At 48.0% G+C, this 72,089-nt stretch overlaps 1 protein-coding gene and 1 pseudogene across 1 annotated transcript; both read right to left on the minus strand.

Moving 5' to 3' along the window:
- Positions 1 to 4,317: 4,317 nt before the first annotated feature.
- Positions 4,318 to 30,625, minus strand: FAM174B (family with sequence similarity 174 member B). The gene is made up of 3 exons (XM_059418476.1): positions 30,264 to 30,625; positions 13,174 to 13,305; positions 4,318 to 4,875 (listed from the first exon to the last, which is right to left on the minus strand). Exons 1-3 carry the CDS (start codon positions 30,608 to 30,610, stop codon positions 4,872 to 4,874), a joined length of 483 nt encoding a protein of 160 aa, XP_059274459.1. The 5' UTR covers positions 30,611 to 30,625; the 3' UTR covers positions 4,318 to 4,871.
- Positions 26,784 to 26,903, minus strand: LOC132000382 (U4 spliceosomal RNA; annotated as a pseudogene).
- Positions 30,626 to 72,089: the final 41,464 nt, after the last annotated feature.

The raw sequence follows: 72,089 nt of genomic DNA on the forward strand, positions 1-72,089 counted from the left end.
ACACCCCCATCCCAGGCACCCCTGGCCACTCTTTGGCCATGGCGTGGGCATGCAAGTGGCCCTTGGCAGGATGTCCTGGAAGCCAGGGACACTGAGGCAGAGAATTCTAGCGTGAGATCTGGAGAGGGAAGAGCATGGATCCCTTGAGGAGGCCACAGTCAGAATGGGGCCCCCCGGGACACATGACCTTCACTGTCCTTGACCCAGAGCTCAGATGTCTTATGCCATCCCTCGAGTAAGCTGCTATGGTCTCCGAAGAGACGTCCCCTGCCTCCTTCCTTCAGGGGGAAGTGTTGGAGAGGGCAGGATTCTCGAGACCCAACACCAGCCCCTTTCAACCAGCTGACCCTGCACAGCAACAAAACCATCCCGGTCCCATGCCTCCGAGGAGAGCAAGAAGACCATCACCAGCCTCCCCACGTAGTTGGTGGGACTCGCAGCTGTGAAAGGGCGGGGCCCACAGTCTTCCTATGGGGAGTCAGGGAAGAGGTGCGGCTCTGGATGGCGACATCCAGTTGAGCCCTGGGCCCGTGGAAATGACAGCAGAACCCCGAGGTGGCTCCAGGACTGCCGCCCACAGAAAGGGCTCTCCCAAGGGGCCGAAACAGAGCCTGGATGCAAACACTCTCGGCCCCCAGGAGGGACTGAAGCCTCCCCAGTCATGGGGGTACAGCGGTGACAATTTCCCAAGTGCCTCTGTGCCAGGCCCATGCAGTGATTATCACAATAATCGAAGATGTCGGCTTGCTCCCATCCGGCCGTGGGAGGAGTGGGGCCAGCCTCACACAGCTTGTCGGCAGCCAGGCCAGGAATCCCACGTGGGTCTGGCTGCCCCCAGATTCTCCTTCCCGCGGGGCTTGGCACCCCGGCTGGTTTTCCCACAGATACGGAGGCAAAGTCCCCACACTTCTACCTGCCTGCAGCTCCCAGGACAGCACAGGTTCAAGGTCAGATGTTCCAGCCCAGGCTCTGGGCCCCCTGCTTTGCCAACACGCTGGAGCTCCCTGTGCTCCCATCATGCCAACGGAACTCCTGGAAAACCCCTCCCCAGGAGAACTGAGCTCGCTGATTAGCCAACCCCACACACAGTCTCTCTGGCCTCAGCACATTCTGAGGGCACGTTTCAAGGAGACGCACACCCAGGTGCTTGTTGGACCAAAGAGTCAAGCAGCGATCCAGGGTGTGGCTCATAACCACCTCGGGAACATTTCGTCTGGTTCCCAAAAACAATGCAAATAGGCGTGCCTGTGTGGCTCAGTCGGTTAAATGTCCGACTCTTGATTTCGGCTCAGGTCATGATCTCAGGGTCGTGAGATCAGGACCTGCATCAGGCTCCCCACTGGGCTTAAGATTCTCTTTCTCTCTCTCTGCCCCTCCACCCCCCTCAAAAAAATAAATAATGCAAAATAAAGCCTTTTCACAGGCTGTGTGCTGTGTGCACTCGAGTCCGCATGTTCTGGGTTCCATTCATAAATACAAACCACGAGAATGTTTCAAGACGCCGGCACTGCCAGGACCAAGGCCAGCCCTGGCGCCCACCTGTCTCCATGGGGGCCATCCGGGAGACTTGCTGGGGCAGACCCTTTCTCTACACTGGCAGGTTGCAGCAGACCCCTCCCCGACCCCAGAGCCCATTGGCCCCTCGTCCTCAAAGGATGAAACCACTTAATAGTCGAAGACAAGACCTAACCCCAATACCCTCAGAAGACCCAGGAGACCGTTAATGGTGAACAATGCAAGCAACACCAGGTCCTGCAAACTCTGCTCTGGGAATCAGGGGGCAGGGGGAGGGGACCCTGTAGGGAGGCAGCATGGAGTCCTCACATCGCCCCCCCCCCCCCCCCCCCCCCCCCCCCCTCCTACTTTCTAGCAACCCCTCCCCTCCCCTCCCCTCCCTTCTCTTCCCTCTCCAGGCAAGGGCGCCTCTCTAATCAGCTGGAGTGGTTGCCACTGTCCCAGCGTCTCAGCGGCAGGCCTGGGCCACTGCTATCCCATCTCTCGGACCTTGTTCCCCTGGGTCATCTCCCTCTGCTTCCACTTAAATGGCATCCAAACACCGCACTCCCACTGAAGGGGGCACAGAGGGAAGGCAATACTTTCAGGGACAGTGACCCATTCCTTATGAAAAGCCCTTTTGCATCAACACAGGAGCCTGTCCCCCACCCCCGCCCTGTGTGGGCCACAGCGGCGGGAAGGGCTTTGATGCCATGAATCGCCCTTCCCCTTCAAGCTCTCCTAGGTCCTACCTGGTCCTACACCAGGAAAGACAGGTTTTCTCTGTGCTGCGGGGGCATAGTGGGGGTTGATCCCCAAAGACCTCCCCGCCCAAATAAAAGGCAAGGTGCAGTATGGGCCAACCCCTGCGGACCCCCGCTGACTCCGGAACATGCTGCTTCTCCCCCACCAGGCAGGCCCCTCCCTGGGTGTCTGAAGGACCCTGCCCCACAGGAGACCCTAGCTGATGGGACCTTCCCTTGGGGGCTGGCTTCCTCCCTCCGCCACCCCAACCCTGACAATCCCAACTGCGGGAGAAGTGAGCCAGTGCTGCTGCTCTGGGAAGAGAAAGGCAGAGCATGCCTCCTCCGTAACTTCCAAGGACAGGACGTCAGGATGGAAGCAAACGAGCTTTCCTTCCTGGCATTCCCTCCCCAGCTGGCGAGCCGACCCAGCTCCCTATTCCGCCCGCTCCTGCTCCTCACAAGCTGAAGCCAAGCCAGGGAGGTAGGAGGCAACAAGAAGGCAGCTTTAGGACATCACTGGTTCTCTCTCCTCTGGAGACACCCCAAGATGTTCCAAGCATGATGAAGGCTCTGTACTTCCTGGCCCAAGCCGCAGCCTCCAGGAAACGGCCAGGTGCACCCACACAAGCCTAGGGAAACATCCATTCCTTGCCCCCCTCTCTGCCAGCCCCACCGCGTTCCTAAACTGTCCTCTGAACCACCAGGGCCAAGCCCTGCCCCCGGGCCCCCACGCCAGCACTCCTCCCAGCCGTGCACCCGCACCCCTGACCACGGAAAGGCGCCTTGCTGGTGCCTCCTCAGGACAACCCAACCCAGGCACACATGGGTCATGCCCAAAGGGTTTGATTTAAGAGCCCGTGGGCTGAATCCCCGGGATTTAGAAGGTCACTCTTGGTGGCAGCCACATCTGCCAGGCCCAGAGGAAAGCACACGGCAGGTGCGTCGGGTGCTGCTGTGTAAGGAGGAAGCACCTGGCTTTTCCACACAGAATTCCTGTTCCAAGGTTCGGGGGGCACCCAGCCCCTAGGCGGCCGGTCCCGCTGAGTCACTGCTCTGGCCCATGAGCACCCTGTGGAGGGGAGAGGTAAAGCAGGCCTGCCCCTCGGGCAAACAGGGCAGAGGAGGGCAGAAGGAAAAATGACCCAACCTGTGAGCCAGGAGGGAGCAGAGGGACAGGGGCTCATACAGGCCAGCTCAGCACTGCACCCCTCTCAGAGCCGTCTCCCAAGGGAACACCCCGCTTTCCGGCAGAGGCCAGCGTGTCTTCCCAACAGGCAGGGCCTTAGGCACCCGGGGACCCCGCGGGCCCTGCACCACTGATTGCCCTTCTAGGAAACTGACCAGTCTGAGAACAGATGAGTCAGAAAAGGCTGTGGAGTTTTCATCCAAAGCCCACGGTGCAGGTATCCGCAGGCAAACGCAGAAACCGTGCAGAAAGTCAGAAAAGAGGGGATTAACAAAGAAAGAAAAGAAAGGCAAAACCCGTCTCCAGAAAGAACAGAGCCCCAGGGCTTGAAGGTCACTGCCAACAGGTTTAGCAGAAGCTGCCTGATTGTAGCAGATCATCTCCACTACCAGCCCAAGAAGTCAGTCCCGCTTCTGGAAGCCAGCAGACATCTGGGCACGCAAACTCAGAAACAAGCCACCCAACCCACACCTTCGGCAGGTCCCCTGCTGAGGCAACCTGCTGGGTCCCGCAGGCTTCCCACTCCATCTGGGCGGGACCCCAAACCCATCCCGGATGCTATGCCTTTTCGAGCCAACCCGATCCCCGTTCATCTGAATCAGCACAGTGATTTTTTAAAATTCCATTTCCAAGAGCAACAGTGTAGAACAAGGCAGAGAAACACACAGAGGACATTCCTAACCGAAGGCTGCCTTGTACTGTGTCTTCCCCCACCACCGCCAGAAAAGGAGAAATGATTCTACGTGCACACACACACGCACGCACATCTGTATACACGCATATGGGCAGGTTTTTCCCGATACTCAAAATTCTTTGCGAATTAGGTATGCCTGATTCCACTGAACCCCTTTAAAAAACAAACAAACAAACAAACAAACAAACAAAAAAACGGAAGAAAAGGAGCCAGAAACACCAGTTGTACTTCTGCTAGGGCTGCCTAGCTCTCAACATTTCAACTCTGAATTTTCGCACAGCCATCACCAAAAGCAGGCCAGAATCTGACCAAGCCCAAAAGACCACCAAAAGGGCAGACATCTAGAATGTTGTAGATCCAGGAGAGCAGAATGTCAGAGATTATAAGCTGAATATCCTTCAGGCTTTTGTGTTTTGGGGTTCCTGTTAACTTCTGATCTTTACTCTTTACTTTTGTCAACAGTTAAAATTATTTTTTTAAAGTCAAAATGTTTCTACGCCTGCCCCTTAGCAAGGCAAAAGCCCTCTTGAGGAGGAAAGGGTGACATTTTAAAGGGGCGTCCAGAGGGTGGTAGAGGCAACTCTCCTGTGGTGACATTCTGAACTGACGCTGGACACACGCAGCGGTGCCAGAGTTTCATCAACAATGTTTGTTTCGGTCTCAACACCTCAGAAGAGACAGTTCCCAGATCCTTCACACCCCAGGCCGCAGCTGACTGTTCCACAGGATGCCAACATGCTGCAAACAGATTTTACCTGAAAGAAAAGGAAGAACCAGTCAGTGCCCTCAGCAGAACCCTGCATCGAATCTGATCCTAACAGCCTCCATCCTGCAGGCCACATTCACCAACCACAGGACCTTTGAACATACTGTCTGGAAAGTAACTCCTCCTTTCCTTTCAGGTCCCAGGATCTCAGGATCTCAGGATCTCAGGTCCCCAGGCAGACTCCTTAGTACACAGCTTCAAAATTTTGGCCTACTTGTATCCCTGCTTCCCACACCAGGGCAACCACTAAAAATGTGAAAATCATTCTTGGCCATACAAAAGCAGGCCGACAGCCAGATTTGACCCATGGACCAGAGTCTGCAGATCCCTGGTTTATGTCATTATCTGATTCACGTCTGGCTCTTGCTTAGTCTGGGAGCTCCTTGAAGGCAAAACCCTTGTCTGTGCTCACTCATCTTTAAATCCCCAGCATCAAGCACATGCTACCGGGCTACGTAGGGGGTACAAGGAACATTTGTGCAGTGAGTGCAAGAAATTTTGAAAACTAAATCCATTCAAGACATCATCCAAAGAGACTCAGGAAAGGAGAGAAAATCTGCGAGGTCAGAGCCACCACTGCCCTCTCTTCATCTTTGATCACGGGCATCACAAAATCACACATGCAAAAACAGTGGGGATTTAACAGAGTCATAAAATAATGAACTTCTTTTCAACATGTTACATGATCCCCAAATACAAATATTATCATTATTGGGCAACTACTTTCTAAAAGACACGAACATTCTATTTTTAGGAAATATACACCAAAGTATTTGCTGGAAAGGGACATGATATATGTAGCTTACCCTCAAAGAGTTCAGAAAACAAAAACAAAAACAAAAAAAAACAATCCGTAGGCACAAACACAGGGCCATCAGGCAAATGAGACAAAATGTTAAACCAGGAAAATCTGGGGGAAGAGTATACTATTTTTGTTTTTGCCACTTTTTTTAAAGTTTGAAATGACATCCAAATACAAATTCCTTTCAAGGAAAAAACCCAAATAGATAGGGGCGTCCTCCTACTGGCCGCTAGGGTGTCCTCCTCAAAAGACTAGAGGATGAGAAAGACAACCACCCCAGCTGTGTGTCCTGTGTGGGGTAGCTTTCCCATGTGTCCCTTCCCCCGGGCTGGGGAGTGGGGGGGCTCACCCCTGCCGACTGACATCCACGGAGCCCGGGCACTCCCCCCACTCTACAGATGCAGACTGCTAGACCTCAAGTGTTCAGACCTGGCCTGCCCTCCCCAACCCCCCACCGGTCCGGCTGCATCCACCGCAGGCTCCATGTTGAGGACGGCGACTAGGGGACCTGGGGACAGGAAGCTTTCAAAGCTCTCAAAGACCAAACCAAGAATGGGCATGTTGACGTTGCTGATCTGGTGGCAACACCACTTGGCGATGCTACAGGAACATGTCCCAGGGTCCTCCGCCGGGACCCCAATGGCGCCCATCCCCCTGGGCAGCTGTGCTTCTACAGAATAAACACAAAGGGTGGCGTGGAACAGGGCGGACTCAGCGGACCCCCATGAATCCCCATGCTCTGCACAATGCCTCGGTTCCTCCAGAGAAGAGCTAAACCTGCAGGGCAGCTGCCAGAAAAGGGAAAACAGAGCTTCCGCACAATCTGGGCTCGTGCAGTCGCCCCCAGGGGGCACCAGCTCCTTCCGCCTCTCTAGAGGAGGGGAGCCCCATGGCAAGTCTGAGCAGTGGGGCTGGCTTCAGACCCTGTGGTGACACTACGACTCAGGAAGTTTCAGGGGACCACGGACATGGACCCTAGGTCTCCTTGTTTCCTCTTGCTGCCTCACCAAGCTCATGCAGCTTTGGGGTTCTCCTCAGAAGGGCTCTGGGGGGTGGGCAGAGGCTCACAGCCACAGCCCACTTGGTTCTCCCTCTAATCACTCAAACTCCCACAAGCCATCAACTCCCCCTACAATGCCCTCCCCCTCCCTGCCCCTTTACCGGCTTTGGGGCGCTTCCTTTCAAACCAGTCATGGGCTTCACCTCCTTTGGGAAGAGCTTCCTGCCCAGGAGAGGCACCCCTCCTGGCTGTCCACAGCACCCCACTTTCCTCCCCTGCGGTTCTCAGGCTGCCGGGTAAGTGTCCGTGCTCCTGGCTGTCTCTCCGGGAGGCGGGTCAGGCTCAGCCTTCCGCCCTCAGTGAGAGCTGGCCACAGAGCGGAGCATGGGCAGCCATTTCTGAAAGGACTCTCGAGCCTCGTTCTCCCAACCCCACCCCCCCGCCCCCAGAATAGCCAAACTGCTAAGGACACTCCTGTTGTCATGAAGATAAACCTAAAACTGTCTCCATGTTGAGCCTTCCCCGTCTCCCCCGCTGGAAGTTCCCTGAGAGGAGACGACACATTTAGGTGCCACGCTCTGTGCTTATTCCTTTCAAATCTCCAAATGTCCTGTCCAGCGACACTGAGTCATAACCATCGCAGAGAAGAAGAGGGTCGTGTCCCACCCTGTCGCAGCCCCATGCTTTGTCTGTCAGCACAAAGCCAGAGAAGCACCTGTCTCTGCGCCTGTCCAGCGCCCTGGCAGCTGACCTCTCCGTGCAGAGGTGAAGGACGCCTGGGGAAAAGGGCGCGGGCCCCAGGAATAAAGAACACAGAAGCCGAGGGAGGGAGGGAGGAAGCGAGGCCCCGTCTGGGAGTGCGCGTGAGACCGACAGACGTGAGGATCGCCACCTGTCGGCACTCCTGTGGCCTTCATCCCAGGACGCGGAACACAGAGGACGCAGGGGATGACATGGCTAGCTTTTACAAAAGCGTTGCTATGATTATGTGTGCTGGGTTTTGTTTTTTGGGTTTTCTTTCCTTTTTGCCTGATTCTTCTGTAGCTCTATAAACTCTGTGTGTGTGTGTGTGTAGGTGGGAAACTGAGTAAGTCGCATTCACTCAGTGGTAAATTTTCATTCCCACACAAATTCCCGTCTGTGTAGGTTCTCCCCTCACGGACATGAAACTCAAGAGAGTTTTAAGGTGCACGATACCTTGCCAAGAATGGACCCTGCATGGCCCATACTTCTCAGCGAAATAAAAAGGTCTCACGACATGCCTTTTTCACATGCCATTTCACACACACAAGCTCAGCACCCTGTAAGGAGGAGGGTGAGCAGAGCTTCATCTCCAGGGCTCCGGGGAGGAACCTGCTGCTGTTTCAGGGGCACATGGGCTACTCGAGCATCTCCAGTGAGAGGGGCCCTGCAGGTCAAGAATTCCTTCCGGGCCTCAGAAGCTCATAATACCCATCACCTCCACAGCCGTCCATGGGTTGGTGCTCCTAACAGCTTCATTCCTCACTCTAGATCCTTCGTTCCAGAAGACAAGGAAGCAAGGGACAGGCAGAAGGGCCATCTGAGCCCAGCCTCTCAGAAGTCGCTGTGCCCAGTGCACTCAGCAGCCGCCACAGGGTGTCCCTGGGGACTCTGAGCCCCGGAGCCACATCTAGGACAAGCGTGTCAATCTGTTTCCTCACCTCCTGCTGCAAACAGCCACCCAACGCCCTTGTTCCAAAGACGAGAGGCCAGGCATCTCTCATGAGAGTCCCACAGGAAGCTCTACCCTGGAGAGGGTGGGAGGCAGGCATTTCTAGAATGCGTGACACAGGCCACACCCTGTCTGAACCTGAGAGTCAGAGGGACAGGGCCCGGACGCACGGTGGGGAGGAGCACCGTGGCTCCCGGGCTCCCAGCAGCCTACCTTCAGGATGCAGGTGTGACGGCCCCCGGTACTGCCCACGGACGGACACGGGCCTCATGTTGGGGGAAACGCCTAGAGGGGATCACGGAAGTCTCCCGTAATAAAGTGGGTGTGCAAAGAGACCCAAGCACCAGCCACAGCCACACACTGCGCCAGCCGAGCTCAAAGCACAAACACCCAGGACTCAAAAAGCTTTGTGAAATACGGAATTGTTCCGAGACCCCGGGGTTCCCTGTAATCTGCGAAGCCATCATTGCTTTTCTCTAATTAGCCTTTTTAAGGACAGAGCTAGAAATTCATTTCTATAGACTCTGTCGCCCTTCCCCCTCCCCAGCCCCCAGCACACCGGGCCCTAAAGCGCGGAGGTCTTCTCTCACAGATTAGAGCACCTCCGCTGCATCAGAGCCCTAAAAAGGGGACTCTGCACAGACGCCTCGCCCTGCCCACCTTCCCCCCCATCTCCTGCCTGGCTGATGCGTCCAGGCTCTAAGTCACAACGTGTTATCAAAGAAATGCCCCCGCGACAGTAGGAACCGAGCGAGTTACCGCCTCGCCTCACTGCCCTGGCGCCCAAAACACAGCTTTCCTCTCTGCGTTCACTCAAAACGCAACCCAAGGTCCCAATTCAGCCGCATCGTTCCCCAGAGGGAACCCCGATATTTAGCTGAGCGACGTCTAAAGAGGAAAGACAAGTGCCCAGGAGCAGATTGTCAGGTGCGGACAAGGAAGTTCCCCAAAACACTAAACCGAACATAAAACGGGTCTTAAGACTCTCGTTCTTTCAAACTTGTTGACCTACAAAGTTCGTACTGCGTCGTTCAGGTGGAAAACTATTCCAAAACAGCATGTGTTACACAGTCCTACTTCTATTGAGAAAAAAAAAGCAAGAAAGAAAAGGATATTCACAGATTTGTACTCATACACACTCTAGTGGTTGCCGTTAAGCAGTGAGATTACAGGCAATTTTATTTTTCCTTTCTCTTAGCTGTACTGTCCACAGCATATATTACACTTGTACTCAAGAGAGCTGTTGTTCCGTCTTCCTAAATAGTCCGTCGCCTTTGGGCCTGAGGACTGGAGCAATCTTGTATCTCGTGATCCGACTCCAAATTCATTCACATCCTGATAGCCTTTCAACCCACAACAGAAAAGTCCGCCAGGAGCTCCTTGAAGTTGGACAGGGAGGCCGGGGGTGCCCGGCGGTAAGGAAAGCCTGTGGCGGGCAGCCGAAAGGCTGATACCAGAAAAGTACGCTGAAAATAAGAGCTAAATACTCGATTTTCTAAAATACTCCATGGAAGACACTGGAAACACACCCAAAGGAAGCTTAAGGAAGGGAGGCAGAGCCCCCAGGCCCTGCTGCCTTCTCTGCACGAGGAGCAGCTCTGCTGCCTTCCCTCAGCCCTGGAAAGGGACACGTCGCCAAGTTCGTCTCCCACCGCCCTTCCTGGTTCGTGAACAGTTCTCAGCTGTTGAGCCCATCGCTGTTTGCACTGCTGCTAAAACCTCTGGAGACATCAGCGTGCCTGAGGGGCTTAAGGTAATGCCTGTATGAAAAACTACCATGTGGGGTCCCTGGGTGGCTCAGCCAGTTAAGCATCTGTCTTCCGCTCGGGTCGTGATCCTGGGGTCCTGAGATGGAGCCCCATGTTGGGCTCCCTGCTCGGTGGGGCATCTGCTTCTCCCTCTGCCTCTGCCCCTGCTCATGCTCCCTCTCTCAAATGGATAAATAAAATCTTTACAATAAATAAACAAATAAATAAAAATAAAAACTACCGTGCATTGAGGGGCTCCGTGCTACCGCTGTGCGAGACGGAGGAGGAGCGCCCACTCACCTGGGGAACTCTGACAGGTGGTTCAACGTAATCATTTGCTTCTAGAAACAAAATCACTAGGTTGAAGAGATCATCGCCTCCCTGCCTTCACCACGGCATTATGGCTCGACCGTGGACAAGACGTGGCAACCACCAAAGTGTCCGTCGGCAGATGAACAGAGCAAGAAAATGTGGTAATCACACACAATGGAATATTATTGGGCATAAAACAGAAGGAAATCCTGACATTTTCAACAATAGGGATGGACCCTGAGGCCATTACACTAAGTGAAATAAGCCGGACAGTAAGAGACTAAGTACCACATGACCTTACTCATGTGTGGAATCTCAAAAATAAAACAAAACAAAACTCACAGAAAAAGGTCAGATTGGTAGCCACCCAAGGCAGAGAGCTGGGGGTGGGAGACTTGGGTGAGGACGGCCCAAAGGTACAAACTTCCAGTTAAGAAATAAATTTGTACTGGAGACCAAATGATGGTGAGACAGCTTCCGCCGCCTTAAACAGTGTAGCTGAAAATGTCTACCAGAGTACCAGCGTCCATACAGCACAAACTGTCTGCCCAGGAAAGGCACCTGCTCCAGTGTCTGAAGAACTAAGACGAGCTGTGGAATTTTCTTCATCTGACGGTGGTTTCAATATGTACCTTCTTTCCAACAACACCAGACACTATGGTAACCCAGCAGTCTTCGGACCACAATACCACGTGTATCCGCGTACCCCGAAAGGGCCCCTTCTCCACCTCACGCCAAAGTACAAGTCTAAAGATAGGACATCTGGACAGGCTGACTGTAGTATTTCTCTGGTACAGTCTTTTCCTGTCTCGTGAGGTCTGTGGGTTCAGTCACTAAATACGGATGGGATTTTATTTAGTGTCTCGGAATCAAAACAGTACATTGACCCACGTAAGATTCTCGAGGGCTCCCCATGGTATAACCCTCCCCAGCCTGTAGGACGCAGCAGACACTTTTCATGGTGACTCAAAATGAGGACATAGTTTTCTTCACATTGTTTTATTTCTGTGCATTTGATGTGAGACATAAAATGGCTAAGCAATAAAACCAGCACAATCACTTTCTCGTGTGTGTGTTATGCCGTCATATGGATGAATATTACCGATTGTTCTGATTCTACTCCAAGGGGGCTACCTACCTAACATGCAAATTATAGCTAATGGTTTGCTCAGCTATCTACAATAAGCAATCTATGTTTTAACACTTACCTGTTCTTAATAAGATTGAGGTGTGATTCATTAACAAACTCTAATAGTAATAGGTGTATAAACATAATCACACAGCCATTTTTTCAGACATGATGCTAAAACAGTATTTTTAGGTTAAAAATATACACATATAAATTTACACTTGCAGACGCAAGTGTAAAGTGTATACATATTGGGGGATATATCTAATATATCTGGGAATATAACAAAAGTTTACAGAACATCTATGGAGGAAATTTTTGAAAGTACTGAAAGACATGTTTTTAAATAGCTAAATAAATGGAAAGTCGACCCACATTCATAGATTGGAAGGGTTCTCATAAAGGGGTTGATTCCCCTTAAGCTGATACACGGAGTCAAAACCCCAAACTTGGTTTTGTTGATTCTGACAACTGATTTATACAGACAGGCCAAGAATGGCCAGGGCTGTGCTGATAAAGAACTAGTCAGGAGAGGCGGGGGAGACTTGCCTTCTCAAGGCTGGAGAAGCTTACGTGTCACCTTGACCGAGTCACAGCGTGCCCAGATATTTGGTCAAACGCTGCCCTGGGTGTGTCTGGGAAGGCGTTTCTGGGGGAGGGTGACAATTTTAGCAGGAGGCCGAGTGAAGCAGATTGCCCTCTCTGATGGGGGTGGGGTAGGAGGGAATTCACTCTCCTCACTGACTTTTCAAGCTGGGACGCTGGTCTTCTCCTACACCTGGACCGGGACGTACACCATTGACTCTCCTGGTTCTTAGACCATCAGACTTAGACCTTGAAAATAAATCTTTCTGTTGATTCTGTTACTCTGGAGAACTCTGGCAGGGAGGGCTCAGGGTAGGGTCCAGCCCAGACCTGTGGTTCCCTTTTGCTGGTAATAACTGGAACTTTGGGCAAACAGCTTCCTCTTCTCTGGGGCTTTGAGTCCTCATCTCTAAACTACGCTCCCCACAGCCTTACAGTGATCCGAAGGACCCTGCAAAAGGATCCAAAAACCAGACTAAAGCCCTGAAGTCACAAAGGCCTTCTGAGTTTCCAACGGGGCCGCCTTCAGGTCACACCCCAGCCTCTCAAGCTCATCAGCAAATTCCACCCAAGGAGTGATCCCCACCCCACCCCATGCTCTCAGTCAGGAGTGTTGGTGAGGCTGAAAGAGAAATGTCCTTTTGTGTGCACCCTGTGCGGCGTCTGCGGCTGCTCGGACCCGGCCCCCCGGCCCCCCGCCCTGGCAGTGCGGGACAATCCCGCTGTCTGACGTTCAGCCCTTCACGCAGACCACACTTCTCCTGCGCCCGCATCGGGGGAATGTGGGAGTAACCGCTGCTCCAGAGTCCTCTCTGTGCTGGCTTTCTGGGGGCCGTGCATTCTCGGAAGGGATCCAAGCAGCTCCCTCCGTAAGCAGAACGTCCCGAAGTCAAGACACGCCACCAAAGAACAAGGACACGTGGACGCCACACCTGGCCTCGCGTTGTTTTCCAAGGTGAACCGCTCTGCCACCCCGACCCCCGAGAGCCCCGGAGGGAGCTGTGTCCCCACCCCATACCTGTATTTGATGTCGAATACTGTGGAATCCTCGTCCTCGTCATCCTCCTCGTTCAGCGGGGCCATCTCCACGCGCTCAGCGGGAGTAGTGATGATGTCATACTTGCGGGTCTTCTTCAACCTCTTTCCCGACCTGGAAGAAGACAGGCATGTTGCTGAGAACACTAGGACCCCCACAGGTAAGTCACGGCTGCCACCTCCCGCCCGGCTCCCAGAAGCCCCGGCGAACATCCCCGCCCCGTCCCTTTCAGCCATGGGGCCTCTACGGACTCCTGACAACGCTAGCCCTCCAGGTCCTCAGCCACAAAAGGGGGAGAATCGTGCCTGCCCTGAGCACTGCAAAGCCCCGTCATCGAGATAAATAAGACCCCAGTGCAGTATTTTTTTTTAAAGGGTAAAACTAATGCAAAGAACATTTGCGATAAGCAGAAGATCGAAACGCTCACGGAAGACAGGACCCAGCGCAGCATCTGCACGGGCGTGACACACCTGTCCCCTCGCCCCCTTGCTCCCTCACCCCCAACCTGCCCCCACTGTATCTGCGCATCACTGCTCCCAGCACAGGTGGCATCGAGAGCAGCACCCATGGGCCACCAACTTGGATTGGGGTGGGGCTCGGGCACCCTCAACCTGTGTGATCACAGGCAAGCCAGCGATCCCAAAGCCTCCACGTCCTCCTAAATGCAACAGTCTAAGGACCGTATTTGTCCCTCCCAGGCAAGAGAGGATTAAATGAGACAGTGTGTATAAGGAACCTACACACAGGAGGCTCTCAGCAGAAATTACTGTTAGTGATAATAATAAAGAGAAGTGCCACAGCCTCTCTCAGACGACAAGGACTTGTAAAAACAAGTCGATACTGTTTCCACCATGAGGATTTATGAGGACAGTGAGTTATAACGCTAAGCATCTACCCCCGGAATGGTAAAGGGTCACTGTGGGCCACAGGGAAAGTGCTAAGACAAGGCCTTCAGTCTCCAGCATTAGTCACACTGCACAAAGGATACAATATTCATCTGGGCCTGGCTGAAAGTTTATGACGCCGCTGGGAATAATACCATTATCGTGACTACCTACGCTCTTTGCATTTATTTCTCCACAATCTTGAACGTTTTCCCAGATGCCTCGTAGTCTATGCTGTCCCTCCTCCTTTTTGAGTAGAGCTGATACTATGAGAAACCAAGCCCCTCAACGCCCCCCGCAAAAAAATCATCAATGGGGCCCTGAAGGATCTTATGCTCCTGCAGACGGTAAGCTGCTCCCAGGTGGGGACCACGTCCAAGACACACACAGGATCTCTCGGTCCCCAGCGCACAGAAACTCTTCAGTCAGTTTGTACAATGATGAAAGGAGCGGCTCACTTTCAGGTTTCTCGTAATTTCTCTGCTACAGCAAATTGTTGTGGTCTTACCTAGTGTGCTCTACCAAAAGCATGAAAAGTGTCATTTACACGAGAAAATACATATATTTATCTGCATGTGTATCTGTATCTTTGGCACAAAGCACCTTCAGTAATCCATAACACCTGCTCCTCGGGGTTCTCTGGTAGAAAAGGACCGTCCCGTGACCTGAGGGCTTGAGGAAGCCCCATGTGGACGCCCAAAAAGACACCCCGAAATGGTTTCAGGCTAAGGAGTCGCTGGGCTGCTGGTAACTGTTTCTCAGGTATCGCGAAGCCTAGAAAATGCAAAATCTGATTTGAAAACCTTGTCGTGCCCTTGGAACTTAAAACCCAGGTTAGTCATTCATTGGCCCTGGAGTACAGCCCTGGAAGAAAGTTCTGGAGGCTCTGAATTTAGCTCTCCTTCATGGGAGTGGATCATTATTACCCATAAAATCACCTTCCTTCTTCCTCATTGTTTAGAGTATTGTCATGAGAAAATTAACCTGTTTAATTTAAAATAAGTCCCCTAAACAGTTACCCAAGGGAGAAGCTGGGAGACCCCGCCAGCCTCTAGAATGTCGTGCCTACTTGCTTTGATGCTAACCATTCCAACCACATGATCTCAGAAAAGAATTTTACATCAGAGGTATGACGGTCAATTGTATGTATGTAATAATATGTCAACTTGACTGGGCAACGGGGTGTCTAGACATTTTATCAACGTTATTTTTGGGTCTGTCTGTGAGGGTAATTCTGGATGAGACTAACATTCAAATTGGCGGACTAAGTAAAGCAGACTGCCCTCCTCGGTGTGGTGGGCCTCGTCCAATCAGCTGAAGTCCTGCCCAGAAAATAAAGACGGATCCTCCCACAAGTAAGAGACTTCCTCCTGCCCGACTGCCTTTGAGCTGGGACGTTGTTCTTTGTTTCTTCCCTACCTTCAGACTTAAACCGAAACATTAGCTGTTCTTGGGTCTCAGGCCTGCCAGCCTTGGGATGGGAACTTATGCCATCATAAGCTCTTGGGCCTCTACTTTGCACATTCACCCGGCAGATCCTGGAACCTGTCAGCCTTCATCATCTCATGAGCCAATTACTCAAAAAATATGCTTTAATCTATCGATTGTATTAAAGGGAAATGATTAATTTAATTAATGTAGTAATAACATAATTCATGGGTTATATATTGACATACATTCTCTGTGTGTGTGTGTGTCCATCTATCTTTCTATCTTCTTGGTCCTGTTTCACTAGAGAACCCTGACTAGTGGGAAAGGCCATTAGCAAGGTCTCCTACATGCTTTAAATGCCAGTTTTGACCTAATGAGCTGAAGAAATTACATTTCAAATGACCGACTCTCTGAGACACAAAAACTTCCAAACAGGAGCCATGTCCCTGTCCACTGTCGGACGTGTTAACAGGGAAACGGGGACCTGAGAGAAGGTAAAGAGACTCAGACTCCTCGGCAGGGCCTCCCCGGACGAGCGCCCTCCCAGGCGGGCAGGAGGGTGGGCGATCACTGCCTGACATGGGACAAGGCGCCGTCCTCAGCAGAGAAGAAGGCGACCCCTCCTTCTGCAGCCGCTTACAGCTCGGCAGTGGGGGAACCTCTGAACAGCCCACGAGCCTTTCCTGCAGACGCGAACGGTCCTGGGGCTGGGGAACAGGGCCGCCCTGCCCCAGAGAACAGAAAATGGACATCTCTCTAGTCTAAATCACTTCGCCCAGTCCTGCTCTCTCCTCTCTGCATGTGGACACTCTAACCTGTCTTTTTAAATTAATACTAGTTCGTAATAGTTGAGTGCCAACGAAGCTGGTGCCAACGAAGCTATTTACACAGAGGACACGCAGCTTCTCCATAGTTGAGAAGGTGAATCTACGGTTCTAGGAGCCCAGGTGTAGAGTCAGACCCGAGTTCATAACCCAGACATATGCAGGGCTGCAAGTGGGGTGAAGTGGGGCAGGGGACTGGGCAGGAGAGCAGCTCCCCGAAACTGTGGGGCACAGAGCTTCCGTCTAAAGAAGGAGATTCAGGAATGAAAGAAGCCTGGCCCCCAGCATGGCCCCTGACATGGTTTCTCCTTCCCAGAACAAGGTCCCTTTAAAGCAGGTGGCCTCAACGAAGGGACGGCAAATGGGGGTTTTAAGTAAAAGTTTGCATTGTGTTTCACGGGAACAGGCAAGACCAGAGAAGTTCTGAAAGACAAAGGATCCTTCCACGGGAGCCAAAACACACATTTCTAACAGGACAGAGGAGACGTTCAAGATTCTTGTACTCTGAAATGTAATCCTAAAGCCAGAGGATTTGTTTACTCAAAGGCCCTTTCAGCAGCTGGTCAGAAGCGGGTTTCCCAATGAGCTCCGCCCGCCCGTGCAAACACAAGGGACAGGAGCAGAGCTATGGAGCTAAGCAGGCCAGCTTTGCGGGGGGGGGGGGGGGGGGGGCGGGGGGGGGGGGCGGGAGCCTTCCGCCCTACGCCTCCCCCACCAAGAGGAACACAACCAAACAAACCCTTAAGGGTCAGGGGGTGCAGCGCTCAGATCCACAAACTGAGGTGGCGTCCAGACGTCCAGACATGGGGTTTGGACCTCAGCTCTGCAATTCCTTCATTACGTGCCTCTAGGCATATCCATTTCTACCACTTGCCTGGTGCAGTTGGGGTGCCAGTGATGGATCCCCAGGGTGCTTCCCTGCCCCAACCACCCCATGGGGCCACAGCTTTCCCATTTCCCCAATGAGCCTTCCTCGGATACCCAAGTCAGGTGTCCCCCTTTCTTCTCCTGCGGTCTCCGTTCATGGGCACTGCCCCCACCATGGGGCACCATCTACATGTGACTCTCAAAGCCGTGTGGCCCTCTTACATCATCGCTCCACTGGGGTGACAGTGATGGCAGCCACCACGATGGGAACGCTCAGTGCCAGGCATCACACCCATGGTCTTACTGGAGCCTCCAGCCAGCAAGGCGTCACGGAGTCAAAGAAACGAAAGCCAGAAGCACTGAGTGACCTGACCCGCAAATCTAGGTCCAGCACATTCCAGAACCTCCAACAAGAGAGCAGGAGACTCGGCTGGGACACCCGGTGTCCCCACACCCGCAGAGTGGGCACTCTCAGGCAGCTAGAAGTCCAACTGCGACGGCTCCTGGTGGCCAGCTGTCTCCTGCCACCACCAAAAGCAACCAACGGAAGACTGTGTCAACGAAAAGAAGGCACGCCGTGCTTCTGACAAGAAAGCTTCAACCTCCATACAGATGTCAAGGCTCCCAAATGAATCTACCAGTTTAATTAAATCCAATAAAATACTGGCAGATTTTGTGGGGGGGAAGCTAGACAAGCTGATCCCAAAGCTCAGAGAAGGAAAAATTTTTTAAAGGGTAAAAAGAAGAGCCAGGAAAATTCTGGAAAAGAGGAGTAGGAAGGGAAATGGATCCCAACTGAGTGTTTACCCAAGCCTGGGGGTCGGGAGGGAAATGGGGTTCTGCTGATGGGCTTCGAGTTTCTTTCTGAGGTGATGAAAACCTTCTAAAATTGACTGGGGAGGGGGTCCCCGAGTGGCTCAGTCAGTCAAGCAGCTACCTTCAGCTCAGGTCAGGATCCCGGGGTCCTGGGATCGAGTTCCGGGTTGGGTTCCTTGCTCAGTGAGGAACCTGCTTCTCCCTTTGCATGCTGCTCCCCCTGCTTGTGTGCTCTCTCCCTCTGTCAAATAAGTAAAAATCTTTTTTAAAAAAATTTCTAAATAATAAAATAAAATAAAATGGAATGAAATGAAATGATTGTGCACAACTCCACAAACACTAAAAACCATGAATCAGACACTTTAAATGGGTGAATTGTATGACATGGGAATTCTATCTTACAAAGTTGATATTAAAAAGCGGGAAAGCTGGGTGCCTGGATGACTCGGTGGGTTAGGGCCTCTGCCTTCGGCTCACGTCATGTCCCAGGGTCCTGGGATCGAGCCCCACATCGGGCTCTGCTTAGCGGGGAGCCTGCTTCCTCCTCCTCTCTCTGCCTGCCTCTCCACCTGCTTGTGATCTCTGTCAGATAGGTAAATAAAATCTTTAAAAAAATAAAATAAAATAAAATAAAAATAGGGAAAGCTATGTATATATTTAAATGTGTATGTGCATATGTTACGTTCATTTCTGCACTGTTAAAATCTCTGCACAGAGTCACAGGAAGCCGACAGCACCCAGAAAAGGAGGCGCGGTGGCCAGGGGGACAAGAAGCAATATTATTCTCAGCATACCCTTTGGTTCCTCAGGAATTCCGAACCATGTGAATATACAACCTATTTTTAAAACGAACAAACAAGGAAGTAAGATTCAAAGTCAGTAATTAAGATAACATTTTTAAATGCAGCAGGCGCGTGTCAGGCCGGCTCTTTCCTGGAGCTGGCCCAGGGGCCCCTCTGCCCGGCCCGGAGCCAGCCCTGTCGCCCCCGCAGGCATCCGGTGTCTTTGGGAAGCAGCCGGACTTTCTCCCCAGCTGAGCTGATTTCATTTTTAATCCCTTTAAAGTAGTTCCTTAGGGGGCGCCTGGGTGGCTCATCGGTGAAGCATCTGCCTTCGGCTCAGGTCATGATCCTGGGGTCCTGGAATCGAGCCGTGCATCCGGCTCCCTGCTCTGTGGGGAGTCTGCGTCTCCCACTCCCTCTGCTTATGCGCTCCTGCTCTCTGTCTCTGTCAAATAGTCTTTAAAAAATAAATAAAAATTAAAAATATGTGTCTATTTGTAAAAAAGTAAAATAATAAAAAAATAAAGTAGTTCCATAGCTCAAGGACCCGCATGCTGCCAAAACCACACTACTTGGCTTTTTTGGGGTTTTTGTTGTTGTTGTTGTTGTTTTCATTTTAATTATTTATCATCACCTTTGACATTTAGAAAAATTCATAAAGCAAATGACCAAATCGAGCAGCTGCCAGCAGGTGGCTGAGACACCTGGCAGCCTCAATGCCTGGTGGGGCTTCTGCTCTGGGGTCAGAGGCCCTTCCCACTCTGACCTTGAACCTGCTGCACCTGCGTTCTCAGAGCATAAAACCTAAGTGAGCCTTCCCTAGAAAACTAAGGAAACTTGGAGAAAGAAGGAAGTCAATCCCAAAACCCACCTCCCGGTGTTTCTGCAGGAACGGGAGAGGCAGGGAGGACGGGGCGGACTCTGGAGAGTGGGCAGCGACTTGGGCTTAAGCCCGAGCTCGAGCAGCGAGGCCACCACTGCCTCCCACCAGGACAGCCTTCCTTCCTGCCCTGCCTCGGGTCCTGCTGCACACTCACCCAACACCTTCCTTTCACAGCAGTTCAAACAAGCCCCCGAAAGAGGGAAACAACCGTATGAACCTGACCTCGCGCTGCTCCCAACGGGCTCCTGGAGAGCTTTTCCTCCCGTGCAGCATGAGCTTCAAGGTCTCCAGGGACCCCACTCCAACGCAGCTCCCGTCCAGCCCTCCTGAGCACAGCGAGAGCCTTCCAGAAGCACCGGAAGCCCCTCCACATCTCACCCCTGTCCTCGTGCCACACCCTCCCCACCATGGGGGGCTCCTCCGTCATCCCAGCACCCAGCTCCCGGTCAAGCACCGTGACTCAAGGCACCAGGTATTAAACTCCAATGCCCCCGAGCCCCCGGCCCAGGCAGTGGAAACCAGCGAAGCAGGTCTGGGATGACAGAAACATAAGAACAAACAGGATGGCAGATGGTGACCAATGCTCTGTCTCCCAGCCAGAGACACGAGGACCGGTGCTCGCCGCCCCGCCCAAGGCAGATGCCGGCCCGTGGGTCTCCAGATAGCCCCATCCGTCCAGAAAAGCAGACCTACATTTTCGATGCGGAGACTTCCGATTTTTAAGTGTTCTCGACCCTCTCCGTTGTTAAAACCACTGAGCACATCCGAGCAACACAAAACAAAACACACATCCAGGGACAACCAGTTTGCAAACCCCTAACCGTCTCCTGGCCATGGCCATGAATGTGATGCTTAGCCTGAGAGACAGCAAATGACCCAACCAAAACTCAGGAGCCCAGACGGACGGAGTGATGGACATGTTCAACCAGTACACTTCCTCACACCTGCTCGCCAGCAGCTCATCTGATGGAGGGTACTGGTCACTACTGGACAACCTGGCTGCGTCCCCCCCTTCTTGGGCACTCCCCCCGTGGGGTTAAGAGAGTGCCATCATCTCTGACCAAGCCCAGTGCCCGCATCCAGCACACAACGGGCACACCGTACCCTGGGGGCGCTCACTTCATCTGAACACGCATAACCTCCGGGAGCTCAGTTATAAGCCTTAGGGCTCCGGTGCATGCTGCAGCTTCTGGCCTGCACCTTCTCCCCACACTTGTTTCTCTCCCCCTCTGTCAATCCCTGAGGGTCAGATCTAACTTTCACTCTTCCGAGACAACATAAGCACACCCCGGCTTTAACCTGTCGGAGGAGTGGCGGGCAGTATGGCAATGGCAAATACACCAAGACCCGTTCCTCCAGCTCCAGAGCTGTGTTTGCCAAGGGCTGGGTCCTCCTCATTTTCCTATGATGCACCGGGTGAGGCAAGCGGGGCATAAGGCAAGGGAGGCGGCCTCCAGGGGCTGCTCCGTTGGTTCAAGGGCAGGGGCAAGATGACCAAGATGGACCCAGCAGACCCAACTACAGCTCGGAACCTCTGAGGTCACCGTGCCTTGGGACACATGTCATGAATAGCCTTTTCGGCATCCACCTGTCCCTGCCACATGGTAGAGGAGGCCTGGGAATGTCACTGCTCACTGCCAACATCCCCAACTCAGGGACAGTCACTTCCCACAGAGGCTCCCAACCTCTCCACCCCAATGTCCAGATGTGCGGCTGGAGTTTCTGTGAGCAAGTTTCACTGGACACCACCTTCTTCCTCCCATTCTCCCCTGGCTGACCGCTCCCATCTCTCTGCCGCCCTTCTCCAGGCCCTTCAGTGCCCCCAGCTCTCTCCTCCTCTTCATCCACTCAGGCCTCCAGGCCTCCCTACCAGTCCTTCCAGCACCTTCCACAGGTCTCCACAACCATCCTGAGTCCCCACGATAGCCCCATCATGACTCACCCACTCACTCAGCAAACACGTATTAAGCCCCAAGCAGGGCCGGCGGTCCTAAGCAGCACTGTGATTCCCTCCTCCACTCCTCTGACCCATCACAACCCCCCGTGTCCTCCAGCTAGACCCGTGTCTTCTGAAATCCGCCTGCGACAACGGAAGGAAGGGGAATGCTGGCTCCGAAGTCAGACTCCGGCCTTTCCCTGGCTGCATGTGCCTTGATTTACTCATCTGTAAAGTGGGGACTCCGGCAGCACACCGATCATAGGAATGAGGAAACACACAGAAAACGTTTAGTACAGCTCATGGCGCACAATAAGGGCTTAATTAGTATCAGTGGCTGCTGTTATCATCATCGCGATTTCCAAGCCATCCCTTGCTCCAACCCTCCCCACGGCAAACCCTGCTCGGCCATTTGGTCCTCCCCATTTTCCTTGCCAGACTGTTCTGTCCCCCACCAAAGCCCCCGGGCCATCCTTTTGCAATTTACGCTTTTGTGTGCAAGTGTTCCTTTTGATCCATCATTCCCCAGCTGAGTCTTTCTTCTCTACCCAGTAGAGTCATCCAAGGGCACTATCCCATCTCCCAGACTGAACAGGCTCTGGTGTGTTCTCCACAGCACAGTTTCCCCTAGGCTCACAGTGGGTCTCAGAATATACACTGGGAAGAAAGCTTGATCCTGTCAACCATGTTTTCTCATGGGTCCTTGACCTCTGCTGGGGAGACCCAGCCGGAACAGACCAAAACCCAGACCACTGCCACTTGGAGGCCCAGAAAGGACCGAGCTGAGCATCAGAACACCTGTGCTTGGGGCACCTGGGTGGCTCAGTCATGATTCCAGGGTCCTGGGATTGAGCCTCACGTGGGTCTCCCTGATGGCAGGGGGCCTGCTTCTCCCTCTCCCACTCTTCCTGCTTATGCTTCCTCTCTCGCTGTCTCTCTGTCAAATAATAAATAAATAAAAATCTTTTTTTTTTTTTTTAAAGACAACTGTGCTTAAGTTCTGCTTTTCCTACAAACTCACTGGATGACCTCAATAAACCCTCCCCTGTCCTGGGCCTCAGTTTCTTCATCTGTACAATGGGGTGGAGGGAGGGAGGTCCGGGGAGCTCTCCGTGCCATGGCCTCTCCTCTGCTCCAAACTTGCCAGAGAGCATGGATTTCCTCCCCTCCTGCACCCTCTGGGAAAATAAATACCAAATCTGGGTTCCTGGCAGATCACCCTTAGATTAAGCACACAATTTTTTTAAGTGAAACCATGACAACATGTGTCTAAATTCACAGTCCCAGAAATTCCCTCTGCAAAGAGAACCAAAGCATCAGCCATCAGACTAAAATACCAGCACAACCCCTGAAGCCTTCTCTGCTTAAGTCTGGGAGCATGCTGTGTAGACACTAACACTGGGGACCCCCACCCCTTGTGTGCCAAGAAGGATCTGCGTTTGTAAAGCCCCCAAAACCGAGGCATTCGCAGGCATGAGAGTTTACAGGTAAAGCCATCTAAGGCAGAGGGCTCAGGGTTCAATTAAAGAAGCATTTTTCTCCCTTCCCAATCTGATAGAAGAAATCAGTGGCAGGTGTGCTGGGTCCTCCCAGGCACGTTAATAAGTGCAGCCATGAGGCACCTCCTCCACTCGGTGTCCTGCATGTCCAGGGAGGCTCACATAGGTTAAAAAGTCACCAATTACCTTTGAGAGCAGCCCAGAAGCAGATGCACCTGCCTGATTATTTTGGCCATATGGCTATATGCTCATTTACAGGCAGAAGCAAGGCCAAAGCGTTGGGTATAAATTACATCTGTTTTCAGAACCATATTTTGAAATACAGTAAGATGCTTAGCTGTTTAAAGGGGAACCAGGGGCTCAGTTGACTCCATGTCATCCTAAACACCCCCACAGGTGGTGTATATGGCAATTAGTGCTGGACACTGAAGGCCCAGAAAGGCTCAGTAAACTGCTCACTTAGGACGACCAACAGCCTTGCAGCCCAGGCTCCCAGGAGGCACCAGCACTCCTGACGTCTCGGGCTCACTGTTCTGTGCTAAGGGGCTGTCCCTGTACTGTAGGGCGGGCCACAGCATCCTTGGGCTCTAAATTCTGGATGCCAACACCATCCCTCTCCGCAAGTCATGACAATCAAAAATATCTCTGGGGGTGTCTGGGTGGCATCTGCCTTCCGCTCAGGTCATGATCCCAGGGTCCTGGGATCGAACCCCACATGGGGCTCCCTGCTCAGCGGGGAGCCTGCTTCTCCCTCTCCCTCTGCCCTTCCCCATCCCCACTTGTTCTCGCTCTCCCTCTCTAATAAGAATAAAATCTTTTTTTTAAAAATTATATATCCAGACACTTGCCAAATGACCCCAAGGGAGCAAAACTCCTCCCTGGAGAACAACTTGAGGGAACTTATGTTTCCCATGTGCTGTGACTGTTTTTTTAACTTTATGGAAAACAGAATGAAACATAAACTCTACCCTCGTTAAAAAAAAAAAAAATCTGCGTTTTTACTGTCTTAGATTTATTTAACACTCTTTCTTCAATGTCATATATAAAATTAAAGGCTGGGGGTGGGTGACCGTATCAAAGTAGCCAAAAGGTACAAACTTGCCCTTGTAAGACAAAGACATATGGGGAGTGTGTCATAAACATGAGGACCACAGCGAACACTGCTGGACGGTGTACCCAGGAGCTGTTTAAACCAGTAGATCCCAAAAGTTCTCATCATAAAGAAAAAAAATTTTTTTTCCCTTTTTCTGTTGGGTATGTCTGTGAGGTGACAAGTTCGCTAAACTTATGGTGCTCATCATTTCACAACAAAGGTAAGTCGAATCATGAAGCTGTCTGCCCTCCACATGCACTGTGCTCTATGCCTGCTTTAACTCAATGAAACCGAAAAAGAAAAAAAAAGAAAAAAAAAAAAACAAAACAAAACAGAAAATCCACTAAAAAGTTAAAAATTAGGATAAATATGTTTCACTTCCATACCTTTTCCCCCAATTCAAAACCTTGGTCAGACCATGAAAAAATGACCTGACACTAACAAGCTCCCCAGTCTCTCTCAAACTCATAAAAAGGGACTTCCCGGGCGCCTGGTGGCTCAGTGGGTTGAGCCGCTGCCTTCGGCTCGGATCGTGATCTCGGGGTCCTGGGATCGAGTCCCGCATGGGGCTCTCTGCTCAGCAGGGGGCCTGCTTCCTCCTCTCTCTCTCTCTGCCTGCCTCTCTGCCTACTTGTGGTCTCTCTCTGTCAAATAAATAAATAAAATCTTTAGGAAAAAATAAATAAATAAAATAAAATAAAAAGGGACTTCCCTTGCTAACCTCGCTCTGCCTAAGGCTCTGGTTTATTACAATAATATTCTCCTACTAACGAGCAATAACTAAAAGCCACATCAGAACGGTAAGTCTCCCCAAATCCCGAAAGTATCAAGCTTCTATGTTTTCTCTTAAGTAACATTTGTTCTTATTATAAATGTAAACACACAGACGATGGGAAATTTGGGGAATCCAGGATAAGCAGGAAAGTATGTGTTCCTCTGCCAAGAGCTGGCTTAGGAAGGTGACTGAGCTGCTGGGGTCCCAACGTCCTCAAGTCACCGGGGTGTGCACCTCTGCCATGGATGCAAGTGTGACGGCTGCGCAGTGTCAGACCACCTAGAGCTCATCTTTCTCCCCATGCCTCAGGAAGCACCAACCCTCCTTCCACATAAGAGGACTGTACAAGCTTTTGAAATAAGAAGTGGCTGAGAAAGCAGCCAGCAGAGACCTGAGAAATGTGGCCTCCGCAGTGGAGAATCCAAGGCGGAAGGAGTGTCATGGTGGAGGGGATGGGTTCCCTGTCTGGTCTCCACCCTGTTCAGAGGACCCTGGAGAGTGAGGTCACTCTCCCAGATCCCGAAGAGCAAGGTGAAACCTCAGAGTCTCTGATGCCACACAACCCACCAGATAGTTCTGAACATCAAAAAATTGGAGGAGTCGCAGTTTTCTGCTTCCTAGACACAGCGTCCTTGTCGATTCCCTTCCAGCTTTCAGAAACATACATAAACAGCCCCACTGTTATCTGTGCGGGAACGCGCCCAGAATTGCATGCGCGCCCGCGCACATGCACACGCACAAACACGTGCACGCGCGCACAAAGCGCATGCGCACCTGGACGGTGCCGGCGCACAAGCCGCCTTTCCCTCCTCCCAAATTTGTCTCCGGTCCCAAAACAGTGTTCCTTAATGATTCAGATACATGAAAAAGGTATCATTGATTCTGCAGATGGAGGGATCTACTTGATTAGTAAGTATTGGGTGGGGGGGATGCTCCATCTCAGCAGAAACTGGGAAAATGCCAAAAAAAAAAAAAAAAAAAAAAAACAGAAAAAAACAATGAGTGACCAAGTTACACCAATCTGCCCGAAACAGTGAGAAAGTCAGGTGGTACTAAGGCACTACAAGCGGGAGGATGAACTGGTACAAACTCAAGAAAATCAAGTAGGAGTCGCTCTGGGATCCAAAATTCCCATTTGCAGATGTATGCCCCAGACTCTCAGGCAGGTCCTTAGGAAGACAGAGCCAAAGACACAGCCAGGGGCTGACTGTACAGACAGGGAGAGCAGTCATGTCCACTGTCAAGAAATTCAGATCATGTAAAAACATCATCTGAAAAATAACCACCCTCACCCACAAACATGCACACAGCACACAGGCATGGCTTTCTTTGCATATTCATTATTCGTGTAATTTGTTATTTAAATGAAATCATACCATGCATGCTGCTGTGTAACCCATTCCACTCAATAATATACAGTATTAGATCAATATCGTCATTGATCTAATTTTTTTTTTTTAAGCCGACTCCACGCTGAGCATGGAGCCCAGTGCAGGGCTTGAATTCCCAACCCTGAGATCAAGACCTGAGCTGGGATCAAGAGGCAGACATCCAACGGACTGAGCCACCCAGGCGCCCCCAGCGTCATCATTTTAACAGTTAAACAGTATTCCATACTTCCCATAAATTATTAACCAAGACCCAATTGTTAGATACTTAGGTTATTTAAATATTTTCACTACCAAACAGAACTGCTCTGAACTTTGCTGCCCACGCACCTTTGCTTCCTCTTCTAATTAATAAAACTGGAAGAAGGAAGATATATCCCAGTGAAAAATGTGTGTACCTTGGGGATGGAATTGCTTCATTGAAGGTACGCATATTTTTCACAACTGCATGTATTCATTGTTTTTAGTTTTCAATTAGCAATGATCACCCTTGGATAACCCTCATTGGCTACGATGCTGCCACTGCACAAAGTTTCCATGTTTTTAGTGTTTTGTGTGTGTGTGTGTTTTTAGTTTTAACAGTTTCCTTGGATCCATACTTTTTCTGTTGTCTGGCAAGGTGGCTCTAGGGAAAATAGACAATTGGGCTAGGGTTGCTGCTTTATAAGCAGTAACCTAAGTTCTTTCTCTCTGGTCTTTGTTGCTAAGGGTCACCACGGAGGGTCACCATCCAAATGAATTCCTACTTCGCAGGCTTCCGGCAACAGCCGTGTATCGAGTCACAGAGGGCTTTTTGAGGAATATCAGTAGCATAAAATACTTAGGCATTCCATACTCCTTTGTTAAAAAATATCTTCATTAGATGCCAGCATGGGCTTGGAGGCTAACCGGTGCTAGAGAGACACACATGACCAAGGTCCAGCTCTGCTCTTGGGAGCCCCCTGGGCTGAAAAGCAGAGGGACACGTTCAGTGACTGTCTCCTGTCTCGAGCCCATGCAGGAACTTGAAAGTCCCAGTGTGCTCTGGGAGCCCTGGAGGGCCCCGGCTGGGGAGGCTTCTCAGAGGGAGCAGAGGAGAGCAGAGAGCAAGGAGGCAGCCGTGGGGTCATGATGGCAGAGGAGACCCCAGGCAGAGGGTCAGACTGGGGCAGAGCATGCAGGTCCCAGGCCCCCAGGACCTGGAGAACCCCCGGAACTCCAGCAAGGAGGGAGCAATAGGCAGAAGCTGACACACGGGTTCAAGAGGGGGGCTGGGCCCCTTTAGGAAGAGCCAGCATCATCCGCACACTGATGAGCTTGTGCATGGGGACACAGGTGGGCAGAGGAAGGACAAGACCAGAGACAGAGGATGGACAGGCGCAGGGACGAGACTGGCAGCAGGAACAGCAGTGGACATGAAGGACATTGCTAAGACTTAGTAGGGAGTCAGCCGAACAGAAGCTCCGGCAGGTGAGGGGGCCTTCCATGGGGGAGGGACGTGGGCACAGGGTGGAATGGCCAGGACTCAGTGACTACACAGAAGCAGGACACCCAGCCAGAGCAGCAGGTGGTTGGGAGGCCTGATGGGCTGAGCCTGCTGAGGACTGTGGAGGGGGGAAAGGCCACGGTACAGACCACCAGCAAGATGGGCCACCCGCCAGCCTCAGCCACAGATTTACAGCATGTTCGAGAATCTGGTGGGTAACTCACTCTGCTCCCTGGAATGTAACTTTCTCCTCTGCAAAGGAGCCCATGGGGACTGCGTACCATCAAGCCCTTCCCAGCTGTCAAATGCTTTAAGTTCCCGTCTGCCTCAGAGACCAGGGTGGCCACGGCCCACCTGCAAACTCACCCCAGCGAGAACACCGGCCCTGGAAGAAGCAGCAGATCACACACATGACCAGCTTCTATGAAACCAGAACCTTCTTCCGACACTGCGCAAACCCTCCAACGAGGCCTGAGTATCCGCTCTCCTCCCGCCCCAACACGCAGCTCACATCTGGCCCCATGCTGCTTGCTTTTCTTCCCCACCCCTGGGTAATAAGGAGCAGACCAGCAAAATAGTTCAAATGCCTTCTTAAAAAGTACACTGCCTTGTAGGCTTGGAGGCCTATTTTGAGCAAAATGTTTCAAACCTCCATGCTCAGAGCTGCTCTAGGCATCAAGGCTCACTCCACCTGAACATCGGGAAGTCAGTAAAGGATGAAGGTGCCTCCACTGAATGCCAGGCCGGCGGGGGACATTGAGACCCTAGGAGGGACTGAACATCCCTGCTGCCAGGCCTGTGCACTGAGTATAGAAGCTTGGCACTAAACCCAGCCACCCAACATGGCGTGAGAAGGGTTGTACAGAAGATGGGCAAGGCTAGGGCTGTGGTGGGCCAGAAAAGGAAGTGAGGGCCTCACTCGGATGTCCAGAAGACCACACAGAGGAGGAAGCCTGGGAGCTGGGCCTTGGGGCCGTCACAGCAGGTGTGCAGCAGAAACTGGCCCAGGGCTGGGAAAGCACAGACCAACACCATGAAGCATAAGGAAACAAGCAAGTGACAGAAAGGAGGCTCAGAATGGCTGGCTGATGGCCACCAAATGGGCTGGGGCCAGTTTGTAAGAGCCTTGAATGCCACACCCAGGTAAGAGCTACACAGGGAACCACTGAACTTTGGAAGCAGAGGAGTGAGGGCAGTGGAAAGGATGGGGGGGGGGGCAGGAAGTCAATGCCCCAGTACATCAAGGGCATCAGCATGGTGAAGAACAATGTGGGCTGTGCCAGGGCAGAGGATGGGGGAGGTAGATGTGAAAACATGCCCCCCTCTACTCCATTTTCTCAGGCTCTCTGGCATTTAATCCTACAGAGCCACAAGGAAACACCTTGACTCAGAGTCACACGGCAACAGCAAACCTCAACAGATAACTCCCGACCCTGCCTTTCCAGGTCCAGTTTCCGCTCCTGTGCTGAAAATGCTCCCCCAGGGAGAGCCAGACCCTGGCCCCAAACCTCCAACAGCTGATCAAACAGTAAAGCACACTGTGTACACTTGGAACGGGCCGGTGGGCAGTGAATAACGGACACACACACCCAGATTTCCCAGCGGCCTGCCTGAGCAATAGGACACATTTATTTGGTTCATTTCCTGCAAAAACGGGATTTTCCAGGCATTTGAGGGAAATGACCTCCTTGCATTCCAGGTAGCTTTTTTCATCTCTACTCCAGGGACCCACAACCCCCTTCCTCATTTCCCAGACACTTTCTCCCTGAACTTGAGCAGCCGATAAAAGCCTCTTCAGGAGGCTCTGTCAGCAGGAGCATAAGAGAGACATTTACATGCCCCAACAGAAAGTCCCTGAGACCACCAAGGTCGCCATGCACCCTAGAGTCCAGCTCCAATCCCCGGTGCAAAGCACACCTCCAGCACATGTCCTGGGCACATCCCTGAGCCCTAGACACTGCTTTTTGGGGTAGCACAATGAAGGAAAAGGGAAAAGGCAGGTGAGGCATTACGGAGCCGGGGAAGCAAAGGAGGGAAGGATAACGGGTAAGGTTAAAGGCAGACGGGACCTGGGTTCAAATTCTACCGCCACCACTGAGTCTACTTGAACAAACCACGCTGCCTCTCTGGAGACTTTTCCCCCATCTGTGAAATGGGTCCAAAAATTAATTCCGTGTAAAAAACAAATGCGAAATTATCAGAATCCTTAGCGCTCCTTTTAGCGTTAAACATTCGCCAAGAGTTCAAAGGCAGCCAGTGTCCATGACAGCCGCCGCTGAAGGAGGCGAGCATTTCTGAACCGTGTCCGGGGAGAACCCGGACAGAGCGCGCTCCTGCAGGGCAGGGCCCGCAGCATCTGTGCGCACAGGTGTGGCGGGCGCGCGGCGACAGCAGGCTGGCGGGGCAAGGACGGGGGCGGCCGGACCCACCTGAAGACGCGCAGCAGCAGGCAGGCGATGAGCAGCGCGGTGAAGGCGCACGCCACTATCACGGCCGCCTTCAGGGTGGGCAGGTCGCGGAGCAGGCTGGAGATGCGGGTCACCAGGGCGTCGCCGCTGCTGTTGGAGCCGCCGCCGCCGCCGCCCGCCGGCGCCCCGGACCCCGTCCGGGTGGCGTTCCCGGGCCCGGGGCCGGGCGACGGCCGCGGTCGGCGCTCGGGCTCGGGCGGCGGCGCCGGGGCGGACTCGGCGGTGCGGGCGCGGGCGGCGGGCGCGGCCAGGAGCGCGAGCAGCAGCAGCAGCGGCAGGAGCGGCGCGGGCGGCGGCGCGGCGCGCATCGTGCGGTCGGGCGGCCGGGGCCCCGCGGGGCGCGCGCGGCTGAGCCCGGGTCCCGCACCGGCGCCGAGGCCTGCACCCGGGGCTTCCGCGGCGGAGGCGGCTGCGCGGTGCTCGGCAGGAAGCTGCGGCGCCCGGAAGAGCCGCAGCCGCCGCCGCTGCCACCAACACGTTGCACGGAGTCATTCGACGGGCCGCGGCCCCACGTGGGCGGGGCAGGCCACCGGGCCCGGGTGCGGGCAGTACCCCGCTCCCCGGCTGCCCCAACCCCCCTCCCCCCACCGGGGCCTGGAATCCCTGCGTGGAAGCAGTCACGGTCAGGCTCACTATTGTGCAAGCTCTGTGCTTTGGGGTTGACGTTTTCTTTATTTCGTTTAATCCTAAAACCCCTTTAGGAGACAGGTACGTCTTCATTCTCTCTGAAACATTCTTTTTAGGACCCAGAGAGCCAGCCCACAGCAACCCAGATTATGACAGACTAAGAACCAAAGTCTATAGGACCTGGAGGTCATCCCCCACTTTACAGATAAGGAAACAAGCCTCCAGAGTAAAGAGTCTGCCTCGTGCCTATGCATTGCATTCTATTTTAGCATCTCCCCAATTCCCCTCTTTCTCTCAAAGGAGCTCTTTATCTCATGAGGTCAATTTTCAGACATTTTGCACCTCTGCTTATGAACTGGATTGGGAAGTGCGTTTCTGCATTCATATCTTTGCCATAGAACGAGTCAATGGAGGGATTAATAAACTCCCTCCCAGGCTGAACTTGCAGACTCCAGAAGTAATTGACTTGCTGCCTCTGGTTTGTAAGCTAAATGATGCTTAAGTGGAGAAACACAATTGTGGAGAGTTCCAGTGGGAGGCGCAAAGGTGGAAACTGATGGGAGAGCACAGAGGGCTTTCCTGGAGCATTAGGAACTACCCTGAGGACCCTCTTCCTTTCACTTTGAAGAATATCCTGGCAGGAAACTCTCCAGTGGTGGTTGAACAGGTTGAACACATGACAAGAACTCACTGACCTTAAACAGCTCTCTCCTGATTGTGCTAGAGAAAGAGACAGATAAAGATACTAACCGTGTAACCGTTCGCTGTTGCTGCCTAACAAATTACCTCAAAACCGCACACATATATTATGTCCCAGTTTGTGTGGGTCAGGAATCGGACATAGCTTAGCTGAGTCTGCTGTTTTAGGATCTCTCACACGTGTATACTCAGGTGTTAGCAGGTGCTGGGGGCTTGTCTGAAGGTTCAACTGGGGAAGGACCTGCTTCCAAGTTCAGTCATGGTTGTTGGCCAGATTCAACTCTTCACAGGCTGTTGGACTGACAGCCTCAGTTCCACACTGACTGATGGCCAGAGGCTACCCTCAGTTCCCTACCACAGAGACCCTTCCAGTATGGCAGCTTTCTTCATTAAAATGTACAAGCGTGGAAACATACAGAGAGTCCGCTAGCAGAACAGAAGTCACTATCTTATGAAACTTATCATAGAAGTGACATCCCAACACCTCTGCTATATTCTATTGGTTAGAGGCAAGTTACAGATCTTGTCCACACTCTGGGGAGGGGGATGGGTGGAGGATTACATACACAAGGGTATGAATATGAGGAAGCAGAGACTATTCAGGCCATCCAAGAAGATGCCTGCCACTGTTTGTGATTCATTTTGATTCAGTGGGATGAACAATAATCAGGTTATCACCCAGGGAATGGTATTTTAAAATGTGTGTTGAGTATTCTGGCATGCCCCAGTGGTGATAAATTTGGACAGTCTCCTCTGACTCTAAAATGTCACTTTATGGTATGTCAGAAATGTTGCTTTGGTAGAAAGCCAGTATTATCATATCACTACGATAGAACTTATAAAAGAAGTTCCCTAAAGAACCACCTCGTACGCCCATGACTTTGCAACACTGCCTTCCAAGGCATAAACCTCAGACGTCACAGGCTCATATTTGCATCCTTATCAGAAATTCCTGTGTGGTAGAGCAAAGAGGTTCTGGGCTTTGGAGTCTCTCAGCCGGGATGAGAGGTTTGACCACTGAGTGGCCTTGGGCAAGGTACTTAACCATTAAATCCCAGTTCTTCTATGTCTAAAATAAGAACAATAATACTTAGCTTAATAAGGTCATTTGAAGCACTCATATGAAAGGAGAGAGTATTAATACCCTTTTCCTTCTTCTGCCACAATTCCTGGGCCTACATAGACTTGATAATTCAACACTGACTCAACACCAAGAATGCAAAAAGCACAAACACTAGATTTTTTTAGTAAAGTGAAACTTTAGAATCTTTCATTCTTCCTGATTATTTGCTGTGCAATCATAATGAGGGACTTATTTATAAATTGCCCTAAATTAGAGTTCCTTACACATTTAGATTGAACTATCCATAAACAGTGACGCTTTTAACATGGAACACTTGTGACATCAACAGAAACCAAGTCTGGCTGATTTCAGAAAAACAGAGTCTATTGGAAGCATGCTGGGTTGCTTCTTGAATCAACTGTAAGCTACAGAAGTTCTAGAAGTGTGGTCTATGGACTTCTGGTGTCTTTGAGACCCTTCCAAGGAATTTTTTAAATGAAAACTAATGCCATTATAATACTGAAATGTTATTTGACTTTTTCACTGAGTGAACATTTGCACTAATGGTGCAAAGCAATGATGATGGAAACTGATGACATCTTATTTCTCCAAAGAGGACATCCAGATGGCCAACAGACACATGAAAAGATGCTCATCATCACTTATCAGGGAAATGCAGATTAAAACTACAAGAAAGATCACCTCACACCTGTCAGAATGCCTAAAATCAACAACACAAAAAATGACAGGTGTCGGTGAGGATGTGGAGAAAAAGGAACCCTCAGGCACCATTGGTGGGAATCAAACAGGTGCAGCCCGTGGAAAACAGTATGGAAGTCCCTTAGAAAGTTAACAATAGAACCACCTTATAGTCCAACAGTCATACTGTTGCATATTTACCCAAAGAATACAGAAACACTAATTCAAAGGGATACATGCACCCCAATACTTACAGCAGCATTATCTATAATAGCCAAGACACAGAAGCAATCCAAGTGTCCATCAACTGATGAATGGATAAAAATAATATGGTATATATAGGTAGATAGATAATGGAATATTATTTGGCCATAAAGAAGAGTGAAATCTTGCCATTTTCAGGGACATGGGTGGAGCTAGGGTGTATTGTGCTAACCAAAATAAGCCAGGCAAGAAATACAAATACTATGTGATTTCACTCATATGAAATTGAAGAAACAAAACAAAGGGAAGAGAAAGAGAGAGAAACAAGTCAAGAGACCCTTAACTATAGAGAACAAACTGATGGTGACCAGAGGGAGAGGGGTGGGGAGGGGTAGAACAAATGATGGGGATGTAGGAGGGCACTTGTGGTGATGAGCAAAGGTGATGCAGGGAAGTGCTGAAACACTGTATTGTATACCTGAACTTCCTATACCACTGTGTCATCTAACTAAAATCAAAATAAATGCTTAAAAGAAAACTGATGGTGTCCCATCGTGTACCATGACAAACTATACTCACAGTAATTGCATTCTTCACAACCTGCCCAAGCACTTAAAAAAAAAGAGAGAGAGTCAGTTTCACTTCAGAATATCCTTGATTATAGCCATGATGGTATTAAATCTTGACCCTTGAGGACAGAACATTTTAATATTCCATGTGGGGAAATGGAAAGTATGCATAAATCACTTCACACTGAATCATGATGATTGTCTTAAGAAAAAGCACACGTGCAGCTCTGAGAGTTGCAAACTGAAAAAGTCACTTTTTTTTTTTTTTTTTTTTTTTTTTTCACAGAATACCATTTTCAATCAACAGAGGGCTTGACAAACTTCAGACCCGATCTCGGGCAGGTATTTTCTCAAAAAGGAATAAGATGAACCTGTGACTTCAGGGATAACAACCGACAGTATTATAGCCAACAATAAAATTCAAACCTTCCAGTGAAAATTTGAATTCCAAGAAATCAGTTAGGATGCCTTCTGCAGCGAGCTAGACTGCTTCCCAATCCTTCAAGACTTTTCTGATTAGCTTTCTGATTTAGGTATTACATAATGAAATATGTCAGCCTTTAGAAGATCTGCATAAATCAACACACCAATTTTTCTAAATGGCCAATGTGTAAGGGGCACTTGGGTGGCTCAGTCCTGTTAAGCATCTGCCTGCGGCTCAGGTCATGATCACAGGGTCCTGGGATCGAGCCCCACGTCAGGCTCCCTGCTCAGCGGGAAGCCAGCTTCTCCCTCTCCCTCTCCCACTGCTTATGTTCCCTCTCTCGTTGTTGTCTCTCTGTGTCAAATAAATTTAAAAATCTTTTAAAAAAAATTAAATAAGTAAATAAATAAATGGCCAATGTGCGATGTTACAAAATCATGTTGGGGTAACAAATCCATTCAAAGTGCAAGGTAAACAAATGAATTTGGATGAAACAAAGTGAAGTTCATTGTCATGGTTTTAGATTTCACAGTTGCAGCTGAAGAAGCTACTAGTTGTCGGTTGCCTGGGTGACTCAGTCAGTTAAGCATCTGACTCAGGCTGGGCTTAGGTCCTGATCTTAAGGTCACGAGATCAGCCCCATGTTGGGCTCCACGCTCAGCATGGAGCCTGTTTAAAAGTCTCTCCCTCTCCCTCTGCCCCTTCCCCCTGCTCACTTGTTCTCTCTCTGTCTCTCAAAAAAATAAACTACTAGTTGCAAGTTTTGCTGTAGTATCAAAGAATGTCCCTACTCGATGAAAAGGCTGTTAAAATTCTCCACCCTTTTCTGTCCACATATCTGAGTGAGGCTGGATTTTCTTCAGATTCTTCAACCAAAACAACAAATTGCAACATATTGAAAGCAAAAGCAAATATGAAAATCCAGCTATCTTCTATTAAGACAGACATTAAAGAGATTTGCAAATAAAAAGTTAAACTATGCCATATGAAAAAAAGTTATTTTTCATAACAATGTTACTGACATTAACATGTTAATGTATTTGTAATTTTGTTTTTAAATGAATTAATAAGTATTTTTAAGTCTTCTTCATTTAATTTTTGTAAGATTCACTTATTTTAGGAGGGGAGGGACAGAGGGAGAGGGAGAAAATATCAAGCCAACTCCTGGATGAGCCCACAACCCGGCACGGGGCTCGATATCATGACACTGAGATCATGACCTGAGCCAAAGTCAAGATCAGATGCTTCACTGACTAAGCCACCCAGACACCCCAGTTCTCTCCATTTTAAAGTTCTAATGCAGCACCCGGCTGGCTCAGTCAGTAGAGCAGATGACTCTTGATCTCAGAGTCATGAGTTTGAGCCCCACCTTGGGGGGTAAGACTACTTAACATCAAATAAATTTACAACAATTTTTTTTATTTCCAATGCAGTAAATATCAGTAAGTATAACCTACATAACAAAAGCTCTTTGAGGTCCTTCAATTTTATTAAGGCTGGAAATCAAGAAGAAACCAAAACATTATTACACTAAGAAGTTGTTTGAGAAAGGCTAAGCTAGGGAATCACATCTGGAAAAACAAGCCAGCCACACCAAACCAGTTAGGATACTTTCCGCTAGGCGAAACAGAAAACTCCGTGTGAACTGATTTAAATGAAAAGGAAGTCTCTTCTCTCACACAAAGGAAGTCCCAGGAGGGGATGCTCCAGGGTTCATGGATTCAGCAGCTGCATGACCTCAAGGACCCTGGATCTTCCTATCCCACCTGCTCTGCTGCCCACAGCTTCAGCTTCAACGCCAGGAAGGGGATCTTCTGGTCACAAGATCGCTCCAATGGCGATCTAGGTGGCATTTCACTTGTCCACATCCAGCAGACAAGAAAGAAGAATGAGAAAACCTTCTTGCACCCATGCCATACAAACCATCCTCTCAGTCTGACTAGTCCATCCTGACTTAGCACCCACCGGGGGAATGCCGTGCACTGGCTGGACAAGAGGTCCCTTGGAGCTAAGGATGGGGCGAGCCCCCCAAGAAAAATTAAAGGAGAGGGAAGGTTCTTAAGAAAGGAGCAAGGGACGAAGTGGATGCTGCAGAGGCTGCGACTCTAATTCCAACCAGGCAGGAAAGAGAGAAGTGAGTCCGGCGGGGCTGCTAATGCAGAAGTCAAAGTCAGACCCCAGGAAGGATCCAGGTAGCAAGCTACCCAGCACCAGACGCTCTGCCAGCCCCACCGCAACTGCTGTCTCCTTTGTCCCTGGACCGGAGATGCCACTGCCATTACCACTGCTGCAAAAGTAACTTCGAAACTGCCCTCGAGTTGTATCACTGTCTTGGACGTTCCAAGCCGTGGGCTGGAACATCTGACTGATTTACCTAAGCCGCACATCATTGTTGTAGCTGTGCCCGGAGCTGGAGAGGGCATAGCCTCACCCCCTTCAGCTTCCACGGGAGAGGTGGGGTCCTCTCCCACCATGACTCACAAACGCTGGGGGCGCCCTCTCTCCAAAATAAGGACATCTGGATGCAGGGCAGCCAAAAATGACAAGTGCTCCCTTAGGACGTGGAAATTCTTCAGAAACCACTCAGATCAGGGGCGCCTGGGAGGCTCAGTTTGTTAAGCATCTATCTTTGGCTCAGGTCATGACCCCAGGGTCCTGGGATCGAGTCCCGCATCAGGCTCCCTGCTCATGCGCTCACATTCTTTCTCTCTCGAATAAATAAAATCTTAAAAAAAAATATTCAGATCAAAGATAGATGATAGAGACTTTTATGTACATATAATGTATATATATATATATATATATATGCATGCCTATACTTATTTATTTATTCATAGCAACCCAAAAGAAGTCATTTTATTCCAGTACACCGTTTACTAGCTGTGTGACCTTGCTTAAAACTGCCATGCCTCCTTTTGCTACCTGTACTACAGGGATAATAAGAAAACCTACCTCATGAGCGTATTGCAAGGACTAAAGTATTCATGTTTAGCATAGTATCTGAGAAATGTTAATTATTAGTATTACAGCAATGAAGAAGGAACATTGACGTGGTAGAAAATATTTAACTATAAATTTTTTTCCCAACCTTCGAGGCACACCAAAGGCCAAAGGGGAGAGTTTCTGATTCCCTCCTGGGGACACCTCCAGGGGCAGGAGCTGGGAAGTAACAACTAGTTACCTTAGTTAGTAAACGTGTCTACCACCTTTGAATTCAGAGCAGAAACAACCTTTGAACATGTCTCCCCTTTTTACCTGTCAGCCCAGAGCAAGTGGGTCTCAGGCAAGTCACCTAGCCCTTCAGAAGCCAGACAGTCTCCGCTCTCTGGCTGCGAATGGCTAACTTCTTCTTCTAAGAGCAGGAGAGAAAAAAGACTGGAAGGAAAATATCCCAACATATTAACAGTAACGACCCCTACGTGTGTGCTCATGGGGCATTTCTGTTTTCTTCTTCTCCTTATCAGAATATTCTGGTCTCTAAAAAAAATATGTATTAATTTTGTTCTTTTACATGTAGTAAGATATCATTATGAATATGTATGTGTATATATATGTACATATGTAAATGTAGATTACTTATCACATATAAAATACATAGTATGTATTTTAACTCATTTGTTGCCTAAAACTGGTAACGACAATCCTTCTTTTCCATGTAACTTTGGGAAACTGCTTACACAGGTGACAAGAGATGGAACCTCAGAGCGTGGGTAAGGAAAATGTGAAAATCGGGCTCCGGAACATCGCAGCTGAGCCCCTTCCAGCTCTACGTCACACCCCACCCACCAAGGCTCTTTAGTAAAAAGAATTTTTTTTAAAGATTTTATTTATTTATTTGATAGAGATCACAAGTAGGCAGAGAGGCAGGCAGAGAGAGGGGAGGAAGCAAGCTCCCCGCTGAGCAGAGAGCCCGATGCGGGGCTCGATCCCAGGACCCCGAGATCACGACCTGAGCCGAAAGCAGAGGCTTCAACCTACTGAGCCACCCAGGCACCCCTGAAAATAATTTTTAAGGAAAGACTTAACAAGGGGAAAGTAGTTCAAGATGATGGCCACTGTTCATTGAGCTTTACATGCATAACCACTCCTCGCTTTTCCAACCCCCGGGGTAAATAAGCATCCGTTGTCCTGTTTTGTAGATGGTAAAGCTGGGGCTCAGCTCAGTTTCTCAATTTAGGGACTTGAGAGGAACCTGTGTGTCTGGGCAGTGGGAGGAAGGTCTGGCCTGGGGAGGGGTCCCCTGCAGGCCTTGGGGAGAGAGGTCTGCTCCCCTTTGGAGCAGCAGCTGGCCAGCTGTCTTCCCGAAGGGCGCGCACAGCAAAAGACTGCAGGAGGCCCAAGGCAATTCACCAGAAACCCAGAGGAGCCACCCACGCCGGCTCAGCCAGTTTTCCATTTCTCCCCATTCTGTCGGCAGAGCTCATGTCATCTGGAAGGCTTCTTTCCACAGCCACTGACTCCGCATGCGTGCTCCTGCGAGGAGCTGGGCAGTGCAGGGAGGGAGAAAGCCTGTGACTCGTGGCCTTTGGCCTCAATGAAAGCCTTTCTGATTTGCAGACAAGACCTATTGGCCACTAATCTAATCACTAGTGAATAAAGTTTCCAGACCTAAGAGAAAGGGGTCAGGGAGAGAGGATAATGGGCTTCAAGCATACTAGACAATCGTGGCTAGAGAAGCTTGGACAGGAAACTAATATTTATTGAGCGCCCACTGTGTTCCAGACTCGTCTCACACAGTCTCTTTCAGTCTTCCCCCTCTGTGGTCTGCAGTCTCCCTGGGGCGCAAAGCCCTGAGAGGTCTGGACACTGAAGCCACGCCAGCTGGCCCCAAGGGGCAGAGCCCGACCCCCACCCTCGGGCTGTCCCACTCCTAATCACAGCTGACACTCTCTTCAGGTTGTCTGCTACTCATTTAGAAATGTCCCGTGAGCCTCCCTGGCACTGTGAATATCTGAGTGTCTAAAGAGAGTAATGCTGGCTTAGTGGGAGAAGCTTCTAGAACCCTGTTCGAAATGCCTTCTACACAGGCCTCAGTCACTGGTACCAAACATGCTCCTGGAAAGCTAGATGTCATGTAGATGTCGTGTAGATGTAGATGTCATGTTCCAATCGTATTTGACAATGGGCTCTTGTATACGCGTTTCTGTCACCCATGTAATCAAAGGAATCGTACTTCTCTCGCTGTGACACCCTTGCCTAGGTTCCTCCCCCTTCTCCTGGGTGGACTGGAAGTTTGCAGTAACCCCGCTGGGGGCCGGGGGGGGGGGAGGGGACTGGCTTCACAGCCACCCTGTCACAGTACCCCACCACCAAGTGGCCATAAGGTGGCACTCCCCTTCCCTTCTGTAGGGCAAGTCAGCTAGTGTCCTCGAAACTGGGAGGGCAGGTCACCAGGAGAACAGATAACGCATGCGTGCTGCAGCTCCGGCCTGGTCACAGTCCCCAGGAGAGAAGACAGGAGAATAAAAGTGGGCACCCAACCTAACTCAGGAGGGCGAGCGGCTCTCCCATGCGCCTGCCTCTGAGAGGGCTCCCAGCACGCAGGACTTTGCATTTTAAAGTCCATCTAGGGGTGCCTGGGTGGCTCAGTCCGTTGAGTATCCGACTCTTGATTTTGGCTCAAGAGGGCTCAAGGGGCTATGAGACCGAGCCCCTCATTGGGCTCCGTGCTGGGCATGGAATCTGCTCGATTCTCTCCCTTCCTCTCCCTCTGCCCTTCCCCTGCTTCTCTCTCTCACAGAAGGAAGGAGAAAGAAAGAAAGAGTGAAAGAAGGACAAAAGGGAGGGAGATAGGGAGGAAAGGAAGGAAGGAATTAAAATTTTAAAAAATTAAGTCCGGTGAGTCCCAGACAAAGCAAGGAAAGTTGGTCACCTGACCCAACCTCTGCACGCTCAGCTTCCGTGCTGCTCCTGTCCTCTGCAGCCACGTGCCCACCTCACTCCGCGTGGTCCCCCGCGGGAAGCCTTTGGTAAGAGCTAACACTGTCATCACTGCCTCCTCGGTGTCGGGCACTTACCAGTTGTCTCATCTCACCCCAGCCACAGGCCTAAGGAGGAGCTACCGTGATCGACTCACTACAGTGAGTCCTGATGGAGAGACTGAGGCTTAGTCAGGTAGACGGCGTGTATACAAACAGCTCCATAAAACAGCTTCTGGCCACGTTCAAGTTCAGAAAGGGGCTCCACCCTCTGCTTTCTGAAGTTTGCCAGAGTGACAGAGGGAGGGCGGGAGGAGGTCAAAGAGGAAAGAAGGAGGTTAGGACAGAGGAAGGGAAGGAAGGAGAGAGGGAGGGAAGCAGGGAGAAGGGGCAGAAGAGGGAGAACGTGCGTGACGGGGGAGACCTGACCGGGGGAGACCTGACCATCACCCCACAGAACGTGGGGCGTCCCTCCCGAGGGCTGCAGCCCCGTCCTTCTCTTGCTGCCCACCCCCTCTCCTGGGAAACTGACACAGCACCAGCTGCAGCTCGTTGGACTCCCCGCTAGAAATGAGAGTATCATTGCATGATATTCATGCCTATTTTGATAAATAATTCATCTTTTTTTTTTTGCATGAAAAGTAAAACAGCCTGAAGCTAGAACCTTTAAAAGGAACATTGGTGCCTTATTCATAAAATAATCATGTGCTAGTTTGCCAGACAGTTTGTGAAAAGTCCTGAAGCTAAAATACACCGAGTTCTGGGTCTATTTTTAGCCTGGAAAAGGCCTTCCAATGCCTTTCTCAGTTCACACTTGATAAGGACAGTGTTACGCTTTCTCTGAATGTGGGCTTTCCCGAATCAGTTACATTCACAGAGGGAAATCTAAAAGATAACTTGGCAAATGGCATATTTATAAAAACCCAAACCCCTAGTACACACATGCTTTTTTTAACTCCACAAAAAAAAACAAAATTATAAACAAGAGGATAATGGAGTCTAGGTCAACCACAGCTATGGAAAATGGGGCCACAGACAGTTATGTTTACGTGAGTCTTTTTCCCAAGGCGCACAGGGAGATGTTTTTGCAGAACAGCAATTCCAGAGCTGGAAAACCACTTAGAAACAACTGCTAGACAGTAAGATTCGGGCCTCTAGGTTGTTATGGGTCCTCCCTTCCCCTGGAAGTCATGCGATCGTTTTTTACAAGGTTTTTCTTTTGTCATGTGTGATGATCTTCAAAATACAAATGCAGGATGCCTGTGTGGCTCAGTCGGTTAAGCGTCTGACTCTTGGTTTTAGCTCAGGTCATTATCTTGAGGTTGTGGGATCGAGCCCCACATCAGGCTCTGTGCTCAGTGTGGAGTCTGCTTCGGATTCTTTCTCCCTCTCCCCCCACCCTCTCTCTCACACTCTCTCTCCCTCAAATGAATAAATTTTTTAAAATAGAATAAAATACTAAGATCACTCTTGCCCTATTATCTCCAGAAGAACACACAAAGACTCATGATGCTGGCTGCCTGTGACATAGGACGACCAACCAGCTTGCTAGGGACTCTCAGTCCTAAACCAGAAAGCCCCAGGCAAAGTAGAACCACCTTGTCACCCTACCTACACCAAGGGACTCTGGATTACTGGGACAGGGGCGGGGAGAAAATGGTGACTACACCCTTCCACGTGTTTGGAATACCGACCCGTGTGAGTTTATTACCTGTTCAAAAAAGGTAAGTTAAGTTCTCTGTCGAGAATTAATCCACCATGCTGTGTTGTATGACAAGGTCAAGATGATACCTCACCTGGCCACAGGAGTGGAAACCACTGAGCTCCTGACCATGGTACATGCCCATTTGATCAACTTTAATCTACACAGCTAGGTAGGACTAAAACCCAATGCCACAAAAAGCAGCTGAGCTGGGAGATACCTACCAAAGCCATCATTTCTAATCCGACCCCAGGTAAAACATTCACACGTTACATCATTTGACCTCTTGGAATTTGTGATAAGGAAATAAGAATCAGCACAGACATTTAGCAACACAAACATCCAGGGAAATGTTGTTAGTGATTGTGAACAGACAGAAACCTCATAAATATCTGACAGCAGCAGGTTGCTAAGACAAATAATAGAATACCCTGACAGTAGAATACTATGTAACAATTGTTTTGGTTTTTTTAAGAGCTAGAGAAAGCCTGGTGCATGAGCAGGAGGGGAGGAGGACAGAGTGCAAGGGAGAGAGAGAATCTTAAGCAGGCTCCGCTACCAGTGTGGAACCCGACGTGGGGCTCGATCTCATGACCCGAGATCATGACCTGAGCCAAAATCAAGAGTCTGACACTTGAGCAACTGAGCCAGCCAGGCGCCCCTAATATGTAACAATTTTAAAGATTTTTATATTTTCAGTAATCTCTACCCCAATGTGGGGCTCAAACTCACAACCCCAAGATCAAGAGTCTCATGCTCAACTAACTGGGCCAGCCGGGAGCCTGAGGTAATGCTATAGAAGAATCTTTTATCCTGAAATATGTTCCTGATACATTAAATAATAAATATGCTAAAAGCATATTATAAAACATGTATGTTTTGACCCCACTTTTGTTAAGAAAACCAGAGAACCTGGATATATTAAATATTATGGAGGGGCGCCTGGGTTGGTTCAGTGGGTTAAAGCTTCTGCCTTTGGCTCAGGTCATGATCTCAGGGTCCTGGGATCAAGCCCCGCATCGGGCTCTCTGCTCATCAGGGAGCCTGCTCCCCTTCCTCTCTCTCTGCCTGCCTCTCTGCCTGCTTGTGATCTGTCAAATAAATAAATAAAATCTTTAAAAAATATATATGTATATAAATAAATAACTATTATGGAAATAAATTAATGAACCAATGGTTATTTTGTGTCCAATTTTCCCACACAGCAGTCTGAACTATCATGACGTGTGATTAAAAAAAAATGTGTTGTAGTATTTTTTAAAATGTTCTGTTAATAATCAGGTGTGAGGGCTGTTTACTTAAACGAGCAGATCTCCAAGAATGGCAAACGAGAGTGTAAGAGACTCAGGCAAAATTAACATCATTACGTTTGAAGCTCTGCTTTGCTTATGATTTCATCAGTTCCTAAAATATATACGCCAACAGACTTTACTATTATTCACCTTAATATTATTCACCAAATTTTAGGGGCACCTGGGTGGCTCAGTTGGTTAGGCATCTGCCTTCGGCTCAGGTCATGATCTGGGCTCCTCAAGCCTCATGATCAAGCCCTGCATTGGGCTCCCTGCTCAGCAGAGAGCCTGCCTCTCCCTCTCCTCCCTGTGCTCTCTCTCTCAGATAAATAAATAAATAAAATCTTAAAAAAAAAAAAAAACAAAAAAACCTCAAAATATTCATTCTCACAACACCGGAAGGTAAGTGGGGCTCACAGGGTTATTCTATTTCAAAGATTAGAGAACAGAGGCCTAGCGAGGCCATCTAACTTGCCCAGGTTGGACACAAGTATGTGCGGGCCTTCTCTCCCTGGGGCAGGCCTGTCCTTTGCCGGCCGACATCTGGTTAGTATTGTCAAACCGTGGAAACAGAGGTCCGCTGCCAGAGAGAAATAGTTCTATCGAAGTTTCTCGAGTGTCCCCTAGGAGAGCCCGCCAACACCAGTGATGACAGAATATTGGCTGAGGGAGCCCTCCTGGCCCATCGAGCGGCCCCAGGAAGTGCCACCCACCGAGAAACTTTATATGGGACTTCAGTAGGACAGAGTCTTGAGGTACATGATGTGGGGAGGGCCCCAACCTCCAAGCCGGGGCTGGACCATCTGTCCCCAGCTCCTCTCGCAGTACGGTATTTGTCTCATACACGTCAAGGTCACATTCATGCATTTTCTTCTCAAAATGAAGATTTTGAGAGGCGAAGACCAGCTGGGCAGAACAAAACCAGCTACAGATTTCTTTCTGCAGCAAAGCAGAGGGTGAGGAGAAGGACAGCTCACCCTCCCGGTGGCTGTTTGTAAAATAAATAGCGACTGTGGGGCAGACTCCGGCGTGCTTGATGAAACAAACCAGCCATTGTCTCTGTGTGTTTCAGGGTCTGCAAACGGGGGGTCACCCTCCATTTCCCCAGAGACGCCCCTCCATGCCTGCCCTGCTGTGATTCCCACAACTGGCATCAGCGACCTCACAGTGAAGACCTGAATTAGGTTTCATGTTTGCAAAAGTTCATGTTTTAATTCCCAGGCAGAGTTCTTTGAAAGACTGGGAGAGGGAAATGATACGTTTTGAGATGGTCCCCCGTGAAATCCCTCCCGTCCCCCACATGGCGGCAAATGCCAAACCTTCAGTCTTCTGTGGATGCCTCCTAGCCCCACCCTGGACCCTTCTATCTCCAAAACCACCTTGCCACGTGCTTCCCAGGAAACGCTACTCTGCATTCCTACCCACCTTTCCGGGCTCCCCCTGGGTCTCAGGGCTGTGCCCTCCCATTCAAGGCTCCTCCTCCTTAGCTCTGGATCCAGTCTCCCCCATGTCCTCAAAAGCTTTGTTCCCCCAACTGCCTCCACTTTCTCCAGGATCGTCAGTCCCCTGCTAGAGACCCCTGCTTCCAAAAATAAAAATAAAATAAAATAAATCCCTGAATTCTGGATGACTCCCTCCTTTCTCTTCCATATCTCTTTCTGCTCCTTTCCTGAACCTCTAGGTGGCACATGAAGATACTGGAGCTTCCTATCTTGGAAATCCGTGCCCCCCGCCCCCGGAGGGCTGGACCTCTTTCTCCAGTTTTCCCATCTTCCCTGTGACCTTCCTCTCCCTCTCTGGAGCCAGCTCCCCTGACTGCAGTTCAGTCTGCAGGTGTCCACCCCAGACCTCCTCCCACTCTCCACCCTCTCCCTGAGTCCTCAACCATGGCCCCACGGTTAAAGACTCTCTCAGTTTGCCCTATGACTGCTCTTAAGAACTTCTGAATCCAAAGACCTCAAACATGTCCAAAACTGGACTCTCCCCTTCCCCCCACACCTGTCCCTGAGCTCCCTGTCTCTGCAGATTCCCTGGAGCCAGAAACCTGGGGGTCTCCCAGGCTCTTCCCCCTCGTCACTGCCACATCGCCACGGCCTTTCTCTTCTCCTTCAAAATGACTTTCAAAGCCGCTCAGTCATCTGTTTACCTGCCTCCCTAACACACGCGTGCACACACGCGAGTGCAATATCCATTAAATCAGGAATTGTGTCTGTTTTGTTTATAGCTGTATCCCGCCCGCCAGAAATATGCCTGGCACATAGTGAGGGCTCAGTAAATGTCACTCAACTGAATGAGCAAATACGCACAGACTTTGTTTCTGTCCAGGAACATCATCGTTAAGCAGACCTATCTAGGGATGCCTGGGTGGCTCAAGTTGGCTAAGCTTCTGCCTTCTGCTTGGTTCAGGATTCCAGGGTCCTGGAAGGATCGAGCCCCACATCTGGCTCCCTGCTCAGGAGGGAGCCTACTTCGCCTTCTCCCTCTGCCTGCCATTTCCCCTGCTTGTGCTCTCTCTGTCAAATGAATAAAAAAAAAATCCTTTAAAAATATATATATTTTTTAAAACTTACCTATTTAAAGTCAGAAGGAAAGAGTTTCAACCTGGGTTCTGCCTTTATTCTTTGTGTGACTTTTTATACTCAATTAACTTAACCGGAGTCTGAACTTCCTGATCTATTATATGGGCATAAAAATAGCAGATGACAAGAGCTCACTGTCAGGGCTAAACGAGGGAACACATGTAAAGAGTTCCCCGCAGTGCCTGGTCCATGCCGAGGCATCAGTAGGCGTTTAGATACGACTGCTGTCCTCGTCCTTCCTGTCTCCGGATCCCACCTGTCGGAATTTCCTCCCAACGGGTCCCTCACACTCCAGACTCCTCCCCTCTGGTGAATCCCCATTCTACTCTCGGAACCAGAGTGATCCTTACAAATGTGAAATTGAGCATAATTCTCCCTTTTCTGAGTAACCTGGTAGATGATCTCCGCCTCTGAAGCCCAAATTCCTTAGTCTGGCCTCAGCTTCCCCACCTCCAGTTTCATCTACCCCCAACCCGATGCACCCCAATCTCTACTAATCTGCTTGCTGTCCCTTCCCCTCCAAGCTATTGCTTCAGCGGTTCCCTGGTCCTACCAGGATGCTCTTCTCTGCTATGCTCCCCTCCTAATCATGCTACAAAGAAGACACAAACTCTTGTAAAGCTTTTCCTGATCTCTCATCCACACCCCCCACCATCCCGTGCAAACTCACTACAGCCCATTTACATCCCTCTATGACAGCTACGGGGACCAGCTGTCCTAGTCCGCCCAGGACCGACGAGTTGCCAGGAATGCAGGACTTCCAGTGCTGAAACCAGAGTGTCCCGGGCCAGCAGGGGCCTTTGGCCACTCTCCCAGCATCAGTCACCTTGTTTGGGAATTAGCGGTCTTTCTGATAAGATTGCAGAGCACAAATTTTGTCTTGCTTATCTCCTTATCCCCAGCATCTAACCCAGTGTCAGGCACGTTATATGGTTCATATTCAATAAATATTTGCTGAATGTGTTCACTGAGATAACAGTCAACTGGAACAGCAGAAGAGCCACGGGCCGTAGCTCAAATCATGTCCCCTTTTCTGCATGACCTTGGGCAAGTTATTACTTCTACTTATGTACTTATTTGTTTGTCCCTGGATGATTTAGGGCAACTTCCTTGGTCTCGCTGAGCCTCGTTTGCTCATTTGTACCATGAAGATAAGATCCATTTCATAGAGAAGCTGAAAAGATGAAATGGATATAAAGCAGTTAGCATAGCTCCTGGCACACACGTAGCTTTCAGGAAAACCTAGCTGCTCTATTATTCTATTTATTATCACGTGAAGAGTTAACACAGTGCATTCAACAAAGGTTGACCCCTTCCCCTTCCCTAGTCCCCATTAAATAAATTAATACAGGTGGCCTTAAATGTAATTATAACACGGAAAAAGCAGCCCTTAAAACAGAGGTCAGCCACCTGGGCTGCACATTAGAACTCCCTAGGGAACTTTTATGGAGACCGATGCCCAACCCTTGACCAGTTAATTCAAATCTCCAGTGATGACTCCACACATCAGCCCCTCTGGAGGGCCCCCATGGAGAATCTAATAGGCAGCCAGGTCGGAGATCCTCTGCCTTAGGGCACCGAGTTCATCACTCTTTCAAACTTAATTGCAGTGCTAGGTCTTTCCAAATAGTTATCCCTAACACAGCTGTGGTCTGCAGTCAAAAGCTCTCCCATTCCCTTTGTCCCCCTCTGTTGTCCTCAGGGCAAGACCTGGAGAATTCTGGGCTGACCTGAAGGGAGCAGACAATCGCTTCTCCTGTTACCCAGCCCAGGCTGGTACCCTAGTTCTTAAAGCCCCGCACCACCTCTCAATCTCTCAGGAATTTAGAGAAGTGAAAAAGAGGTCGCTTTATCTGTGTCTACCCTGAGGGTACAGATGGTTTTATTTTCTAGCTGGTGTTTCTCAAACTGGGCTCCACAGATGTCTTGTCAGGGACCAGCCAGTTCTGCATGAGAAGAGTTTTGTTTGCTTTATCCATCTGTAGATAATATAAAATGTAACTATCGTATATTCTCTGGTTGCCCCTTTATAAGAGACCTCCTGCAAGAACTGAATGCCTGGGGGTTTGGGGGGAACACAAAGGCAGTGCACAGACAGATTTCGAAGTAGTCCCAACAGGGGGACCAAGGTGGGAAACTGAGACACCAGGCAGTAGAAGGGACCAGCAAGTAGCCCTAGTGTAGAACCAGCTGTAGAAACATGAGCAGTTTGTGTTTGTTACTGTCTATAGCAACTAATTATCACTAAACATACAGTTGGGATTTTTTTTTTCCCATTCCAAAAACAATAGGCAGAAAAATCCCATTTAAAGTAGATTTTAAGGGGCACCTGGGTGGCTCAGTGGGTTAAGCCTCTGCCTTCAGCTCAGGTCATGATCTCAGGGTCCTGGGATCGAGCCCCGCATCAGGCTGTCTGCTCAGCAGGGAGCCTGCTTCAATCTCTCTCTCTCTCTCTCTCTCTCTCTACCTGCCTGTATGCCTACTTGTGATCTTTGTCTGTGAAATAAATTTTAAAAAATTAAAGTAGATTTTATTAAGGCTGGCCATACCTTTTAGTGAATGTGAGGGATCTATAGATTGACCAAGTAACACCTCATTAAAATCAGCAACTGGGAATTGCTCATGGGCTCATGGGTGGTTATATAGTATCTGATGGTCCAGCATCAGCAAATACAGCCTCAATTTGGTTGATACCATCTGTAACTTACTTTTATGAGACAAGAGTCTTTGCATTGGTACTATTAAAGCAAAAATACAGAAACAGATTACAGAACTAGACCCAAGGCTGCATCTTTCTATTATTAAGCTGCAACCGTGATTTGTTTTTCGTAGAGCCTTATCCCATCAAAATAATGCTGTTTATTTAGATGTTGTGCCTAAGCTTTTTCTTTTGCTTTTAATTTACATATTTTTTGGTTTTATAGGTGCCTAAGAGCTATAAACAGAAACAGTTTATATCTGGTTTTATTTTATGCCTAATTAAGAGTTGACAAAAGTAATTCTAGTCTTTGTTGTCAGTCCTCAACAATCTTTAGTCTTCTGGTTTTGACACCTGTCCTGGCTATAGATTGGAATTATCTGGGGCATGGTCAGGTCCTGCCCCAGTCAAGCAGAGGTCCGAGACAGCAGTTTGCAGTGCAGGACAGCTCCCTGGGCACCCGGACTGCTTTGTCACTTAATGGAAGTTACTTTGTCACTTAATGGCCAAGTCATTTCACCACCACCCACACCCTTCCCTCCCACCCTCACCCCAGCCCACCCCATCCCCATCAAACCTCAGTTTCCCCAACTCCCTAAGGTCTACCATCCTTCTAACTCCACCTTGCAGTGGCTTTGTGATTCTCTCACTTCGTGGGACAGCAACTCTAGGGCCCTGGGTGAGAATTCTGATCCAGACATTGTCCAACGTGGAACACAACCACTCTGAGGCCCAGGTTCCTTCATGTAAAACAGAGAGAAGAATGCTATTGTCGTAAGGTGGTGTGTAGATTGAATGAGATGAGTAATATCTGGGATGCACAAAGAATCCCCTTCCCGAGGGGTGCTCAGGAACTTTCCATGCTGCCAGTAGGGCTCCCACCAATCTCCAGGGGGCTCTAGGCCTGCCAGGAAGAAGAATGTTTTTTTGGTTTTTGACCTCAGCTCATAACCTCCTTTCATCCAAATGAGGTCGTCCTGAAACTTCTCTAGATTTCTGAGTATTTAGCCACAGGACGCACAAAGGGAGATGGGAAATCTTGGGGAATGGGAGGAGAGTGGTCAGACTGAAGGTGGGGAGTGATGGAGCCCAGGGCTGGCCCTGTAATTGCTGCACAGAGTGGGAGACCACAAGCCCCCTTCAAGAATAGGGAAGGTTTGGGCTTGTCCCATCACAAGGCCAATGGAAGGGAGGCCCTTCTTTCCTGTGTACTTTTCAGCCACTTGTTTTTTTGGTGTTTTTTTTTTTAAAGATTCATTTATTTATTTTTTTGAGAGAGGGCATGAGTGGGAAGAGGGATAGATAGAGAAAGAGAGAATCTCAAGCGGACTCCACACAGAGCGTGGAGCCCAATGCAGGACTACATCTCACACCCTGAGATCATGACCCGAGCCAAAATCAAGAGCCAGACGCTTCACCGACTGAGCCACCCTGGTGACCCCTTTCAGCTACTTGTAACTAAGCAAACCAGATTTGCATTTTAAGATGTAAATGGATGATCAAATACACACACCTGCCATGCTTGTTCACCCGTATGAAACTGATTCACTGACCTCAAGGCCTCCCAGGAAACATGGGCAGGGAGAGCACTATTTACTGGGTCCCTCCCCAAATAAGGTCAGCCTTGGGATGGGGAGAAGCACCTTGCTCCTACTCTCTCAAGGAAGAGAGGCAAAACCTACTATTCTGAAGAGCCAGAGGCTGCCCCAGCCCTAAGCCCAGAAATCCCAGATTTTTCCCAGCACCTGGTGATTGGGTAAGAAGGGATTTCCCATTCAGCCAGGGTTGACAGAACCCCCACAATGTGAGCCCTCCTCCCTGGCAGAGAGTTCCTGCCACCTGGACTCCTGACAGGACCCAGTGTGTCTGAAATACCCAAATCCCATTTCCTGTTCTTCCCACCTTTACCTGGCTGTTCCCAGAAATCCTACATAAAAGATCAGTTCTGTCCCATTCTATAAGCTATTATATTCATTCACCAGCACTGCTGTAACCCAGTACCATGGAGCAGTGGCTTAAACAACAGAATTTATTTTTTTTTAAGATTTTATTTATTTATTTGACAGACAGAGATCACAAGTAGGCAGAGAGGCAGGCAGAGAGAGAGAGAGAGAGAGAGAGGGAAGCAGGCTTCCTGCATTAGTTCCAAGTATGATTGGAGACAATGAGGTATGGGAGGTTAAGATTTCAACATAGGAATTGGGAGGTCAGGGGGCAGGGAGACAATTCAGCCTAGAAGAGTCTATATCGTGAAGGTTTATTTTATGCATCAACTCAGCTAGGCTCTGGTGCCCAGTTGTTCGGTCATACATCAGTGTAGATGATGCCAGGAAGGTATTAGATGTAATTAACATTTAAATCAGTAGATTTTGAGTAAAGTAGATTACCCTTCATCATGTAGGCCTCATCCAATCAGCTCAAGACTTTAAGCACAGACTGAGGTGCCCCCAAAGAAAAAGGAGTTCTACCTCCAGGCTGTAAAACAAAAATTCTGCCTTGCATTCAAGATTGCAACATCTCCTCCTGCCTCAATTCCCAGCCTTCCAGCTTGCCCTCTCTGCAAATTTCAGACTTTACAGCCACCACAATCTCATGAGCCAATTCCTTACAACAAATCTGCCTTTCACCCTATTCAGCAAGAGATATATATGTAAATCCTCTTTATTCTACTTCTCTGAAGAAACCTAATAATAGACATCCAATTCTAGTACTCTTGTATTATAATAATTATGATTACATTAGCATGGGGTTAATTTTGCAGTAAGCTTCCTTTTATAAGAACACAAAGTCCTGTTTTTATATCCTTGGTCTTCATCCTTGGTGCTCAGAGCAACAGTCAGCACCTTCCAGTAGAGAGTTCCCATAGCTGTTCCCTCACTCAGGCCTGAGCACAAAAGGATTTTAGCTCAAACAACAGGAAAATCCAGGGGGAAATAAAGCATCAGGCACTTGTGGATCCAGGAAGTCAAAATGTGTCACCACTGAGATCCTACTCTGTCTCTACCTCTGCTTTTCTCCACACTGGAGGCATTCCCCCTCATGCTGGCAAGATGGCAGGCCAAAGCCCTACCCCCAAACTCTCAGCAACCATACTGGAAAGAGGAATTCTTTAGTCTCCAAGAGCTCTTATATAAGTCCCCAAACTGGATCTCATTAGATAAACTTCGGTCATAAGCCCATTCCTAAAACAATCACGGCCAGCGATGGGTTTAAATGTGGGCCTGTGGGCTGGCTTTGGAAAGGTCTCTGAGGATTTCTGAGAAAGATTTTTCTCTCTCCCGGAAAAGAGACAGGCTTGTGAGAAAAAAGGTTTTGATCCCTTCTCTGCCTTCTGGCTTTGCAGGCTCTTGGGTGAGAATGGACACATGAAGCTGTAACAGGAAACTAGTGTAGGACACAAGGCCTTACAGTGAGGACAGTACTGGAAAGACAGAGATAGTGTCTTCTATGATACTGTTGGGCCTCTGAACAATCTTGTGACCACCTACTTCTAGAATTCTTGCTAGTAAAATACAAAATGCCCTATGGGTCCAAGCTATGCGCACATGTAACTAAAATCAACCCTAACTAAAAAAGACACTCCCAAACTCAACTTTCTCATCTATAAAACCAGGGCAATCATTGGCACCTTGTGCGGCACTAGTGGGAGCATCAAATGGAATAATGTCTCTCAGTGTCTGACACACAGAAAAAAAATCAAGAAACTTTGGTTTCATTTCCTCTGGCCAGTCTCTTTGGCTCTTTTAAATTCTAAGCATTCTTTAATTGATTAATTGATTGCTTTGTGGGACCTTCCTCATCTCAGAAATTATACGCATACGCTTCTCCTTTCCAGACTAGTTCTCTACTCCTCTGCGTTAAGAACCTTCTCCCTCTGGTCTCAGAGATACAAGCCCATACATAGCTAGAGGAACGCCCTCTAGTTTCTTGTGCAACTTTTTAAAGAAGTTGGACCTCAGGTGTCGGTGTTGAATTAATCACACCCCTCTGCTAGGATGCACTATCATCATGGATTACTGCAAAAACCCTTTCTTGTTTTGCTTTTTCTTTTTATCCCTTTCCCTACTTACACACACTTGCACACACACCTCCACCGCTCTTAACCATGCCAATGCCTTTTTTATGTGAATCCCTCAATAAGTTTCTTTTTGTAAACTTAGGACTGCCAAATAAAATACAGAACATCCAGTTAAATTCAAGTTTCAAACAAACAAGAAGTAAGTTTTAGTACGAGTAGTAATGTTCATGGGATCATTCACTGTTTATGCGATAAATCTGTGTTCATTCCATCAAGGGCCCTCCTTAATGCCCGTCCCCCAGTGACCCGATCCCCCCACCCACATCCCCTCCGGCAACCCTCTCTTTGTTTCCTAGAGCTCAGCATCTCTTATGGTTTGTCTCCCTCTCTGTTTTCATCTTATTTTTCCTTTCCTTCCCCTATGTCTGTCTCTCTTGTTTCTTAAATTCCACATATAAGTGAAATCATATGATATTTGCCTTTCTCTGACTGACTTATTTCACTTAGCATAATACCCTCTAGTTCCATCCACATCGATGCAAATGGCAATATTTCACTCTCTTAGATGGCTGAGTCATATTCCATTGTGTGTGTGCATGTGTCTGTGCATACCCGTGTATGTGTGTGTGTGTGTGTTTCACATCTGTCGATGGACATCTGGGCTTTTTCCATAGTTTGGCTATTGGGGACATTGCTGCTATAAACACTGGGGTGCACGTGCCCCTTTGGATCATTTTGTTTGTATCCTTCGGATAAATACTTAGTAGTGCAGTTCCTGGGTTGTTTTCCCACCAGCAGTTTGCATTCCCATGCACCATGTAAGAGGGTTCCCCTTTCTCCTACTTTCAGCTCTCTCTCATTTTAGTTTGCATTTCTCTTATAACTTATGATTGGGAGCATCTTTTCCTAGTTGCCGTTTTTAACTTTCACTTCTATAAATTGTCCATTTGGATCCTTTGCCCATTTTTCTATAGAAATTCCTATACTTTTCTTATTGTTTTGTGGGAATTCCTTGGATATTTTAGATATTAATTCCTTGTCACCCTTAGGCATTGCAACTATCTCCCTCTGTCCTGATACCTATTAACTTTACAGTGATGTCCTTTATTCTGCTATGATCAGCTGTGTTTTAAGCTGGAAAGTTTGAATTAAAAGGTCCTTCTCAATCCCTAAGTCACAAAAATATTCTCCAACATCAATTTCTATTAACTTTGTCATTTTATGGGACACCTAGGTGGCTAAGTTGGTTAAGTGTCTGCCTTTGGCTCAGGTCATGACCCCAGGATCCTGGGATCAAGCCCTACAGCAGGCTCCCTTCTTAGCAAGGAGTCTGCTTCTCCTTCTCCCTCTGACTCTGCCCCCCACTCATGCTTGCTCTCTCTCTCAAATAAATAAATAAAATCTTTTTTTTTAAACTGTCATTTTACCTTTTTTTTTTTCTAAGAATTTATTTATTTATTTGACAGACAGAGATCCCAAGTAGACAGAGAGGCAGGCAGAGAAAGAGAGAGAGGGGGAAGCAGGCTCCCTGATGAGCAGAGAGCCCAATGCGGGAGTTTGATCCCAAGACCCTGGAATCATGACCTGAGCCAAAGGCAGCGGCTTTAACCCACTGAGCCACACAGGCGCCCCATCATTTTACCTTTTATCTGGATATATTTCATTCATCTGGAGTCTACCTTTGTATGTGATGTGATGTGGGACCCACCAATTTTCTTTTTATGTAATGAGCAAGTTTTCCCAACACCTTCTATCAGACAGCCCATCCTTTTCCCCTTGATTCTGTGGATTCAGTTCCCAGATACAGCTGAATCCGTCTAGAGCTTTCCTCTCTGTTCCAGTGGACTATCCGTTCTTCCATACTGTCTTTATCACTATGGCTCTGAAGTTGTCCCCACATACAATGGGCATGTCTTCTCATTCTTTGCTCTTTTTCAGACTGTTCACTTTTTTGTGGACCCTTATTCTTCCTTATATTTTTATAGTTTATATTAGTTTCAATAGCTTATATTTATAGATTATTGAATTCATCGAAACATCCAACTGGAATTTTATTGGGGTTGCACTGAGTTTTACAGGTTAATTAAGAGAAATTCAACATCTCTATAATACTGAATTATGGCATCAAGAGCACAGCCTGTGTCTCCCTAGGTGAACCTCTATGATCTTCAGAGTTAAGTTGTTTTTCCAGAAACATCATGTGTGTTTTTCAGATATGCTAGTACCTAGATACTCATTAATGTTGTGAATGATACCTTATTCTTACTAAAACTTCTAATGAGATATGACTGGTGTAGAGAAATACCATTTTTTCAGTGATCTCCTATCCAGTAAAATCTTGCTGAGTCCACTTATTAGTTCTACTGGTTGATCCTGCTGGATTATCTAAGTAGCTATTCAGATCACACATAAAGAGTTTTATTTCTTCCTTTCCAAACCTTTCTTCTCTTATTTTCTTATCACCTTGACCAGTAGCTCCATTCTGTGTTCTTTTTTTAAGATTTTATTTATTTATTTATTTATTTATTTTTTTGAGACAGAGAGAGTGAGGGCAGAGGGAGGGGAAGATGAAGAGGGAAGCAGACTCCCAGTTGAGCAGGGAGCCTGATGCAGGGCTCGATTCCAGGACCCTGAGATTATGACCTGAGCCGATTATGCTTCACCAACTGAACCACCCAGGCACCCCTCCATTCTGTGTTAAACAGCAGCAGAGTTGGAGTATCTTACAGTAATGTCTCTGACTACTTTACTGGTGAAGTCTTAAGCAAATTTTCTCATCTATCCTGACTTCTCAGTTTTCCCAGCCAATAAACTTTCCTCATGGGCTTGTGACAAATATGATAATAAACTGGAAGTTCATAGGAACCAAAATAAGCTAAAGCATAGAGTGTAGAAATCATAGAGTGTAGCTTTACTAAACCCCTGAAAAGATATGAGACATCCACTCCTTTGTATGCCGTTCCAATCGATACAGGGAGTTGTACCATTTAAAATACATAGGCTATCTAGGGGCACCTGGGTGGCTCAGTCAGTTAAGCATCAAACTTGGGGCAGGTCACGATCTCAGGGTCCTGGGAGCCCAGGGATCAAGCCTGGGGATAGAGCCCTGTGATGGGCTCTGTGCTCAGAGGGGAGTCTGCTTGTCCCTCTCCCTCCACCCCTCCACCCTTTTGTGCTCGCTCTGTCTCTCTCAAATAAATAAAATCTTTTTTAAAATAAATAAATAAAATAGATAGGATCTCTAAAGTAGAGAGGTGGTCATTTTTATTTGCATCTAAAATGAAAGTTTTAGGGGTGCCTGGGTGGTTCAGTGGGTTAAGCCTCTGCATTCGACTCAGGTCATGATTCCCAGGGTCCTAGAATCGAGCACACATTGGGCTCTCTGCTCCACAAGGAGCCTGCTTCCCCCTCTCTCTCTGCCTGCCCCTCTGCCTACTTGTGATCTCTGTCTGTCAAAAAAATAAAATCTTTTAAAAAAATGAAAGTTTTATAAAACTGATGGAAAGGATTTCAGTCCCCTACCCACTGCAAAGTTGTTCACTGAACATATTAACCAAGTATAATGGAGTAAATTAGCAACAGCAGCACCAGAGAGAAGATCACCCCAACTTTTCATTCAGATTTCATAATGTATGTGTCAGCAAACTCATTATCAACACATTTTAAAATAAGCTCTCACGATCAGTGATGGTGGGTGAGACCCTGGAATAAACTGAATTTCCTGTGTTCTAAACTGACAGGCAATGATTTAAAAAAAAGAGTAGCAGTGTTAAGTGTTAATTTTTTTTATTTAACACTAATACTTTGGTGAGGAAAATGCAATTATCTGTTATTTATGATAGGTAAAGTTTTAAATTTTATATAGTAGATCAGTGCTTAAAATAGGATATTATAAGTACAGAAATAAATTCTAAGTTTTAGCCAATTCTTTAAAAATGGTACAATCCATCAAGCAATTTTCTTTATTAAATTAGATTTTTTTAATTAAATTAAGAAAGAGTAGTAGCTCCACTAATTGACGATATATCCTTGTACTTGTGGCGTTGGTCTTCCCCCCTGAAGATGTGTACCAAAATGCTGATAAAGGGATTGCTAATAGTAATTATAAATATTCTGGGGATGTGGTTCCAAAGCTCTGATTTTCAGAAAACTGCATATTTTTTTGCTCTATTTGGGTGAAAGCATGTTTGTAGTAAAAAAACTTAGCAATAAAAACCATCTTTGAAAACTATTCTTTTCTTTGATGTGACTGCAGGGACTTTTCTCATCGCTGACGGCAAGGATTTTAAATAACATTTGCACAACTTGGACAGATTTTCTATTCTGCTTGAAACTGGGTGATTTCGCAATCCCCCTTAGTGACATCATGCTGAACAGAACAGCAATAAATACAATTCGCTCCCAGAGTGCTCATTCCTCACTGCGGCTGACGGGTGGTTACAGCTGTGGAAATGGAGTTTGATTCCCCTACATTGACTGTTAGGATTCTCCGATCTCAGCACTTTTCCCCTGCGATCCTAAGCTGGAAAATTTTTTGTATGTGAACCAACACAGTACATTTCAAATGGAACTGTAGAATTACAGTTCTAGAAATTACCTTTCATATCAACCATCTATATCCCTCCCACCTACACCATCTCCACAAAACATGGAGGCAGTGAGGTAGACAAAGGACTGTTAGGTATTAAAGCTTATATTAAGTACCTACTGCATGCCTACCACACCGAAAGGGGATTCAGCATTATTCTATCATTAATGCTCTTGTGAGAAAATATCTTGTGAGACATATTGCTCTCTGCCCCTGGTTCCTGGCACAGAGCTCCTAAAACCCTTGTGATTGCCTGGGGATTGGAGTGTCTTTTGTTCTCCTGAGGTAACTTTGGGTGGGCTCCTGGATAGCACCTGGGTGGGGGTCCCTGGAAAGACCCAGCTATGATTAGAAGCTTGGAATGTTCATTCTCTTGAGAGGGAGAGGGGCTAAACATGGGAGTCAATGACCAATCACCTGAAATTAATATAACACTGCAGGTTAGTTAATTATGCCAGAATTAAAATATTTTAAAAATAATTAAAAAGGGGCACCTAGATGGCTCGGGTTAAGCATCCAACTCTTGATTTTGACTCAAGGCATCATCTCAGGGTCCTGAGATGAAGCCCTGAGTCAGGCTCCCTGCCCCCTACCTCTCCCTCGCCCATCTGCCCCCTCAAATAAATAAATAAATAGTTTTAAATAAATAAATAAATATTTTTTAAAAATAAATAACATGGAGTCAGGAGGCTAGAAAGGGGAGCTCTCATGCCCCACCACTCAACGGCAGACCCAGCAGGAAGAAGCCAACTTCACCACGGCAGCAGGCAGAAGGAAGAATCTTTCCTTGCCCAGCGACAAATTCAGCCAATAAGAAAGAGGCACCACCCGGAATGCTTGCTTTCCTCCAATGGACTTTTATTCAAAGTAGCCCCTCCAGCTTCTTCCTTTTCTGTAAAAAGTAACATTCCTCTCTTTTGATCTCCAGACTTGCCTGTGGCTTTGGCAATAGCTTGCTTGTCCTGAACTGCATTCCTCTGCTTTTTCTGCATAAACCCATTTGCTGGTAAAATACTGGTTGTTTTGCTTTTAAGGTCAACAGTAGCCATGGGGATCTTTTCAATCGACAAATTTGATCACATTACCCTGACCAACTCATTAACACCCTGTCTGCTGCATTTAAAATCTTTCAGTAGCTTATTTCTCTTAGGACAGAGGCCAGAATCTGTGATATAACCTCCAAAGCTGAGTGACAGAGTCATGCCTAACTCTGGGGCCTCATCTAGCACTGTGGGCTCTATATTCCATGCTGTAGCCACAAGAGCCTTCTTTCTAGTTACCAAGCCTTTCCTGTTCTCTCTGCCCCTGAGCTGGCAGTGAAAATAAACCCCTGAAGTAGAATAGAGTGAAGAGAGTTGGGAGAGAGGAAACCAAGTTGCTGAGAGGCTATCATGCAGAGTGAACCATCCATATGGATAATGAAATTGACCAGCATGATGGCAAGAAGTGGAATGGAGAAGACTCAGGTCACCTGCCCAAGGCCTCATCAGTAGACGTGCAGAAAAAACCCCGAAGCGTAGACAACAACACAACCATAGAGCTGCAAGATATTCCAGCAACATGAGCCTTAGAGCACTGAGAGTTTGACACTCCTGAAGGGAGGTGAGAGAACAGCTGTGAGAAGCCAGGAGAAGGCTGATCCATCCCTGCCCTGTCCTTCCTCCAGATCCCATGATGCCAGGACCATGGGAGAATGAGAAGCTTCCACTCAAGAGGCACACAGGGGAACCCTCCCTCTTTCCCCACCTTCTTTCTCACTCCTCATTGCTTGGTGACCTCCCCAATTACATAGGGATCATAACATTGGCCTTAAAAAAAAGATTCTGATACAGATCAATGAGGGGACAAGTTCAAAGATGCTCACCGTAGTGTTGTTTAGTGGTAGCTGGAAGTTGGCAGCCATCCAACAGTGGAGAAATGGGTTTGTGCCATGCAGAGATTACACACTATGGAATATTGTCCAATACTTGGAAAAAACAGACCAGACATGCACAGCAATATGGACAAAGTGTAGAAACAGTGTGCCTCGCACCCAGGCTTTGGACTCTAATTATAATCTCCCACTTATCAGAACCAGGGCTCCTTGAAGAAATAGCTGACTCCAGGTCTGGGTCAATAAATTTATAAGTTGATCCAGGAATAGCTTATCATAACAGGCAGCACGGCAGCTATCCAAGACTAATGAGGTAGTGCCAATAATGACTACAAAATAAAACCTTGTAGAGGCTCCCATCTGCCAAAGATGAGATAATTTGAACATCAGTGTGAATAACTGCAAACAACTGAAATAAGCAAATATGCTTAAATACATGAGTTTATAATCTTATTTTTTTAATTTTACTGATTTATCTTTAGGGGAACTAGCTCATTATTTTGAAAATTGATAAAGGAAACAATCAAGCAGTGTCTTGCTTTTCCTATACAAACTGTATCTCAAGGTAGCTAAGTTTCTCTTTATAGAAATAGTCCAGCAAACAAATAAAGAAGGAATGATGGAATTAAGTTATCATTATGTTGAAACCCCTAAGGAATCATGGACCTAGGCACTGCCTACTGGTACCACTAACATTACAGAGAAAGCCAGACACTGGTGCCTCTTGATAGAAGTCCATAACTTCACCTATGAAGTATTTCTTGTCAAAAAAAAAAAAAAATAGATCCTGAATCTGATCAAGTTTCTAGATCTCACTACCAATTTACAGGAAATACAGAGGGCAGAGGAACATATGAAAAAAACACCACAGGGATACAGTCAAAGACTTTGGAAAACTTCATGAAGATAAACACTCTGATCTTCTAAATAATTATTTAGGGACAGAGAACAGAACCATAGATTAAGGGACACGTGTGTGACTCAGTCAGTTGAGCTTCCCCCTCTGTCTGCTGCTCCCCTTGCTTGTGCTCCCTCTCTCTCTCTTTCTCTGACAAATAAATAAATAAAATCTTTAAAATAAAAAGAACCATAGATTAAAAGAGACAAGGGACATATCAACCAATCACAATTGTTGTGATTTTTAAAAAATTATGAGACAACTGGGAAAATTTGAACAATGACTGAATAGTTGATGATATTAAGTGATTATTTCTAATTTTAGGTATGATATATTGATTATATAATTTAACGATTATATGTTAGAGGTACATACAAAATATTTAACAATGTAATAGTACGCGGTTGGGACTTCCTTCAAAGATATCTGTGAACAGTGGGAAGGGATGCTGAGACAAATGAGAGAAAACTGGCCACAACTTGAACCTGACTCTGTGCACAAGTTGTATACTTCACTTTGAGTGATGGGTGCCGTGAAGTTCATCACACTCTTCTACTTTTGACACTGTTTGAAATGTTTGCACAATAAAAGGTTTTTTAAATAATGGTGAGAAAAAGAATGAAACGGGTTATCTACCTCACCATTAATGTAAAACTAAAATATAAACACCAGGGGCACCTGGGTGGCTCAGTGGGTTAAAGCTTCCTCCTTGGGCTCATGTCATGATCCCAGGGTCCTGGGATAGAGCCCCACATCAGGCTCTTTGCTCCACGGGGAGCCTGCTTTCTCCTCTCTCTCTGCCTGCCTCTCTGCCTACTTCTGACCTCTGTTAAATAAATAAATAAAATATTTTTAAAAATGAAATATAAACACTAGGTGCCTAGGTGGCTCAATAGGTTAAGCATCTGTCTTCAGCTCAGGTCATGATCTTGGGCTCCCCACTCAGCAGGGAGTCAGCTTGTCCCTCTCCCTTTGCCCCTCTCTCTGCTCATGATCTCTCACTCTCTCTCTCTCTGAAATAAATAAATAAAAACTTAGAAATAAAAACAAAAAATAAATAAAGTAAAATATAAACACCAAAAAATAATACAAATAAAAGAACATATGTCAAAAATATTAAAATGTCTGCCATTAGAAGAATTGGGGAATGGACATAGAGGATAAGATAAAAGGGTATAAAAATAACTGAACCGGAAAGTGACATTGCACTGACCAACACTAAGGTGTCATTCATTTAACCCTCTGAAGTCAAAGAAAGTTCTTTCACACATTTTTAAGGATTCAATGAGTATGTGGTCATTATTGCTGGCACAGTGCTTGGCACACCAGAGGTACATAATAAATATTAATTTCCCTCTGTTCCCTCTACCTCCCATCATCTCCTTGTCCTGCCAACAAATAAAAGGGGTCATGTAAGTTAATTCTCTTTGAGCTACTAAGCCCTGGTAACAGCTTCATGTATCCTCAGCAGAGGCTTTCCAGATCAGGCAATACTTAAAAAATTAATCTCCACTAAGTGGAATTCCTGCATACCACAGAAATTTATATTTACTTAGTTCCAAGCCCTAAAACTAGAGGGCCAACAGTGTCCATTGCGAGGGTGATTTCAGGAGGGCTCAGGTCTGCCTAACTAAACCCATAACTCTTCAGAGTGGCATTCGGGGTTAGTTGCCATCCCACATCTTCTAAATCGAACATATCAACACTAAAAAGCACACCGCCTGCTAGTTCATCCCAGGAATCCAAGAACTCAGCTTCATCTTAGATGAGCATCAAAGTGAAATATTTATGTGCTGAGCTTTGCTCTTGCATCTAGCTGGAAAGATTTCTATCGCATGCCCCATCACCAGAAGCCAACCTCTACCATTTCTCCCTCTCTGCCTCGATGGCCATGACTCCCATGTTCCTTCCAAGCAATATATAAACTTTTAATTCAAAATCCTGTTCTGGGTGACTGGCTTACTGGGAATCATCCAGAGGTTGCCAATGACTCAGCCAATAAATTTGAGGCCCAGCAAGTGACTTGGAGTCAGTGGCGCCTGACAACTGCTCAGCAGCAGAAGGTGAAAAACAGCAGAATTCTGCATTGGTTTATAATAGACAAATGCTCCTGGTCCATCTCACAGAGCTGTTGGAGTGAAAAGCAATCCATTAGCAGTGTTCCTGGCTGCAGCGTGGCCCCAAAAGTTCAAAACTAAGGTCAGATGTAATCGGAAGAAAGGACATTTCACAGTCTGAGTAAAGCCTCGCCAATCAGTGCACACATCTCTAACTAGCACATTCCATGTGTCCATCACCACACTAAAACACAGAAAGAGTCACTCACTCTAAGAGACCTCTGCTTTCAAAATTGTAATAATCTTGTGAGAGATTCAATATAGAACATTAGACAGAATAACGTGAGATAGTACCACCGTATGACTACCAGGCATCCATCCTTGGAATTACTTTTCCCACCTTTATTGGTAGGCCTGAATTCTACAAGTTCCCAATGCCACTGCCCACACAGAATCCTCCTCTGGTAGCTTATCGTGGCAGTCACTTTTCTGACACTACCCTCTGAGGTAGCAGCCTGGGAGCCCCAGATACACAGGGCCTGCTGCCCTTTGGAGCTCAGCAGCAGGAACCAGCCCTATCTTAGCCAATCCCTCATGTTTAAGAGAGGAAGATGGAGGAGGACTCAAGGTATCTTCTGTCCGTGTCTCCACACTGGGGTGGGAACTGGATGAGTCCCTCTCACCACCTCCTTATTTCTGGAATCCAGTGTTATTTTGAGCAGATCCCCTGTGTCCATTATCAGGAGCACTGATGGGACAAAATCATCCAGCAGCACAGGCAAGAAGCTTTCCCTTCTACCACTGGACACAGATGACATCCCGAGTCATTAATCCCCCCACTGACAGGTCAGGATTAGACTGTGCTGTGTCTGGACCACTGAGCCACATTTGTATTGTTGCGTACAATGTCAGAATCGCAGAGCTCAGAGGTCTAATACCTGTCACAAACGGTTCCTGGACCCATTCTTCTCTCCCCTCGTTCCAAGCCTTCTGAGCAAGCAAATGAGGGCTTTCAGCCATAAGTGATCGAGTTACCTAACCAAACTGACCAGAAAAGGGTGGAAGCAAACAAAATAAAAGCTAAAATTTGAGTTTAGCCAAAGGAATTGTACAGCAGAGAATGACTTTTCAGTATGAGAAAGCCAGAGGTCGATGTTATGAAAATTAACTTAGGCATTTTTTTTAAGCATCAGGGGCTCTCTGTTAGCTAAAAAGGCTTGGAATCTTGTTCAGGGCATTGTCTTTAGAGACAGTGAATGCTGAGGGAATTTGGGACACCTAGCATGCATGCATGACAAAGACCATGAATCTGGCTGTCTCTGTGCTCAGCTACCTTGTCTTTGAACGCCGTGATGCAGCACAACCCAAGCATCAAAGATCTCTGATTAAAAAATCCACGACTTGGGATAACCGCTGTACAAGTTGGCATTGCTGCTGTTTTGGATTCAACCCTCACATCCCCACCATCCCACAACCCTCTCCTTGGTCCAAACATGACCATGGCCTTCTCCCGGTCAGCTCTACCATCATCATCTTGAGGCCTTGGTACAGCCAGAGGAAGTGAAGCCAGCCAGAGGGTCAACAGGGGAAGGAAAATACAACTGAAAGCAGAAGAGGAAGGTATCACCGGCCATGTGTGCATTTGTGGCCAGCAACTACTGTCCACTCAGTAAGAAACCTAGGCTGGCTTGGGGTCTGTAGAGTACATGCATATTTTATATATTTATAATTATTTACATATTTAGGTACATATTTTAATATATTTTATGGATATAGGAATACTGAAGTGTTATTGATGTGAACCTGAGTTTAATAAGTCAAACTGGAGGAAGAAATTGAGTTTTTTGGTGGGGAGCCCTGGGGTTTCAAGTAGGGGATTTCAATGCTGGAGGCTGGAAAGTTACCAGGAGGACTGAAGAAAGTTGAGGTTGCTAGGAAAGTATGCCCCTTCTCTGGTCTGTAGGAGGCTGTCTCTCTCTGCCACTGCCTCCACACCCCCAGCCCCTCCTTCTCTATGGGTCCCAGCCATTCTGTCCCTTCCTCTACTGTTGCCTTCCATTCACTCACACAAGCAATCCATCGCCATACCGCCATTGTGACCCACTTCATCATCACTGGCTTCTTAGGTTGCCAGTTGAAAATTCTTTATGTAAAACAAGTGTTTGTAAATCATCACATTTTCCCATTGACTTCCTACTGTCATTTCAGAACTATGATCCCACAGAGGAAAATACTTGGGCATACGTAGTAAAAACCACAGACAGAAGCTACTATAACCTTAATGGAATATTCTGCCTTCTGCTGAGTATGATTTAGGACTATGTGATTCTCCCCCTGGACATCTGCAAGAAAAGTTAGGCAAAGAGGCAATCAATTAGAGCACTCCATGTTAAAAGTGTATTTATTATTTATTAACCACCATTCTTGATTGATTGGCTTCTGTTTTATTGGTTTTTCTCAGTGACCCAATGTAAACAGACTACTTCAATCATTCACACTAGTAATCACTGGTCCAGACATTCCACAGAAACTGCCTGTAAGCCTTCTGGGCAACACCTGTGAGTAATGGCTCCTTAATACCCTCCCCCCTTCTTCGTGGTCTCTGTGTCCTGACCTGTGCTCCACTCCTCCACCCCTTCCCAATTCCCCTGGTCATGAGACAGCCCTCTCAGGACTGACCTCCTTCCCAGCTGTAAGTCACATTTACTCCCTGAATTATATCTGCTCCTGCCTCCTTCCTGCCCTGAGCTTCTACCCAACACAGCATCTTCTACCCATCTGCTCGGAAGTCCATGCATGTATTTCTCCAGTGTTCACAGCAGAATATTACAGTTACTCTTTCTCTAAAACCATACATTAGCATGGTACTAGTAGGTAGTAGTTTATGATCTTTTTGGTTCTAGCCTTTCCAAGCAGGAATACAGTCTCCTAGTTTTGGGTTTGGGTTGTTCGGCATGTTTTGTATTGTTTTGTTTTAATCCAATATTATACATATATCAGAAGTCCTGTCATCTGTAAGGTGCATTCCTGCCCTGGATTATCAGATGTGCAACAGCAGCCATGTCCCAACAACCTGTCACTAAAATCTAACCTCCTTGAAACTCAAGCAGAAGCATCTGATTGCAAAATCCACATGGAAAGGAATATGAATCTGCTCTTGACCAAGCAATAGCCAGAGCCCAGGTAATCAAAATGGCAGCAGACATACACCCAAAGTCTCATTAAACAATCCTTATCTCTCTATGCGATATGCTCCGATAACTGTTCTATTCCATTTCACTTATAAAAACTGGTTTCCCCCATTTAATTGATTTTACACTTGGGTTGCATCCCCCAGCTTGTAAAAATACTGCTTCCATCAGTCCGGCTGAGGAATTACAGTCAGATAATGTCACCAGTTGGCAGGCTGGGAGTCAAGTGGGGAACCCCTGGAGGCCTGAGCCAAGTCCCTGCCCTTCTCCTTCCTTGCTGATGGGAGAGGACAGATCACTTAGTCTCGCTGTGACTCACTGTCCATCTTAAATGGAGGTTCTGCCAGCTCTATCCTCATGGGTCTGTTAGAGGGGTCTAATGAGATGAAAGACATGTAAGCGCTTTGAAAATATTGAAGTACCACTCAGCTCCAAGGAGGTGGTGTCAGTCACTGAGAAGGAAGAAGGGACATAATAACCTATGAGTTTCTACACACTGCTTCTCTACAACCCAGCTGGGTTGCTTGGAGATCGGGTGGAGGTGGAAGATAGCCAGAACCCAGCGAGCAAAACCAAGAAGAGGAAGAAAGTGAAGGAGACAGACAATGAGGCGGCTGTAGCACATCCTGAAACAAGAATCATTTCATTGGCCAGCAATTTACACCCACCAACTGAGAATCAGTGGCTCAGCGCCTTACTCCAAGAGCCACCACGAAATTCATACAATACTATTTATATACACACACACAGACATATATGACACCATACATGATATATAGTGCATATGTAATACTAGTAAACACTATATAATATGTAGAATATTATATATATGCTAGCATATAACGTATATATACATATATGCACTTGTGTGCACGCACGCACGCATGCACAGACACACACACACACACACACACATATTCTCTGATTCTCAGAGGCTTTGTTGCCAAATTTCTTCATAGCATTACTGGTGCTGACAGTTCCCCCTCTCTGCTTCAGGAGCTCTCAACAACACTGCCATTTTGTTAGAGACAGCCCTCCCAGCATATGCAAAAGGGATCTTGGCACATGTTCCATATTATTTGATCTGACTCCCACCGTCGATCAAAGAACACTTCTAACTGAGCCAGATGATTCAGCAATCTATCAGCCATTAGCCACAGTGTATAGAAGCCTTCTGAGAAGCAATTCCTATCCCAACAAGACTTCTAGCTGAATTTCCCTTTACCCTGGAGATTTTAAACTCAAATGTCCATAAGGAGGTAGGCACATTCCATTAATAAGGAGAGAGGGGCCATGCACAGGAACATATTCGTCACTGCAGAGTGCTGGGACCGCATCCAGCTGGTGTGTGCGTACCCATTCCATTTGAAGCGGGCAGTCATTGCCCAAACCAGCTGATGGGTGGCCTATACTACAGATCTTCCCCTGCCCAAAAGAAGTAAAAAACCTGGAGTTTTATGTAAAAATTGCCTCATTTTTAAATGGCCACTCAACTTTTTAAAAATAGATAAATCAATCAAAGAAAACATAACAAATTCAGCCTATGAACATCAATTAATGGCCTATACTTTTTTCTAAAAAAAAAAAAAAAACAGAATTAAGTAACTTTTTTATTGTAATATTTCATTACAGGTGAAAATTCAAAATAAAAGTCAAATTTATCTAGTGTTTTGTCTTTAGACTTTCGTACCATCTTAGCCCATATCCTCTAAGAAATGGAGCCTGAGGCAAGGATAAAAATATTTATACTTTGTTGGGGGGGAGGATATTATCCCTAGAATTTAAGAGTAAGGAAAAGGGGAAAGGACCAAAGGAAAGAGGAGGAGCATTACAGTGTTGCCTCTGTCTACTACAAACCACAGAGATGCAACAGGACACCAGGCAGGTAGATTCACTCCACACATGGAGACACAGGTGTGCTAGAAGGAAAAACTGACCCTCAGAGAGCACTCTGTGGAAGAAAAGAAGGATGGAAGTTTATCTGCCAATTCTGGGGAAGAGAAAAGGGTAAAGCAAGGAAAACACCTGATGTACAGGGATGACCCTGAGAGCAGGTGCCTCTTTACCTTGCACCTTCAAAGCCAAGTTCTGGCCCTGGCAAGCTCACACCTGTCTCCTGTTTCGCACTAGTCAATGTTTACCCCACAGGGTGACCCTAAACTTGCAGGTGCTAGATTCCATTACTATAGTGGTACTTCTGTTTTTCTAAATTCAAAATGGCAAGAAGAACCAGAAGATTCAGGCGTATGGCTGGTTGGCCCAGCTGTGCAGCATAAGGAATGGGGGTGGGGGAGCAGCACTCTCAGGGCAGGTAACTGGTTGGCCCTGGTGTTGTCTGCAATATGGTCCAGGAGGTGGTTCGTGCCTTCAGAAAAATGGAGGCAATTGAGGGAACCTAAGATGGTACAGATAGGCATAGAATACATAGACATCATCAAAGCATAGCTATACTGAGAACCACTAAGTTAATTTGAACATTGAAAAAGAGAAAAAGTACAAATTCTAGTATCAGAAATGAGAGATGGGACATCACTACAGATCCTGCAGACAGTGAGAGATAATAAGGAAATGTTAGGGCAATAATTAGTCAATAAATACAACTTGGAAGCAACAAACATGTTCCTGGAAAAAATTTCTAAGTCAGCATGGCCCGAGGTTGTAGAACAAATCTGAAACTCCGAGTTTCCCACTTACTCAGAAGCATTCAAATCAGAACAGTCCTAAGTTCATAAAGACTCATAAATTAAAATCAAATAGCAAACCTCTATAGGCCAGGGAGACTGAAGTAGAAGCTCGCCTTCGAGACTTACCATGAATACAGAGAAAGGGTTAATAAAGCCATTCAAGAAGAGTTGAATGGGTAAGACAAATCTGAGGAGAAGAATCTAAGAATACTTAGCACCATGCTTCCCCCACTCCAGAAAGCTTAATCCAGAAAAATTCTGTGACAATGGCTGGTTGCCAGGACTTTTACATCAGAAATGGCAAACTCAGATACCCACAGGCAACAGGGAATGGGATGGTTAAGAGGCTGATGAGCCCCTTACAACTTCACAGCTCCATCTGGTTTTGCAACTTGAGTGTGGTCAGGGACTCCAGATTTTAAACACCCCCAGTGTTTAAATGTTGACTCAAATTAATACTAATATTAACATATATACTGTGTGGGCCAAATATAACACATCAGCAAGCCAGGTACAGCCTATAGTCTAAGAGTGCATGGCCTTCACTTCTGGTTTGCTAATCGAAGGTCAGGAGCAGGGAGGAGGATTTGGGAGGGGTTTTTGCTTGTTTTGTTTCCTATTTTTAAAAGCTGGAAGATCTAGTTCTGGAAATTTTCTCTCTTTCTTTTTTATGACCCCTGCAGTATGGGGAACTTCAAAACAAAGGGAAACAGCCACCATCCGACATTCTGGCTCTTCCCCATCCCACCCCCAGGATCCAGCAGATAAGGAGCTAAAACCTGAGACTCGAAGAGGTTGAGTTTCTTCTCTCCCCTTCAGGCTACTGTCACCTACCGTCCCTGTCCTCGGTTTCTGAAATTTCCATATGGCTGAGTTTCTGCAGTTTCTGCTATTTCCATATGGCTGAGCACCACGGAGGTTGGGTGAACACTGAGGGCGCATTTTACTGTGATAAGATGCTATCACGGGTCAGGAAACAAGATGAAATGCACAGGAGTATGCTCAGGAGACTCCTGAGAAGAAGATGAATTGTAGCCTCCACGCCCAGGCACTGGAGTGCACAGCTCCTGGAGTCTTCCAAGTTTGGCTGTCAGGACCACCTGTTCAAGTTCCAATGAGCCAACCCAAGGTAGCAGCACCGTCTCAAGGAGACATTTCAAACAGGCAGATGACTGGATGGAGAACGCCTAGCACTAATGCGCCATCTTGCCCCAGCACCGGAGGCAAAAGAACTTTCCCCAACACTCTGAGCACGGTGGCCACCATGCAAGCCATGGGATGAAAGGGGCTCAGGAGGGCGAGGGCAGCCGACCATCCCTACATCCTCCGGGCTGTCGGAGAAGAGGTGAACTCAGAAATGAGAAGGGGCCCAGGCACTGAGGGAGCCCATTAGAATGCAGGTGTCTGCTGCGTTCTCAGAGCCACTCTCCCATTGCTCTTTGATCAACTTGGCCCAGCTCCCCACGGAGAGGCCCTGAGCAGTTCAGGCCCCAATTGTCCACATCCCTTTGTGCACCTCCATCAAGGCCACTCAAGCCACAATTTTCCCCAGTAACAATCAGTAAGCTGACAGCCAAAGTGTTCCTTTTCCCATGGGCTCAAACAGAAAGCAGAGGGTTTCCTGGGCGCCCTGCAGCTCTCCGGGCATCCTGGGCTGACTTCATCTCCCCCAATCCCAGGTCCATGGAGGGATAGACGGATCGGGAGCTGGGCTTTCAGAAGCCCGGCCCAGCTGCCCCTGGAGGAAACGAGAAGACCATGGTTTCACGGGAAAGGCCAGTAGGGAGCCCAGGGGTTTCTCCCCGACTGTGTGCCGACTCAGGTGTTGAGAAAGAAAATAACAAAAGAGCCATCCCACACACACACACACAATCCCTAAACAGTCTGGAGGCCAACCATCCTCTAAATTAGGGAGCCTTTGCCCCCTGTTGGTCCTCTCTGGAAAATTAAGAGAGACCACTCAGAGAATGAGCCACTCTAACGTAGCAGGAAAGAAAGAATTGAGAGGAGGAACAAACAAAGAAGTATTCCTACTCATCTAAAGGTCTTCCCAAATTCTACAAAAAGTCTTGCCAGAATCAGAGACATGAGGATTCATAAAGAGGAAAATGTCAAAACTGTGGCAAATTAGAATATCTCACATTTACAGATTACCCGCTGCTGTTTTAAATGCTTACACGTATGAACTCTTTGTAATCGCACAGCAGTTGGTATTTCCACAGCTCCGTTAGCTAATGCGGAATCTGAAGCACACAGAGGTTAAGTGACTTGCCCATGGTCACACAGCTAGTAAGTGGCAGAGCTGGGATTTGAACCCAAACCATCAGAGCCTCTGGGCACAGCTGCCTCTTGCACTTTGAGACTACAAATACAAAGACAAAGAGTATGTTCTCTTGAGTGCTTTCATTCACTCATTATTCCAAAAAATCTTTTTGTCTAGTCCCCACCAAATGCAGGTCCCAGAGACAGAATGGTGGACAAGAGATATCCAGTTCCTGCCCTTCTGGTTCTTCTCCTTGAGCAGAGGAGACAGATCAAGTCAACTGCTCCCAAAATTATATCTAAGGGTGGTGGGAAGTGCTATAGGAACAGACACAGGAGTCCTCGTTCTCCAAAACAAATACCACTTTCCTCATTGAACAGATAGGGAACCTGGGATTTCACAGTGAAATGCGATACAAGAGAAAGAACACACTGATTTTTTTTAATTTTATTTATTTCTCAGTAGGTATCCAGTATCCACACCATCTAACATTCAAAAGGTACTAAAGAGAATTCCCGCCTGACTCCAGACTCCCAGTTCCCCTGCCAGAATTAATCGATGTTGGGTCTCCTGTATCATGGGTCTCCTGACGGAGACACACACCAACAATCAAATACACACACACTTACTTTCTGGACACAAGTTACAGCACACCGCACACACTGTTGTGCCCCTCGGGTTTTTCTCTAGCAAACAAAGACACAGCCCGTGTCCTCATTTGCTCACGGCTGCCTGCGATTTCATCGTGGGGATGTCCCACACCTGCTTTGGCCAGGCTCCTACTGGTGGTCATTTAGGCGATTTCCAATCTTTTACAAGCACAAACAGTGCTGCTGGGACCCACTAAATCTATAAACCATTTCACACGCAGGCGGGTGTCTCTGCATGATAAGCTCCCAGAAGTGGAATTACTGGGTCTATGGCCATGTGTGTGTGTCATTTTGATAGACATTAGCCATATTGTCCACCATCGAGATGTCCCCAATTTACACTCACCCAGTGGCAGATGGAGCATCTATCTGGCCATACCCCAAGACAGTGAAGACATGCAACAGAATCAAGTGACCCAACAGCCCATTCCCTGACTTGCCAACCATGGGCTTTGGGCAGAACCTCAACCCCTCAACCGCAAAGACCTCATCAGAAGAGTGGGCTTAGTAGTGACCTTGCCTTGTGTCTAACACAAGCCCATCGGAGGCAAGGTGAGAAGTCCTGCAGCTCCCCCAGGAAAGCAGCTTGCAAGAGATGGCCCCAAGGCCAATGTAAAGAGGGCCAACTGCCCCAAGCCAAAGGCCAGACAGGACACCAGCAAGAGACACCAGCTTCATGACCTTAAGCAAGCTGCTAACTCTCTTCCTGACTCCTTTGGAAGAAGAGTCAGACAGGTGAGTCCGTGAAGGGCACCTGGCACATGGCAGAGCTCAAACCCCCATCATGGTCCCTGGGGCAGACACAAGTGCCTGGCAGCCAGCATTCCAAAATTCTCGCCTGTGACTACCAGGGCTCTCTGCCTAGAGTGAGGAACCCACTTCACCCTTGAAGGTAGGACAGCCCTCAACCAATGTGGGACAGGAGCTGGGGACAGAGACCCCAGCTTCTCTGCCCTTTGCGGGGTGCTGGGAACTCTGTAGTGGGTTTGGCACCATCTCCCAGAGACTGTCAGGGAGGACCACACCCCAAGCGCCCATGGCAACGGTGGCTCTTCAGCCTCCTGAAGGGACTCACTTTCCTTCCATCTCAC

This window comes from Mustela nigripes, chromosome 13, assembly GCF_022355385.1.
Source record: "Mustela nigripes isolate SB6536 chromosome 13, MUSNIG.SB6536, whole genome shotgun sequence".
Classification (NCBI taxonomy): domain Eukaryota; kingdom Metazoa; phylum Chordata; class Mammalia; order Carnivora; family Mustelidae; genus Mustela; species Mustela nigripes.

Bases quoted from the DNA above. Each gene is read 5' to 3' on its own strand.
- FAM174B (XM_059418476.1), bottom strand. From the start codon at position 30,610: ATGCGCGCCGCGCCGCCGCCCGCGCCGCTCCTGCCGCTGCTGCTGCTG. The intron at 13,306-30,263 runs GTGGGTCCGGCC...GTCTTCTTCCAG, and splicing joins CTGCTGCTGCGCGTCTTCAG to GTCGGGAAAGAGGTTGAAGA.